Source organism: Nansenia antarctica (assembly GCF_963989245.1).
Source record: "Nansenia antarctica genome assembly, chromosome: 2".
Taxonomy (NCBI): Eukaryota; Metazoa; Chordata; class Actinopteri; order Argentiniformes; family Microstomatidae; genus Nansenia; species Nansenia antarctica.
Window position 1 is genome coordinate 47,194,624 of NC_137675.1, and position 72,089 is coordinate 47,266,712.

At 46.2% G+C, this 72,089-nt stretch overlaps 1 protein-coding gene and 3 pseudogenes across 4 annotated transcripts in view; 1 reads left to right on the forward strand and 3 right to left on the reverse strand.

Moving 5' to 3' along the window:
• Positions 1–14,895: 14,895 nt before the first annotated feature.
• On the reverse strand, positions 14,896–17,406 carry LOC308151732 (RNA-binding motif, single-stranded-interacting protein 1-like; annotated as a pseudogene). Its single transcript has 4 exons — positions 17,379–17,406; positions 16,730–16,946; positions 16,044–16,317; positions 14,896–15,713 (listed from the first exon to the last, which is right to left on the reverse strand). The product of its transcript is annotated as an RNA-binding motif, single-stranded-interacting protein 1-like (transcript).
• Positions 17,407–17,413: 7 nt separating this feature from the next.
• On the reverse strand, positions 17,414–18,454 carry LOC308151733 (RNA-binding motif, single-stranded-interacting protein 1-like; the record flags this gene model as incomplete). Its single annotated transcript, XM_080524644.1, has 1 exon — positions 17,414–18,454. A coding segment is annotated over one exon (1,041 nt), but the record flags the coding sequence as incomplete, so codon positions are not given.
• Positions 18,455–19,536: 1,082 nt separating this feature from the next.
• Positions 19,537–41,265, reverse strand: LOC308151734 (RNA-binding motif, single-stranded-interacting protein 1-like; annotated as a pseudogene). The gene is made up of 4 exons: positions 41,241–41,265; positions 38,088–38,573; positions 36,027–36,087; positions 19,537–20,610 (listed from the first exon to the last, which is right to left on the reverse strand). The product of its transcript is annotated as an RNA-binding motif, single-stranded-interacting protein 1-like (transcript).
• A 23,200-nt stretch (positions 41,266–64,465) lies between these two features.
• The window catches only part of LOC308151735 (thyroid peroxidase-like), an 18,056-nt pseudogene continuing 10,432 nt past the window's right edge, over positions 64,466–72,089 (forward strand). Inside the window, exons 1-2 of the transcript in view lie at positions 64,466–64,633; positions 66,383–67,039. The product of the transcript in view is annotated as a thyroid peroxidase-like (transcript). The remainder of the gene's footprint in view (positions 64,634–66,382; positions 67,040–72,089) is intronic.

Consider the following 72,089-nt stretch of genomic DNA (forward strand, 5'->3'; position numbering starts at 1 on the left):
TTGAGCAACGCACTTGAGCTCAGTACTTGACAAGCCGGTGATGCAACTGCATCACATTACCAACCAGGCGGTGACTCAGGAGAGGCCTCGGCCCTCAGCTCTGCAAACAGTTCTGCTGCTTCCTGGTGCCCAGGTTTCTAGGGAAACAGACATCTTGGTAGTCTACACTGTATTTCACCAAAAAAGAAAAAATATTTTATTGCACGGCAATAAGCAACTGAAGCCAAAGAATGTTAGTCTCTTACACTTATATAATGTGACGTAACAATAATACTTGAAACTTGTTTCTGGCAGCAGAGACGGAACAGACATAGCTGGCATTGATGGTCTCTGGCTGAGGGCTGAAGCGTGTTCTCCTGTGCTTCTTGTCTTGGTAACCCAGCTGTTCCCGTCTCCCGTTGTTCTAGACAGAAGGGAATACTGAGCAGTTCTGTGGGTGGACAGACCAACGGCAGGAGAAAGTACACATTTTATTGGCGGATTAGTGACATAAGGTACTATTGACATGAATCAGGTGACATCAGACTTCCATGTGTCCATTCATTTATAAGAGTAGAGTAAAGAGTATAAGAGTAAAGAGTCATTCATACAAACCAAGTGTCAGGTAGGACATGTGACACTCCATTTGAGAAAAGCCTTTGGCAGGACTAAAGGAGCAGGACTAAATGAAATGTTTCTTTGAAGGGGTCTCATTTCTTGATCGCTGATCGTTTTTGTTAAAGACTTTCATTCTATGATGGCTACATATTGCTTATGGATATTTACTAGTATTTCCTTGTACAATTGTTGCAAATTGTATTTCTAATCTTACTCCAGGACAGTGGCGGTTCTACACTGGGCCAGGGGGTGGCAGTTGACCACCCATGAACATTGTTTGTCCTGTTGTTTCCCCTACAGTGTGGGTGATGATAAAATTAATAAATAAATAAAATATATACAGTGGGGGAAATAAGTATTGAACACATCAACATTTTGTCCAGTAAATGTATTTCCAATGAGCCTATTCAAGTGAAATTTGCACCAGACTTTGGTATAAACTCAAACAATCCAGACAAAAAATCTAAACATTAAAGTCCAAACGTAAATAAAGTTATGTGGAATGAAACAGGAAAACAATATTGAACACACTAACTGAAATTAATTCAATACTTGGAGAAGCCTTTGTTTGTAATGACAGCTTCAAGGTGCTTTCTGTATGAAGTATCTAATCACCCGCAATATTCAGGTGTGATTCTGGCCCATTCCTCTTCACAGATTGTCTTTAAATCTTGAAGATTGCGGGGGGCCCTCTTGTGAATCTGGATCTTCAGATGCTTCCACACTTAATGTTCAATTGGGTTTAATCTGGTGATTGACTGGGCCATTCAGAAGTTGATTTTCTTTCTCTGAAACCAATTGCGAGTTTCCTTTGATTTGATTTGAGATTGTTTATTAAGGTAAGCCCCTTGAGAAGAATCTCCTCATTTTCGAGGGGGTCCTCACATATAACAATACAAACATAATAGTAACGCTTAACAAATAACAATACAAAGCATCTACACACACACTCACACACACAGCCCGTCATCACTCCACAACCCACCACTACAACCCAACCGCAATATATAGATGCAACAGTCAGAGACATACATAATATAATTATCAGAAGACATCAGAAAGTAGTCGAATTGAGCAACAACAGAGAGCACATTAAAGGAAAATACAAATACAAACAACCTGAAAACTAGCCGGTCCAAACCCCCCACATAATTAATAACATGAGCAGGGCTTTTTTAAATAGGAAAGTAAAGATGATTTAAAGGAGTGAAAGGATGTGATGGACCTTAAAGGGGAAGGGAGATTGTTCCAATCACTAGGGGCCTTGTAGGCTAATTTTTTTACGGTATCTGGGAACACAGAAAAAAAGGTTTTGATGTTGTCTGAGTGGATAGGGAGAACTACGGGGGACCAAGTAAACTTTTAAATACATGGGATACTTAAAGTAAATACATTTACAAATAAATTGTAACCAATGAGATTGCCTTCTGTCTTCAAGTGAAAACCAGTTGAGTAAATCATACATTAGACAGTGGTGTGTAAAATAATGACATCTGAGAACAAAACGACAGAGGGAGTTGAACAAGACATTTAGGGGACGAAGACAGGTTTCAGAGGTACCCTGGTACACAATATCAGCATAATCAATAATTGGTCAAATAAGCTGAGAAACTAATCTTTTCCTGATTTCAAAAGTAAAGCAATCAATAGAACGATATAAAGAACCAAGGCAACCATAGGCTTTTTAAACAAGATTATCAATATGTGGCTTGAAACAGAGTTCAGGGTCAACCCAGAGACCAAGATATTTAAATAATTTAGCATTTTCTAGGGGTGAACCATCATCATAAACAATATTTAAATCTAAGAGATGGGGACGCCGATAATGTGCACCAAACACCATACAACAGGATTTGTTCATATTCAGAACAAGGTTATTATTAAAGAACCAGTTCTGAACAGATGCAAAATCTGATTGCAAGGAGCTTTGAATTTGTGTTAGATCTCTGTGAGAGGTATAGATAACCGTATCGTCTGCATAAAGATGTCTGCTTTGGATCGTTGTCCTGCTGGAAGGTCCACCCACGTCTCATCCTCAGCATCCTGGTGGATGGCAGCAGGTTCATCTCAAGAATCTCTCTGTACATGGCTCTCCATTCATTGTTCCTTCAATGATATGAAGTCTGCCAGTACCACGAGAGGAGAAACAGCCCCACACCATGATACTTCCACCTCCAAACTTCACTGTTGGTATAGTGTTATTCGGATGATGTGCAGTGCCATTTCTCCTCCAAACAAGAGCAATTCACTATGAACTGGAGTAAATGGACCGAATGAATGAGTAGGAAGGAAGCCCCCCCTCCCACCCCCCTCCTTTTATCTCTTACTTTTCTATCTCTATCTCTATAATTTCTCTCTTCTTTTTCTGTATTTTCTCTCTATTCTCTATTTTTTATTTTTTGTTCTCTTTATAAAAAAATAAAAAACAAACAAAAATGATGCAGGATGAACTTAATCATAAAAATAAAATAAAAATAGTTCCGCAACTGAACTTCAAATGGACTGTTGCCTAGTAACCTGAAAACAAACAATGTAGTCTAATTAACGGTCATTTAGTAGAACACCTGTGCGGCGGAGTGATACATATAGTTAAAAGTCCCAGTGCTGTTATACTGTATCGTAACTCATGGAATGCCTCTCGTCCAATCAAATTACTTGGTCGGAACTAACTGTTGTATAATATGTAAATAACGGTAGTGAGCTTTTGTGGCTGCAACTGCTAGCGTTTATCTGTCAGTGATGGATCTGTGGCTAGACAATCAATGTATTGCTATTGGGTAGAGTTACTGCACACAAAAAAAAAGTTAATATAGATATTAGCTTCAGCCAGCTCTGTCTCAAAACGTATAAATGTCACAGCTTAGAAAGTCACACCGTAGTAATCCTGGGAACCAGATGTACATCTGTATGTTTTGTGTACCTTAAAAGTTGTCGAAAATGGGTTTGAAATGGAAATTCATAACTGCCAAGTGTGGAGTTTTGAACATTCCACCACTAGAACACACACCACTACATGAAATTCCCAACTGCCAAGTGTGGAGTTTTGAACATTCCACCACTAGAACACACACCACTACATGATTGAAAGCCTCATCGCGCAGAAACGGTCACTCTCTGCGTATGTGGCTGAACATGACCACTGCCCTCAGCTGCCGACTGTCTGCATGATCAGCCATTTCATACCTTCCTCCCAGGTCTCCTTCAACAGTACATCCTCTTGATAATAGCACTTTTGGATTTGGAAAAAAAACATTTTAGCCATCAGAGATAGATAGAATAAATACTGAGAGGACATGATGCTCAGGACATGTTACTTATTAAATTGGTCTTCATGTAAAACATCAGATTTGGGTTGTAGATTTATCATGCATCACACATTTTGTTTTTACAAAGTAGTTTTTTGCTTGTTTTTTTTGCAAGCTTTATAAATGAGGCCCCTGATGCCCATTAGAATACTCTGATACCCAATTCAGATTTGATCTGAGATTTATATTTACCTTTCTGACATTCAGCAGACGCTTTTTTATTTATTTATTATGATCTGTAAAGGCAAGGAAGAGCTGGAGGCCATGCTGGAGTCCAAAGGCGACCAGGTGGACCTGTTCTCCCTCGCCCAGGAGGACGAAAGGTGGCACAGCTCAACAAGGCCCTGCTGGACTTTGACTCCCGGGTGGGGCCTGGCAAGCTGCACCCCAAGCACCGGCTCATCCCCGACTGTGGCCGCAGCACCAAGATGCCCATGTATCAGCTGTCACTGACCATCAAGATGCCCATGTATCAGCTGTCACTGACCATCAAGATGCCCATGTATCAGCTGTCACTGACCATCAAGATGCCCATGTATCAGCTGTCACTGACCATCAAGACGCCCGTGGTGTTTGACAAGCTACACTCAGAGGCGTGGAGCATCAGTGCCAAGATGCACTGGTTCGTCTTTGGGCATGCGCCCCAGGACCCGCGGGAGAAGTTTGAGATCTACTACAAGCTCTTGCCATGCTGCAATCAATGTACACCTTCTCAGAGAGGACGTTTGAGAGCATTCAGTCAAGCCCTTTCTCCATCAACCTGGATAAGAGCACATTAAGCTCCAATAAGAAGGTGCTGTCAATCCTTGTTGGTTACTTTAATCAGGAGCTGAAGCATGTGGTCGTCGAGCACCTTGGCTCCATTGAAGTACTAAAGGGCACTGCTGAACATCTGGAAAAGGCCCTAGTGACCTTTTTCAAGGAACACACAATTCCATTTACTAACATGGTTAGCATGATGATGGACTCCTGCAACGTCATGCGAGGGAGTAAGTCCGGGCTGGAGACCAGGATAAGGTCCAAGTACTGTCAGAACCTCCTAGATGTTGATGGAGATTCCTGCCACCACATCCACAATGCCGGCAAAATTGGAGATATACAAGATCCACAGTGATATAGTGGAGATATACAAGGACCACAGTGTTGGTGAGCGGGCAAAGGCCAGGATACAATTTTTCCACCAGGACCCCCCGAAAAATTCTTTCAATTAATCTAATATTGTAAAGGGGAGCCTCAGCCGCCAACAATCTTATGTGATTAATCCTCTTGTATACTGTATGTAGCCCAAAATACATATTGTATTTAATCTCTCTCTTCCAGGAATGACGCAAGTTGGGAAGGACAGGAAAGAAAGGGTGTGGAAGAAGCTATGGTTTGAGAGTCGCAACACAGACCTCCAGCTGAGCATTTACCTCGGCGTCCTTCCCATCATGAAGGAGTATGTTACGGTGTTCCAGGTGTGTGTTTTCACACTAATGAATTAGTGAATTATCAATCTCTGATAGATAAACTAAATAGGCCTATCCTTGTATGCTCTCATCAGTTAGATTGTGATATAAACAGACCCTCAACTGCATGTCTGTGTATGGTAATAGAATTGTTGTAGCATTTTATAATAATGCCATTATTCACAGGGCAGCCAAACCCTTGTCCACAAGCTGCATGACAAGCAGCTTGAAGTTGTGAAAACCTTCATGGGGTGCTTTATCAAGGCTGAGAATCTGCATACCACCCCAAAGAATATCATGGAGTTGGATTTCAACGACAAAATGCTGCCTCTCTGTGAGCTGTATGTCGGACAGGTGGCGGACAAACTGAAGGCAGGAAATCCACGTAATCAGGTTAGTAAATGTATTAAAAACGGCAAATCAAACATTTATACATTTCTCCAGGTAAAATGATTTAATTGCAATCGTTTTAATGTTTTACAGAGTGTGCTGCAGTTTCTCGAAACAGCGAAGACTGCATACATGTCGACAGCAGCCTATATGCAGAAAAAGCTGCCACTGGACAGCAGGACCCTGCAGTCACTGTCTGCCTTGGACCCATTGGTGAGGGGACACTCAGAGACGGGCATCCTCCTGAAGTGGCTGGCAGGGATGATGAGCCACTTGGTGCCACACCCCAATTTGACGTGCCACTGGAAGTTGTCAAATTCAGCACAAATTCCACCCTTCCCCTGTACACTGATGGGGACAACATGGTTAACTGGTGGGCAAATGTCATTGACACTGGAAGGTACCCAGGCCTCAACCATGTGGTTCGAGCAGCGCTCTCCATTTTCCAAGGACCAATGGTGGAGTCATCGTTCAGTGCCATGGGAGATATTATTGACTGCAAAAGCACCAGAATGAGCATGGACACCTTTAGGGACAACCAATCCAGACAACCAAGTATGCCCTCAGGTCCAGGGGTCAGACAGCAATACAGATGTTCAGGAGAGAGGATGTCAAGTTCTCAAAGGTAGACAAGGTCCTATGCAGGAACATCCACACTGCAGGCTCAAAAGACAAGGCTCGCAGACAACAGGCCCTGTTGAAGACAAAAGGGAGGCAGGAAGAGTTTGGTTGCCAGCCAACAACCAGTGCTGCACAAAGCAGGAAGACTGCAGTGGAGGATGACAGGCAAGCCACAGTGAGGCACATGGCTGCTCAAAAAAGAAAAAAAAGCACTGGAAGTGCTGGTACAGGCAAAGAAGGCAAAAAAGCACAAGTGATGTGCTTGGTGGGATGGACTTCATCAGAATTGGTTTTATTTGTTCAAAAATAAATGTTCAAAATATATTTACAGAGCATCTTCTCCTCTTTCATTTGGGAGAGTAAGTCACCAAGGATTAGCCAACAAGTTTTACAACTTCCATATAATGATGGTGGCTTAAACCTACCGAACCTTAACATTTACTTTCTGGCTGCCCAACTTACCCAGATTAGGCAGTGGTTCTCTAGCTCATCTAGCGCATGGTCAAGACTGGAATCTTATGACATTCTTCCATATGAACTGAGATACCTGCCTTATATTGGTTTACAACAGGTTAAAAAAATCACAAATAATCCTATTATTATTAACAGTTTACTAATATGGAAGAACTCCCATAAACGTATGGGTCACAAGGAACACCTTTCGCCCTATACTCCTATCTGGAGAAACCCCAATTTTACATCTTGTTTTAATGATGACACCTTCAAGTCTTGGTACGACAAGGGGATAAGGGAAATAACACATCTTTACGACAGTGGTACATTTGTTTCTTTCCTTCAGTTAAAGTCAAAATATAATTTATCTTCCACACATTTATTTCGATTTTTTCAAATCTGCCATATGATACAGACAACTCAAGGCACTCTTGAAGAATCCAAGCCCTCCAAAATAGAAGGCCTTATCAATAAGGAGGTTCAAAGTTCTAAATGTATTTCTCAAGTTTATTTATCTCTGCTTGAATGCTTGTCTACAAGTACAGATGCTACGAGGTGTAAATGGGAAAATGATTTAGACATGGATATAAGTAAAGAGGACTGGTCTTTCTTTTGTCTTAAAGTTCATAAATGTTCTTCCAATATGAGGCACAAACTCCTTCTTTTTAAAATTTTGCATAGAACCTATTATACACCTGCAAAACTTTATAAAATGAATAATGAAATGTCCTTTTTGTGCTGGCGCTGCAAAAAACAGAAAGGGGACTTTTACCATATGTTTTGGTCATGTAATTTGTTGTTAACATTTTGGAACTTTGTAATTGACACGATAGCATTATGTTTAAATATTCACATTGCAAAATCATCTCGCTTTTAGGCACAATCAATATGGATCCTTGGAATGAATTTCAAAAAATATATATTGATCTTGCTTTGATTGCTGCAAAGAAGTGTATTGCAATCCATTGGAAATCCGATTACTCTCCTACAATATCACATTGGTTAAATGAAATCTCTAGCTACATTCCATTAGATAAAATATACTATAATATAAGACATAAGAGTCAGGACAGGCAACCACATATAGATTTTATGGCAAGAAGGGCAGCTTCAGGTACTATTGTTTGATGGACAGTGTTTCTTGTAGGGATGCACGGTGATGTGAATTGCTGTTAATATCATAGCGCATCCCTAATGAATGTATTATTGTGTGTGTGTGTGTGTGTGTGTATGTAGGCATGTGTGTTTTGTCTTATTATTATTATATTTTTGTTGTGTTGTTGTTGGGCGTTGCCGCACAATGGTGGGTGGGGGGGGGGGGGGGGGGGGGATACAAGGGGGCGGGGAAACAAGAAAAAAATGTGTTCAATTATATTGTATAAATGTTTGAATCTTTGAAAAAGAAAAAAAAAGGAGAAAAAAAAAGAAGAGGCGGCCCCAGGTCATCCAGGAGTTCCAGAGCCCCGCTCCTGACGGCCCCACGATCATGCTGCTGTCACTCAAAGCTGGCGGGGTGGGACTCAACCTGACAGCCGCCTCCCGTGTTTTCCTCATGGATCCAGCGTGGAACCCTGCAGCAGAGGACCAGTGTGTGGATCGCTGTCACCGCCTGGGCCAGAAGAGAGAAGTCTTCATTCACAAGTTCATCGTGAAGGACTCTGTGGAGGAGAACATGGTGAAGATTCAGAGGCAGAAGCAGGATCTGGTGGACAAGGCTTTCGGCTCCAAGAACCCCACCGACAAGAAGGCGTCACGCATTAATGAAATAAAAGCCCTCATGGAGCTGTAGACGTCCCTACGTATGGGAACCTTGTTAAGAAATTCCCATTTTGAAGTTTAGTTTTGATACTGTTTGTTTTGGAATGTTCTCTCAGCACATATGTCCATCGTTACATTCCCACTCACCACACTGCCCTTGGTTAACAAGTCTCATGATACATTTACATTTTTGGGCATTTAACAGATGCCTTTATCCAAAGCGACTTTTCTTTTTTGGGATTGATGTGTGGTTTCATGTATGTGGGAATAAATGTTTTAAGTGATATATATTTACAAAATAAATACATCTTTCTTCTAATTCTAATAGATGCGTTTTCATTATTGTTACCGCTGCTTCATAGGTCTGAATAACACTGACAGGCTTTATATGTGTCCCTTGAACAGAGCTTGTATAGAAAAATTATAGCATGCATCATAGGAAGGTGCCTGGGCGCCGCGCAATGATAATATCCGTAGTTTTCAGTGAAAATAATTGTGTCACCTTTTTGGGCCAGCACCCCTGCATTCCCAAAAAATGTGATAGAAATGAGCCATTGAATTGTTGCACTCTCTCCAGCAATTCCCAGTTCCCGGTGTACCATTCTGTAAGTATTTTCTTCGTGGGGTAATAAAAAACCTAATAATGTTCTTCCATGAAAATTCTCTCCATTGTCCAGAGCTAGAGGTGGTGGATTGTATTTTACATATGTTCAACCATTCTTCCTCAGTTAGGACTATGTTTGCTTCGTTCTCCCACTTATCCCTAACATATAAGGTGGAGTGATTCTTGGTGGACTGTATACTCTTCTGTATAATACTTGACACCAGTTTCTTGTGGGTGTTGCCCTTATACGCATCAATAAAAATGTTGACGAGACTCATTTCAGAAACCTCATTATTCTTTATATTCTTATAGAAGTAGTAATGCCTCAGTTGTAAATACCTGTAGAAATCTTGTTTCTCTAGGTTGTGATTATCAATAAGATATTGAAAGGCCTGTATTGGATGAAATTAGGTAGGGATGTCCCGATCCCATTTTTTCACTACCGATACCTGGGCTTCAGGTATCTGCGATACCGATATCAATCCGATATTTGTATTTATTGTTTTACTCCTGAATAATAACAAATACTTCCCCAGTATAGTCCACAACATTTGGCTATTAAAGACTGCCAGCCTTTATTCAAGCAACAAAAACAGTACTCACTGAGTCTGTTACTCACTACTCAGTGACCAACTGGTTTCAAGTTAAAACAATTTAAACAGCAGCATTCAGCATTGTAGAAAAAAATGAGTTACTGTCTGATTTCTAGTTGTAGTGCCTTCAGTTGTCTTTCATAGTATTTTTTTCGTATCTCACTATGGGGAACGCCCCCTGCGTGACCTCATCAGAAACTGAATTACACTGCGCCAGCCCATTGGCTGGCCCGACGCTTGTGTCACGAGGGACGGGACCCTCCGCCTATATAAGATGTACACACGCCATCCAAAAACCTTTGCTCCCTTCTCACTGGAGCTGTGTGGGTGGCTAGAGCTAAACAGTCCACAGATACGAGCGACCACAACACACACACACACACTGTATGGAAAGTTTGAGCGGCAGTGACGGCCGCGCGCTGCACTTAGTATTTATTCTTGATTATTTTGAACGTCTCGTTCAGCCCGTCAGTGACGGTGCAGTGTGTGTGTGTGTGTTAGCCCGTCAGTGACGGTGCAGTGTGTGTGTGTTAGCCCGTCAGTGACGGTGCAGTGTGTGTGTGTGTTAGCCCGTCAGTGACGGTGCTGAGCCGTGCTGTACATTAACAAACACGTTTGTACAGCTATTCCTTTGTGTCGACCTCCCTCTGTGCCTAGAGACTCTTACACTAATGTTACCACCAGGTGCTAGTTAGCTACGGTAGCTAACGTTACCACCAGGTGCTAGCTAACTAAGGTAGCTAATGTTACCACCATGTGCTAGCCAGCTACGGTAGCTAATGTTACCACCAAGTGCTAGCTAGCTACGGTAGCTAATGTTACCACCAGGTGCTGGCTAGCTACGGTAGCTAACGTTACCACCAGGTGCTAGCTAACTAAGGTAGCTAATGTTACCACCATGTGCTAGCTAGCTATGGTAGCTAATGTTACCACCAGGTGCTAGCTAGCTACGGTAGCTAACGTTACCACCAGGTGCTGGCCAGCTACGGTAGCTAATGTTCCCACCAGGTGCTAGCTAGCTACGGTAGCTAATGTTACCACCAGGTGCTAGCTAGCTACGGTAGCTAACGTTACCACCAGGTGCTAGCCAGCTACGGTAGCTACTTTACCACCAGGTGCTAGCTAGCTAAGGTAGCTAACGTTACCGATGCATCATCAGACAGAAATGAGCAACTGCGACTCCGCTGGCAGAAGGGTGAAAGAGGAGAAACGCTTTGAAATGGATACCATTTCCACCGACATAAGAAATATTGCCTCACGTAGGCTATTATGAAGGAGTGCACACAAAGGATACGTGCACACTGCACATATCGTATTCGTCCATGTGCTATACGCATCACACTATATACATATATATTTACTGTTCATATAATATTGATATTCATGCAAATATATTTACTCTTTACATTCATATTCATTGCATGTATAGCGCGAGGTTGACCACCGTCCGCATTGACTTCACAGTAATGTACGTCTTTGAATGAATGAATGAATGGTCTTTATTGTCATTGCTATAGTACAGGTACCAAACAACGAAATTTAGGAGGGGTGGCTCCCTTGGTGCTAGGAAAGAAAAACCCCCCCAAAAAAACACAAGGGAAGGAGCTGGTTTACATAAATAAAGGCTATGTACACTATCCACTATACTATACTGTACAGATAGACGACTAGGGTTGTCTTATTGCACATTTGAAGTGTCGCAGTTTGCAGGCTAGAAATGTACATATTTGTGCCTCTACTACTTTATAAGGGTAACATTCCCGATAAGTCCAATGATTGCAATATCCATACAGTGAAGAACATGAACAGGCCCACTGTAGACAATTGACTATCATCCAAGTAGGCCTGTATGCATGTTATTTAATTATCTTGTATCCACCTAAGGTAAGGTGACCAGATTTCTCAGATGCAATCTGGGGACATTTCCAACTTTTTAGGAAAAATGTATACATCTTATCATGATGAAATACAGAAACGGGGACAATTGCTGTTTCATTTATTTTGACCAATGTATACACATTCAAGCAAGAATACTCAAGTGTAACAACTGGAATGTGCCTCTCAACATTAGTGTCAGTGTACTGTAAGTGGTATTAAAAGTAATTCTTAGAACTGTTCAGGTTGACGAGCCAACCAAAGCTGTTCTGGTTGCATTATGGATGATGTGGGCAGGACAACCCAAGCCAATCACCTCCCGCTGCAGAGAATCTTTTACTTTGGTGTGGACATTGACCCTCCCTGCCCTATTCAGGCCCCCAAAGTTTGTGTTTGTATTATCTGCAGAGAATGCCACCACTTTGTTCTGAAGAGTGTATTTCTCTATGACAACAAGGATCTCAGCTGCCAGTTGCTCTGCTGTTTCCCCCTTAAGCTCAACAAAATCAAGTAGCTTTGTTTCTACTGACAGGCTCCCATCATATATTTTGCAGTACCTGACTAGTACTGGCATCAGCTTAACATGTCCATGATTTGAAGCATCAGTTGAAATGGACACAAATTCAACTCTATCTAGGTCCTGTGTTACCATAGTGGTTGCCCAAGGTGCAAAAACATTCTGAACAATAGCATCAACTTTTGTCCTGGCACAGGTAAACTTCGGCTCATAAAGCTTCCTTGTCAGTTGAGCAGTGCAGTCGAGGGAGCGGTAACTATGATTGTGTTTCAATGTATGATATGCCAAGATTCCCTCCTTTATGGCCAGATCATACTCATGTTGGGTAGGCTCTACCCTTTTAAAGAAGGTGGTGACACTGGGAACACCTGCACTGGCAGTTATAGCGCTTTTGTGTCTCTTGGTCTGTTGGTGCCAGGGCTGGACTGGGACAAAAATTAGGCCCTGGCATTTTTGGCCCAGACAGGCCCACCCCAATCGGTCGGACCACACCCACCAGCACAAAAATACTTGCCTTATATACTCGTCTTATATACTGTGCTGTACAGTCATATGACAAACTGTAGTATTCCCCCAAACCACTACAAAGACGACTACATACAGTAAGCAATGGTACCAGTGCAAGTAGACCAGTGTACTCAGTGATCAGATTCCAGAGCGAATTTACGAACGCAGCCTTGTTGTTCTAGATTTTTTTTCTCCATTATCAACCTATCATTGCGCTTTAGAGTAAAACAAAGCACGCAACTGTCGCGTCTATCTTTTCATGGCAACGCTATATTGTGATTTACAAGGGATATTAACTCATTATGTAATATTATTACTTGGTTACATTTTGCAATTGATCCGCGGTACACATGCGTGCCGAACCGTGGGGGGCGATCCGTTACACCCCTAACAGCTACCTATATTTTCCTTACCGGGTCAACGGTTACAGGCTGACTCGGCCCCGCTTCTTCTGTATCCTCTCTATCCTCTGTATCTGTACCCTGCTCCCGCTCCTCCCTGCCAGCCTCCTCTTCAACCTGTTGCTGTTGCTGCTGTGGTAAACTTGAGGGTGCAGCAAACATGTCCCTAATGTTTACACATTTGGCAGCATCTGCCTCAAGTTTCTTTTTGTTTTTCTCCCTAAGTTTTTCCCAGCCTCCCTTCCGTTTTAGTGTGCTTTTGCGCTCCATCTCTCTCAGTATCTATCTAGTAACTATCCAGGCTAACTAAATTTATTTTGCCGGCCGGCTCGGCCCAAAACTACCGCGAAACTGAGACGGAGGTCTGGTGCTGCGTGCGTGCGTGCGTGACCCCTGACCCCCCCCCCCCCTTCTCTCTGTTGATTGGGCCAGCCCAGTGTCTGTATAGAAAATTGACCAATGGGCCGCTGTCCCTGATTTGAATGAATGAATGAATGGTCTTTATTGTCATTGCTATAGTACAGGTACCAAACAACGAAATTTAGGAGGGGTGGCTCCCCTGGTGCTAGGAAAGAAAAAAAACACAAGAAGGGAAGGAGCTGGTTTACATAAATAAAGGCTATGTACACTATCCACTATACTATACTGTGCAGATAGACGACTAGGGTTGTCATATTGCACATAGTGTTATTGCACATTCATTTGAAGTGTCGCAGTTTGCAGGCTAGAAATGAACATATTTGTGCCTTAGCACTACACCTGATTTTTTCAGTCCAGCAGCTCCCATCAATCCGTCCAGACTGTCCAGGGCCCAGAACCTAGATCTTTGCTGTGTTCAGGGCCTGGATGGCCCTGGGGTAGAAGCTGTGCTTCAGTCTGTTTGTCCTTGCGGCCATGGTCCTGTACCGCCTTTTCGAGGGCAGCCGGGTAAAGTGTTCGTACCCAGGGTGGGTTGGGTCTCTGGAGATCTTGGAGGCCTTCCTGAGACAGCGTGTGTTGTACAGCTCTTCCAGAGAGGGGAGGGTTCTCTCCGCGGTTGTGCAGCTGGAGAACCAGTTGCAGATGCCGTAGGTGAGGATGCTCTCCACTGCGCCGCGGTAGTAGGCCACCATTATCTCCTTTTGGCGAGAGATATACCCAGGCTTTGAGGTAAATTAGGCTTAATCCCAAATAGATGCCCTATCAATATTGCATTATTATAAATGCATTGTAATGGCCAGTTTTTAGATCTCCATTAAGACAATTTAATAAACCCTCTGACAAATCTCATAATCTGTTTTTCGGTGCAGTACGCCCACTGGATTTTTTAATGTATTCTAAGTATGCATCATTAAACTGAGATTATCCAAAATATATACGTATGTATATACAATCTGTTGAGAGAATGATATACAATTTGAGAACAAACTTTAGAAGATAGAATTTTTATTCATAACTCAACAAAAAAAACATCACAGTGTAAATGTTAGAAAACCATGTCAGTAGTCCACTTAGCTTTCACAAATTCAAACAAAAACTCAATCTGACATTAAAATGGATAAGAATAGGAAGTGGAAACTAAAAGACATGCTGGGAGGTGTAAGTAAAAAATACAGCAGCCTACATCAGTTGGTTCTTCTATCATGCTAACATCTGTGATTTGTTATAATGACCTGTGGCAGGGTGGACTGCTCGATGCCTCCCTCTGGTGGCAAGAACCGTGGAGTGATCTTCAACAACCACTTATCCGGTTTTTTATGGGCCGTTCAATGGTAGCTTTCGATTTATGGGCCGTTCGATGGTAGCTATTTTTTTTTTATTTTGCCGGTCGGCTCGGCCCAAAACTGCTACTTGCTTTGTTGACTATATGGAGAGGAATTGTTGGACGAATCCACCTGCTGCTGCGTGCCGTTTTCAGCAGCAGCCTGCATGTGGGAATACTGGGGGGATGTAGGCTCCTTGCATTGCTGTGTTAGCAGGAATGTACGCGCCGCTGTTCCCCAGTGAGAGATGGCCCAGCTGCTGTGTCATCATGGCGGTAGGCTGCATTGACATGGTGTGGTCCACAGAGGGCGACATCACAGCTGCCGGGTGTTGCATAATGTAAGGCTGATGGGCCATCCAAGAATGATTCTGCACCTGGTAGGTGGAGACAGGAGACAGGAGACATATAAGGAGACATGGCCGTCTGAGCCATCATCCTGTTAGTCAGGGTGTACGGAGACGCGTAATACCCATTCTGCATAGCGGCTGAGGATGGATCATAGGCCAGAGTCATCCCACCCAGTCGCAGCTCCGCCTCCCTGGGCCATGTCCGTCCGTTGGGGACAAACGGACTGTGACTGTGCCTCTTCCTCTGACCATCAGCAAACTTACAGAGCAGGGGCTCAGGGGGCGCCAAAGTTCCTGGCACCATCTTGATAAACTTCCCATTGAAGTGGGAGATCACTGCGTTGCACTTCTCTGTGGACTCCATCCTGGCGAAGCCCACCCCTCTGCTGTTCCCACTGTAGTCCCTGAGGACGCGGGTGGAGATGACCTGGCCGAAGGGCCTCAGCAGGCTCTCCAGCTCCTGCTCGTCCACTGACAGGGGCAGGTTGGAGATGTAGAGGTTGGTAGGGTCCTGCTCCTGCTGCTTAGCCATCTGAGCTTGTATTCCACTCGTCTTCAGGGCATGGACTGCCTTCAGGGCTGCTGCTGGACTGCTGCTGGACTTACATTTATGTACTCACATTATGTTCCAGTGGTTGACTGCAGTCCTCCAACTTCACTGCCACCATCTCTGGACCCTGCTGTGAACCCAGGGACTCTGTGGACTTGGCTTCAGACATGGTAGTTGGGCTGTGAGATGGATATTTCTGCGTTTTCACCAATGTGGAGATACCGGCGCTGCTCAAAACGGCCCTGTCGGAAGTCTTCTGTCCTTATAATATAATATTATGGTCATAGAGACGTTACCTTGCTGTCTGTCCTTATATGGTCATAGAGACGTTACCTTACAAGCTGGCGACCTCGACGGACTCACTATTCCACTCGTCTTCAGGGCATGGACTGCCTTCAGGGCTGCTGCTGGACTGTCAAAGTCCACAAACCCATAGCCTTTACATTTATTTGTTGTCTTATCAAGGATGGCCTTAGCCGATACGATCTTGCCATACGGCTGGCAGAGTTTGACTAGATCCAGGTCGGTGGTTGCCGGGGGCAACCCGCGGATGTACAGGTTGGTTTTGCTGAGCTGGTCCCAGCCCGTGGTGCTGCTGTTGCTGCTGCTGCTCACCGTGCTATCTTTCAATCTTTCTCCTCCACTTCCTCTTCTATTTCTTCTTTCACCATCAAAGCTTTTTCCTCCTCTTCCTCTCTTCCAGCCACCATCATTTCTTCTTCTTCCTCTTTCACTAACACATTATGTTCCAGTGGTTGACTGCAGTCCTCCAACTTTACTGCCACCATCTCTGGACCCTGCTGTGAACCCAGGGACTCTGTGGACTTGGCTTCAGACATGGTAGTTGGGCTGTGAGATGGATATTTCTGCGTTTTCACCAATGTGGAGATACCGGCGCTGCTCAAAACGGCCCTGTCGGAAGTCTTCTGTCCTTATAATATAATATTATGGTCATAGAGATGTTACCTTGCTGTCTGTCCTTATATGGTCATAGAGACGTTACCTTACAAGCTGGCGACCTCGACGGACTCACTATTCCACTCGTCTTCAGGGCATGGACTGCCTTCAGGGCTGCTGCTGGACTGTCAAAGTCCACAAACCCATAGCCTTTACATTTATTTGTTGTCTTATCAAGGATGGCCTTAGCCGATACGATCTTGCCATACGGCTGGCAGAGTTTGACTAGATCCAGGTCGGTGGTTGCCGGGGGCAACCCGCGGATGTACAGGTTGGTTGCTTAAGACCAAAATAAAACCAGTTACATCTCACCAAATGAACACTCATTGCAAGCAACATATTTTTTTTCATATATCTGACTAATAAACTACCTGTAAAAATCATTGAAATCTTTTATAGAAAAAAACAAACTTTCAATCGCATGCATTTTCAATATCACATCACGCGGTAGGCCTACGTGTCCCATTGCATCAACTTGAGAATCCTTGGTAGAAAATACACGTCTTTCGTCTACCTATTTTTCTGTATCTTTCTTTTTTGGGAATAATTCGTTTAGTCCATTTACACCTTTTTCCATCCTCCGCCGTAGTAGTTTCTGTTGACTCCGTCTTCCACAGATGTTTGGTTGAAGCTGCAAAAGAGGGTCCCGGGTCTGGTCCATCAACAGCGGCTGAGACTGCCCTCAATGTGACATCATCTGTCATCGCCCACAGCATCCATTAGGGCTCACTGAGGTCATCTGCTCATTACTTGCTTTGTTGAATATATGGAGAGGAATTGTTGGACGAATCCACCTGCTGCTGCGTGCCGTTTTCAGCAGCAGCCTGCATGTGGGAATACTGGGGGATGTAGGCTCCTTGCATGGCTGTGTTAGCAGGAATGTACGCGCCGCTGTTCCCCAGTGAGAGATGGCCCATCTGCTGTGTCATCATGGCGGTAGGCTGCATTGACATGGTGTGGTCCACAGAGGGCGACATCACAGCTGCCGGGTGTTGCATAATGTAAGGCTGATGGGCCATCCAAGAATGATTCTGCACCTGGTAGGTGGAGACAGGAGACATATAAGGAGACATGGCCGTCTGAGCCATCATCCTGTTAGTCAGGGTGTACGGAGACGCGTAATACCCATTCTGCATAGCGGCTGAGGATGGATCATAGGCCAGAATCATCCCACCCAGTCGCAGCTCCGCCTCCCTGGGCCATGTCCGTCCGTTGGGGACAAACGGACTGTGACTGTGCCTCTTCCTCTGACCATAAGCAAACTTACAGAGCAGGGGCTCAGGGGGCGCCAAAGTTCCTGGCACCATCTTGATAAACTTCCCATTGAAGTGGGAGATCACTGCGTTGCACTTCTCTGTGGACTCCATCCTGGCGAAGCCCACCCCTCTGCTGTTCCCACTGTAGTCCCTGAGGACGCGGGTGGAGATGACCTGGCCGAAGGGCCTCAGCAGGCTCTCCAGCTCCTGCTCGTCCACTGACAGGGGCAGGTTGGAGATGTAGAGGTTGGTAGGGTCCTGCTCCTGCTGCTTAGCCATCTGAGCTTGTATTCCACTCGTCTTCAGGGCATGGACTGCCTTCAGGGCTGCTGCTGGACTGCTGCTGGACTTACATTTATTTGTTGTCTTATCAAGGATGGCCTTAGCCGATACGATCTTGCCATACGGCTGGCAGAGTTTGACGAGATCCAGGTCGGTGGTTGCCGGGGGCAACCCGCGGATGTACAGGTTGGTTTTGCTGAGCTGGTCCCAGCCCGTGGTGCTGCTGTTGCTGCTGCTGCTCACCGTGCTATCTTTCAATCTTTCTCCTCCACTTCCTCTTCTATTTCTTCTTTCACCATCAAAGCTTTTTCCTCCTCTTCCTCTCTTCCAGCCACCATCATTTCTTCTTCTTCCTCTTTCACTAACACATTATGTTCCAGTGGTTGACTGCAGTCCTCCAACTTCACTGCCACCATCTCTGGACCCTGCTGTGAACCCAGGGACTCTGTGGACTTGGCTTCAGACATGGTAGTTGGGCTGTGAGATGGATATTTCTGCGTTTTCACCAATGTGGAGATACCGGCGCTGCTCAAAACGGCCCTGTCGGAAGTCTTCTGTCCTTATAATATAATATTATGGTCATAGAGACGTTACCTTGCTGTCTGTCCTTATATGGTCATAGAGACGTTACCTTACAAGCTGGCGACCTCGACGGACTCACTATTCCACTCGTCTTCAGGGCATGGACTGCCTTCAGGGCTGCTGCTGGACTGTCAAAGTCCACAAACCCATAGCCTTTACATTTATTTGTTGTCTTATCAAGGATGGCCTTAGCCGATACGATCTTGCCATACGGCTGGCAGAGTTTGACTAGATCCAGGTCGGTGGTTGCCGGGGGCAACCCGCGGATGTACAGGTTGGTTGCTTAAGACCAAAATAAAACCAGTAACATCTCACCAAATGAACACTCATTGCAAGCAACATATTTTTTTTCATATATCTGACTAATAAACTACCTGTAAAAATCATTGAAATCTTTTATAGAAAAAAACAAACTTTCAATCGCATGCATTTTCAATATCACATCACGCGGTAGGCCTACGTGTCCCATTGCATCAACTTGAGAATCCTTGGTAGAAAATACACGTCTTTCGTCTACCTATTTTTCTGTATCTTTCTTTTTTGGGAATAATTCGTTTAGTCCATTTACACCTTTTTCCATCCTCCGCCGTAGTAGTTTCTGTTGACTCCGTCTTCCACAGATGTTTGGTTGAAGCTGCAAAAGAGGGTCCCGGGTCTGGTCCATCAACAGCGGCTGAGACTGCCCTCAATGTGACATCATCTGTCATCGCCCACAGCATCCATTAGGGCTCACTGAGGTCATCTGCTCATTACTTGCTTTGTTGAATATATGGAGAGGAATTGTTGGACGAATCCACCTGCTGCTGCGTGCCGTTTTCAGCAGCAGCCTGCATGTGGGAATACTGGGGGATGTAGGCTCCTTGCATGGCTGTGTTAGCAGGAATGTACGCGCCGCTGTTCCCCAGTGAGAGATGGCCCATCTGCTGTGTCATCATGGCGGTAGGCTGCATTGACATGGTGTGGTCCACAGAGGGCGACATCACAGCTGCCGGGTGTTGCATAATGTAAGGCTGATGGGCCATCCAAGAATGATTCTGCACCTGGTAGGTGGAGACAGGAGACATATAAGGAGACATGGCCGTCTGAGCCATCATCCTGTTAGTCAGGGTGTACGGAGACGCGTAATACCCATTCTGCATAGCGGCTGAGGATGGATCATAGGCCAGAGTCATCCCACCCAGTCGCAGCTCCGCCTCCCTGGGCCATGTCCGTCCGTTGGGGACAAACGGACTGTGACTGTGCCTCTTCCTCTGACCATCAGCAAACTTACAGAGCAGGGGCTCAGGGGGCGCCAAAGTTCCTGGCACCATCTTGATAAACTTCCCATTGAAGTGGGAGATCACTGCGTTGCACTTCTCTGTGGACTCCATCCTGGCGAAGCCCACCCCTCTGCTGTTCCCACTGTAGTCCCTGAGGACGCGGGTGGAGATGACCTGGCCGAAGGGCCTCAGCAGGCTCTCCAGCTCCTGCTCGTCCACTGACAGGGGCAGGTTGGAGATGTAGAGGTTGGTAGGGTCCTGCTCCTGCTGCTTAGCCATCTGAGCTTGTATTCCACTCGTCTTCAGGGCATGGACTGCCTTCAGGGCTGCTGCTGGACTGTCAAAGTCCACAAACCCATAGCCTTTACATTTATTTGTTGTCTTATCAAGGATGGCCTTAGCCGATACGGCTGGCAGAGTTTGACTAGATCCAGGTCGGTGGTTGCCGGGGGCAACCCGCGGATGTACAGGTTGGTTTTGCTGAGCTGGTCCCAGCCCGTGGTGCTGCTGTTGCTGCTGCTGCTCACCGTGCTATCTTTCAATCTTTCTCCTCCACTTCCTCTTCTATTTCTTCTTTCACCCTCAAAGCTTTTTCCTCCTCTTCCTCTCTTCCAGCCACCATCATTTCTTCTTCTTCCTCTTTCACTAACACATTATGTTCCAGTGGTGGACTGCAGTCCTCCAACTTCACTGCCACCATCTCTGGACCCTGCTGTGAACCCAGGGACTCTGTGGACTTGGCTTCAGACATGGTAGCTGGGCTGTGAGATGGATATTTCTGCGTTTTCACCAATGTGGAGATACCGGCGCTGCTCAAAACCTGGAGAATGTACTGTATCATGCAATGAGTTCACAAAACATGTCATAAACAACAACAACAACAACAACAAAAAGTCACAGAACAACGTTATATAATACCGGAAGAGAGGAACAACCAAATGCACTCAAACAGGGAGAATTCAATTACTCAATTACTCAACTTCTGTAGGGCAACCTGCCATGGTGATCACTTTAACATGTGTTAACATAACGTAACATGACTTTGTAGCAGTCACACAAGTCTCAGTCATCCCTAACCCAAAGGTTTTACTTACAATGACTGATATATAGTCCATTCACCTATTGTACTGTACTACTTTGGATAAAAGCTTTGGCTAAATGACATTTACTAAATGTAAATGTAGGTATTCGATATATAGACAAACTACAAGTCTACAAACTTTTTCAGTCAAAAGTGGACGATAGAAATGTCTTGTCTGTACATAGAAACATGTAATGCAGGCATGGGATAATAAGAAGCAGAGGAAGATGGAGAGCTGACTTACGTTTGGTGATTCTTGCCTTTTCACTAGAAGAACATGCTATGATCATGCAGGATACGATAGCATAGCTCAGGTTCAGTCCAACAGCCATGGCGTTGATGCTGCAACAGAAAGCAGGCAGCTCTCCCAGATCAAATCTCACCACAACTTATCTTTAACCATCTTACATTTCAGAAGTCAGACTGTCAAGTTCATTTAAAAACAACAGTCAATCCTTCAACTCAGTTGTCACATGGTTGCATGTGATGTTTGTTTTTTGTTTTGTTTTTTGGATCCATCATTAGATACAGCAAATATGCAGTAGCTATTCTTCCTGGGGTCCTCATACCATAAACAATTTTTAATCTTAAACACTTAAATACACTTCCATAACATTCATACATGCATACATAAGCTCTATTATTTACATTTTTAGTTGAAGACAACTTAATAACGAAATAAAGAAAAATAATACAGAAAGAAAAGTGAAGACAAAAACATAACTCTCCTTACCTTTGGGATCACAAGATAGCTCAATTCTCCAGTGAGAAACACCTAATTGTTTTCAGGATATCCTGTATGTAAACAGATACATCTTTAATTTTTTGTTAAAGCAAAAAGTGAGTTCACTGTGTAAACAAGAAAACACAAAAGTCAGGTGTCAGTCAGGTGTCAGTCAGGTGTCAGTCAGGTGTCAGCCAGGTGTCAGCCAGGTGTCAGCCAGGTGTCAGTCCGGTGTCAGCCAGGTGTCAGCCAGGTGTCAATCAGGTGTCAGCCAGGTGTCAGCCAGGTGTCAGCCAGGTGTCAGTCAGGTGTCAGTCAGGTGTCAGTCAGGTGTCAGTCAGGTGTCAGCCAGGTGTCAGTCAGAGTCCGCCAGGCCTCTTCACCAGAGGCAGGTGGACCAGCGCTCCAGCCTCGTCATACAGGAAGACAGACAGCTCTAGGACCGGTGAGGTCCTCTGGTGTGGCCCAGTCGGTAGAGCACAGCTCTAATAACCACGCTTAGGTTGTGTTTTCGATTCCCGCTGGGACCATATATACTGACAAACGTATGCACTCACTGCGATGAAAGTAAGTCGCTTTCGATAAAAGCGTCAGCTAAATGGCGTATACAGGCAAGGCAGGTTCATTTGTATAGCACATTTCATACAACAGGGGCAATTCAAAGTGCTTTACATACATTATTAAAAATACAGCAAGAGGAGCATAGTAAGAAAATAAAAATGACATGCTCATCATTTCAATGCATAACATTCATACATGCATACATAAGCTCTATTATTTACATTTTTAGTTGAAGACAACTTAATAAAGAAAAATAATACAGAAAAAAAAGTGGAGACAAAAACATAACTCTCCTTACCTTTGGGATCACAAGATAGCTACAACCCTCCAAAGTACTCTTGTAAACTATTTTCTGAAACAAAAATTGTATTTCAAAACCTTACAGTCTGAAAATGCATTTGCCCACCTTTTGCCGGTATGCTCAGAGCAGATGATCTGAAGCTGCCCAGAGACGGTCTTCAGTTTCTTGTGACTGCGTCTCTAAGAGGTCCTCTTATGTCTGGTTGACTAAGCTGGAGAAGCACTTCCATCTTCCATGTAGTTTTCCTGTCTGCCTCGTATACAGCTCTGCTCTGCTTACACCATGTAGACACAGTCTGCTGAAAAGGTCCGGATCTCAGCAATTCTCAATTCTCGTACATTTTTAAATGTGTTTTCAGTTTTTTTGCATATTACGAAAGTTGAAGTGTTGAAGAGCCCACTCGATATAACAAACAGTTTTACTGTTACTATTTCATTAAATACTTGAATTTGATTCACTCTATAGTCTGCTGTAGGCTACTGGGATAGGGATACATGGCTTGTAAAGTTACGTTTTAGGACGTGTTCAAAAGCAAGGACTGTGTGATCATCTAGTTGTGTGTTTTTAGCATGTTGATGTTCTCTCAGCAGGTTGTGATGTGCTAAACATCCAGCTAGATGTTCATAGCGATGTGATGTCTTAGCTCCTACTTAGTTACCAACGCGATGGTAGCAAATGCAATTCAGAGCGTTTTTCTCCTGTATTTGGTTTGAGGGGTTTGAGGGGAACCAGCATTCACATAAGAATATCTTCTTCTATTTTCAATGTGCACTTTCATAATCTGGAACTGAAAAATGACCTTGCCCTACTTTACCAGATCCTGTCACAACTTAGAGACGAAAAGAAGGGAATACATCCTGTACTGAGTTAGGTACATCCACACTTCACTATAATGAGCAAGAGAGAAGTGTGTTTACCTCTGGTTTGTCCTCATGTCTTTGAGCAGGAAACACCACTGCTATTATGCAAATAAGGAGGATACATACCGGCATGTATTTATAGAGGAATGAATTCTGTGTCAACCAATTTATCTTGTTTTCCATTAGCTCAGAATAGTGGAATCCTTTTCCAAGTGTGAACAAGTTGTATTCATAATGTTGACAAGAAGAAATTTGACTGGAACATTGTTGCAAAAGTGATTTGAATCCCTTTGTGATTGGCATAATAGATGGCATTGAGAGGAACACAAACTGCTTATGAGAAATGATGCTTCATTCGTTTTGCATTCCAATGCAATAGCTATGCTAGATCTTATGAAATAGGTTTAGGTTTCCAATGCTAACTGTGCTAGTAGGTAGCAAAATGGTAATCTGGTATAACAGGGGCTGTGGTATTTTTTACAGTAGGACATGACAGGTGCTTTTGACAATAGTTGATGCGGAAGCTGGACACTACTCAAACAGACAGCCAATATTCTAGCATTCACTGACAGTAAAATAATTTATTATATTTTTTTAAAATCATCTCCTGAGGGACAACTTTCAGACAGCTTTCTTCCAGAGTAGTTATAACCCTTAGAGAGGCCATACACGCACTGCTAATGTAGATTCAGGAGTCTGCTGTGAATGCAACTGTACTGTAATTCTCAAGTGAAATGGTGAGAAACCGGTGTTAAGGAGTATGGTGCCTTACAAAGAGAGTATGAATGATACAATGAACGTGTCATTTAATGGAAGTTCTATAAAAGAAACTAAAATGGTGTTACACGGTATTGCTTGTATCAAATTGAATTACAGCGTTTATTGCTCGTAGACATCCAGGGTTGATAGGGATTTATTTCCCTTGTTAATGGAACACTACTGTTCTTAATGGAACACTGCTGTTCTTAATGGAACACTACTCTACTGTGTTTCTGAGCTGTAAACAGAGGCTGTTTAAAAGTCTGCGCCCCGGTTCTTCCTGGGTCGCCCCAAGTCGCCCCTTCTCATCTCAAATGCTTCAGTTGCATTCAGAGGCGTGCCGCTGCCTGCGTTGTCAAGAGTGGGTGTTATGCCCATGGGTAGATTGAGCAACGCACTTGAGTTCAGTACTTGACAAGCCGGTGATGCAACTGCATCACATTACCAACCAGGCGGTGACTCAGGAGAGGCCTCGGCCCTCAGCTCTGCAAACAGTTATGCTGCTTCCTGGTGCCCAGGTTTCTAGGGAAACAGACATCTTGGTAGTATACACTGTATTTCACCCAAAAAATTCTACACTGTATTTCACCCCAAAAATATTTTATTGCACGGCAATAAGCAACTGAAGCCAAAGAATGTTAGTCTCTTACACTTATATAATGTGACGTAACAATAATTCTTGAAACTTGTTTCTGGCAGCAGAGACGGAACAGACATAGCTGGCATTGATGGTCTCTGGCTGAGGGCTGAAGCGTGTTCTCCTGTGCTTCTTGTCTTGGTAACCCAGCTGTTCCCGTCTCCCGTTGTTCTAGACAGAAGGGAATACTGAGCAGTTCTGTGCGTGGACAGACCAACGGCAGGAGAAAGTACACATTTTATTGGCGGATTAGTGACATAAGGTACTATTGACATGAATCAGGTGACATCAGACTTCCATGTGTCCATTCATTTATAAGAGTAGAGTAAAGAGTATAAGAGTAAAGAGTCATTCATACAAACCAAGTGTCAGGTAGGACATGTGACACTCCATTTGAGAAAAGCCTTTGGCAGGACTAAAGCAGCAGGACGAAAGCAGCATTCAGGACTAAAGCAGCATTCCTAAATGAAATGTTTCTTTGAAGGGGTCTCATTTCTTGATCGCTGATCGTTTTTGTTAAAGACTTTCATTCTGTGATGGCTACATATTGCTTATGGATATTTACTAGTATTTCCTTGTACAATTGTTGCAAATTGTATTTCTAATCTTACTCCAGGACAGTGGCGGTTCTACACTGGGCCAGGGGGTGGCAGTTGACCACCCATGAACATGGTTTGTCCTGTTGTTTCCCCTACAGTGTGGGTGATGATAAAATTAATAAATAAATAAAATATATACAGTGGGGGAAATAAGTATTGAACACATCAACATTTTGTCCAGTAAATGTATTTCCAATGAGCCTATTCAAGTGAAATTTGCACCAGACTTTGGTATTAACTCAAACAATCCAGACAAAAAATCTAAACATTAAAGTCCAAACGTAAATAAAGTTATGTGGAATGAAACAGGAAAACAATATTGAACACACTAACTGAAATTAATTCAATACTTAGTGGAGAAGCCTTTGTTTGTAATGACAGCTTCAAGGTGCTTTCTGTATGAAGTAACTAATCACCCGCAGTATTCAGGTGTGATTCTGGCCCATTCCTCTAAACAGATTGTCTTTAAATCTTGAAGATTGCGGGGGGCCCTCTTGTGAATCTGGATCTTCAGATGCTTCCACAAATGTTCAATTGGGTTTAATCTGTTGATTGACTGGGCCATTCAGAAGTTGATTTTCTTTCTCTGAAACCAATTGCGAGTTTCCTTTGCTGTCTGCTTTGGATCGTTGTCCTGCTGGAAGGTCCACCCACGTCTCATCCTCAGCATCCTGGTGGATGGCAGCAGGTTCATCTCAAGAATCTCTCTGTACATGGCTCTCCATTCATTGTTCCTTCAATGATATGAAGTCTGCCAGTACCACGAGAGGAGAAACAGCCCCACACCATGATACTTCCACCTCCAAACTTCACTGTTGGTATAGTGTTATTCGGATGATGTGCAGTGCCATTTCTCCTCCAAACATGGTGTGTTGTGTGACAGCCAAAAAACTAAATTCTGGTCTCATCTGACCAGAGTACTAGCTCCCATTAGTTGTCCAAATGTTGTTTGGCAAACCTTAAACAAGCTTCAACATGTCTTTTTTTCAGTAGTGCTTGGTGTCATTCTGCTTTGGTCGGCAGTCGTTCGGCAGTCAGTAGTACCAACGAAAAGGCGCGGTTCCTGGTCTATGTGCCAGGCACAATTCTTGGTCTATTTTACCGGGTTGCTCTATAATGGACTACATGTCTCTGACTTTCACTGAGAGCCTGTTTTTTAACACGTCACAATCATGAAAAAAAAGTGCAAATAGACAAATACAAAATATTGTGAACTGGTACCACAAACAGTGCATTAACAAGAGCAAATACAATACTGCAGCTGTTTTTAAAGTGATGTTCAGAGAAAGACAGAGGATTTGCTCTATAATGGACGATGCACGAGCGAGAGAGAGGGGGTACAGGCTCTATAATAGAGAATGAACTGAGCACCAAATGTCCAACAAGAGTGTAACAGGAATTGCTCTATAATGGACTACATGTATGGACTGTGTCTGATGTGCAGTCTCTGACTTTCACTGAGAGAGCCTGTTTTTTAACACGTCACAATCATGAAAAAAAAGTGAAAATAGACAAATACAGGGGGTACAGGCTCTATAATAGAGAATGAACTGAGAGCACCAAATGTCCAACAAGAGTGTAACAGGAATTGCTCTATAATGGACTACATGTAACAATCACGGCACTAAAACACATCACAATCATGTAAGAAAGTGCAAATAGCCAAATACAAAATATTGTGAACTGGTACCACAAACAGTGCATTAACAAGAGCAAATACAATACTGCATCTGTTTTTAAAGTCTCTCTGACTTTCACTGAAGGAGCCTGTTTTTTAGAGTGAGTGCTTTGTTTGAAAGTTGACGTCCTTCCAGTTCCATGAAGATCTTTTGGACTACCTCAAAGGTGTAGCGGAGGTCTGCAGGGTAGCTGAGGTTCAGGGCATACATCAGTCCGAACAGCATAGCAGCAGCTAATGCTACATTATCCAGATCTTGCAACACCTTGACGCCTTCAAGGACAATTCCAATGTCCTGTGGTTCATCACTTGAAGCATGTTCTTTAAGAACATAAATCCCCACAGTGGTGTCAAATCCCCACAGTGGTGTCTTCTAAGATGGCGTTTTCATCCATGCCCTGTACAAAACAGACAACGGTAAGTAAATAAAGGTAGGTAAATAAGACCTATTAACCAAACCCTATCAAGAAAATAATAAATAAATATTAAATTGGGCAGACAGTGACATTTTTGATGTAGATAAGGTAAGGTGAAAGTTAAAATCAATTAATCGTTTCAGCCCAAGTGACCCACGTGATCAAGTAGGAAAACAAGAGAAGAGTGGAAGATAAAGGGAAAAGATAAGCACTGATTCATGTACATACCACATATTCCTGCACAAGGGTTTCTGGATCTTCACCCATGTAGATAGAGACTCCCTTCAGGATGCACTCTCGTCCAGCATTTACATCATCACTCTGAAAGGACATTTTCTTGATTAGTGTCTTAATTCAGCCCCTGTGCTTTATTTTAAAGTCAACTACTGATGTAAACAGTCATATGGGTACATATTTCTCTGAGAATATAACACCAGTGATTCTTACGATGGTACAAGCCTTGCTGTGAGCTCCAAATCATGTAGGAAGGAGATTGACAGGAAAGAGAAAGAAAGAGGAGGTCGACAAATTATATAAAGATAAGAGGAAAAGTAAAACCTGAGACATAGATGCACAAATAGTGGAAGGGGAAAAAAAATGACTCATGGCCTCCCTGGCTTTCCATACAATGTGTATGCCTTTCTTGCCAATACATTTTGTAGCAAATAAAACATTCTACAATTAAGCAGTAACAGACTTGAGGTCATGCTTTACCGTGGTTATTGGCACGGCTGAGGTGCGTTTATAGGCACAATGCAAAGTGGAGTGCCGCACTGCACTGTCGTTAAATATATTTTTGAAAAAGATGGGTTTGTACTGTTAAATTTTGCTAAATCGCATTGCTTTCAGCCATCCACAATCTGAAATAGTTCTCTATTGTTTACCGTTGCTATAGCAACTTAACACAGCGTGTGCGGAATGATACCTTAACTGGTGATTTGCCCGTTGGTATACAGTGGTTATTGGCACGGCTTGGAATGTGTCTTGGCCAATCACAATGCGGGGTCGGAACTAGGTGTTGTATAATGTTCCATAACCTTTCCAGACATATAAAAAATCATAATATTTTCCAAAAACAATTGAAGATTTTTCATGACTGTGGGACCCCTGTATCACTTTCGTCAGCCATTGGTGCCATGTTTCTTTTTAGTTTTTCCCCAAGCTGTCCTCCCCTCTGGTGGAACAGCTTCACCAGGTTGTCAGAATGGAGGTCCAGCTGAGACAGGAACTTGGACTGTAGTGGGAAGGTGGTGATTCTCTTGAATTCAGCGTTGATCTGAAAACGGGTAGAACGCACAAAGGAAATTGGTTTGAACGGCAAACATCAGGGAGAAAGCCACCATCACCATACAGCAAACCAGGGCAGCCTAGGAGGAAGAGAAAGCACAGACTGGTAATATACAATTAGGTATATTAGCAATTTACCAGTGTCCTCTATACTTTTATTTTATCAACAGCAAATCCAAGACGAAAAACCCAGCATGATACGCCTTACCTCACTAACTTCAAACAGAGCAGGCCACCTTGCCATGAAAGGCCACCATTGGGGCATCACGCACAACTTCATGCCTTCTGTGTGCGAAGGTCTTTTCCATCTTTACTTTCACAACCTCCCTGTTGTTCCTCTTCTTTACATCTAGGAGTAGAGCTTTCTGCATTGCCTCCAGACTCTCCTCGGTTTCTGCTATTGGGTATGTCGGGCAAAAATTTACTTCTGCTCTCTTTGCCTTTTTTATTCCGAAGGCTGCACTGCGTTTTCCTGCAGGTTTGTTTTTTAGGGAGTTTACGGTCACCTCTGGGCAGCCCAGTTTTCTCAGTTCCGTGCGGTAGTTGGATAGTTTATACTTTGAACTTGACTTCCATCCGCCGTATCCAGTGCAGGACCCCTTCTCAGCTAAACATGGATGCGTCTTGATAAGACGCTGTGCTACCTGTTCCATCTCTTTATCACTGACATAGACTTTGTACTGCACTATTTCCCGCAATAAACCATCAAGGATGGCAGACTTCAACTTGGGATCTGGAATATGTACAGTGCCATTCTGAATATACAGTAAGCTAAACTTGCCTGCTGAAGTTTTAATTCGGCATCATAAGAGAACTTAGGCACATGAAAAAAAACAGGCCAAGAGGACCGTGAACTCGTTGAGTCACTCGATGACAGTATATCTGTATCCACAGATCCATCTGACAGGGACGAAGAGTCGTGTACAGAGGAAGTACTGAAAGCTTGAGGTTGAAGGACAGGATTCAGAACAGTAGACCACTCATCATGCTGCATAGTGGTGGGCCTTGATATATCAATGACTTTAAGAGTACCTTTGTCTTCTACTTCTGGAAGTGAAGTCAGGTTAAGGAACTAATTTCCAAACAAGGAATCCTTGAATTGGAGTCGAAAATTGCCCTGAAGTCCACACTGTTTCTTCACTTCAACCATAAGGTCTTCAACGGAGGCGGGGAGTCCATGGGAGAGAGTCAACCTTTGCGAGCTGCCATCAGTCAAGATTATCTTAAGGATTACAGGAGTCCCCATCTTCAAAGCAGTTTACTGTGCACAGACATACACACACAAAAAAAAGAAGATTAGATATCAGACATCCATACATTTTAGATTTCAAATTCAGTGGAAAAGCCTCCCCCCACACCTTTTATTTCAATATGCCTTTTCAAAGTCACCATGCGGGCTGATCCAATCTTGTAGTCAACCAATGGATAGGTATCAAGGAGTTCACTGAGTGCCACAAGAGTGAATGTTCTTGTGGGTGCTGGGCAGAGCTCGAAGGCTCTATAATGCTCTCTGTACCAACCACAGAGCTCTTTGACAATGTAGAATACACTCATGTAAAATGCAGATTTGGTCAATTTCACTAAATTCAGGCATTCCACATGCTGCTCTGTGGGCCAGTATCATTCCCTTCCTATAGGTTATGCCCTTGGTTGTCACACACTGTGCAAGGTGAACCTCAGGTGTGTCAGATAACTTTTGCCTGATGACTTGTGCTATCTCCTCTTTAAGTAAGTATACTGGTAGAGTGGATACAGCCGAGACCTCTAGGTCAGACTTGCTCTTGGATAGGGTCTGAGATATTATCCAATTTAGGCTCCCAGATAGAAGGTTCTGTAAAGGGAACATGAGGGAAATTTCTTTCATATTTAAAAAAAATCCAGTAGTTTCAGTCTCCGATGGTAGGCCTGAAGGTCTCGTTTTAGGCCCGTGCGGCAGTCCTGTTGAGGGGTGGGAATGAATGTTAGCCCCTTCTCTAGCACTTCCTTTTCGGCTTCTGACAGGGAGAAGATTCTCGAGAGATTTGTTATGTTGGAGAGGGGGGTTGTTAATGTACACTCTCTCCCCTTCTCAAGTTTAAATACTTGAGCCATCTGCACAAAACCTTCTCTGCTGACCAGTGGACTGGGTCTCTGGGTTCTACTCTAAACTCCAATTGATCTAGGGCAGGTAGGTAATTGTATTTCGCCTTAACCTGTTGATTAAGCTGGTTCAATAGGGCCTGTTGCTGTTTTTCTAATCTATCAGAGAAGTTAAGTTCCCACATGCTACATCCCCCTAATTAAGTTCACAACTCTTGACTACCTGTTGTAGCTGCTTCAGGATGGTAGGCCACTGTTGTTTTGCAAGGCAGTTGTTTAAGCCTCCAGCTATCACTACCATTGCTGCCATGTTATTGGGTTCCAGTTTCTCAAAAATATCCCTGAGGTGGTGGAATTTTGCCCCCGGGAAACTATCTATCTGTATTCTGTCATCCTGAAAGACGGGGATGCGTGCCAAATTGGAATCACCCACTATCAGGACTGCTTTGTGAACCTCAAGACTCCATTCCAGAGTCTTTCTGTTCGTATGTCTAAGAGGTTCCCAGCGACCAGGTATTCCCTCTCCACATGGCCGCCTGCTAAAAGTGTTAGTGGGGGACTCAGATTGTGCCTCACTTGTGATGGGAACATCTTTAGTGATTGTATGGTTTTTCATCACATTTGTCACCCCGGCATTAGCCACAACCATGTGGGGGTGTTCCCTAGTCGCCGGGGGTCTCGGGGGCTCCTCGTCTGGGGAAGCAGGAAGGATGGAATTACTACATGGGACCACCAGGTGTTTAATAAAGACAGGACATGTAGTAGTAGATGATGTAGCCCTAACCTCATTCCTCTCCTCATGCTCTGTCTCCACCACAACAACTATCTCCCTAGATGTTACCTCACTGGGACTACAGAGCTCCTCTAGTGGGATGGAGGTCTCGCTAATCTCTGCTTGAGATGGGGACATTACCAAGTTAAAAGAGACTTGAGGGAAGGTAGGCCATCCTATTGGCTCTGGCTCCCCGTAAGTGGTCTCTACTACTGGGCTAGCAGCAGTATGTGGGCTGGCTAGCTGTTCAAGGGCCTGTGGAGGTGGGAAGGAGTCCACTGGAGCCTGTCTGACAGTAACCTGTGGCCATAGAGAGGGCTCCAGGGGTGACCTCTGGGATGAAGGCCTAGCTGGTGTGGCCCTCTGGGGTTTACGGGCTGTAACCTGTCTGACAGTAACCTGGGCTGGTGTTCCACCAGGTCTGAGGGCCTCCTGATCTAATCCCCTCAACCCACCAGGATGTTCTGAGGTGTTTGAGGGTGAAACAGGGGTAGATGGCGATAGAAGGGGCTCCAGGGGTGCCCTCTGAGATGAAGGCCTAGCTGGTGTGGCCCTCTGGGGTTTAGGGGCTGTAACCTGCTGGATGTAAGGAGTTGGGCCCCCTCTGTTGTTAACCAAGGGCAGGTGAGGGAACTCCTCGTAGCACTCCACTCTAACAGAGTGAGGGGAGGGGGAAGGGAGCGAACCTCTAAAACTATTTAATCTTGACTTCAGTGTGTCAGCAGATGACTGGGTGTATTTACGTTTGTACCTCGTCTGTGCCCATGAGATAGCTTTAAGAAAAGCCTCCTCATTAAAGTCTGGAAGGACTCCTAGGCCTATCTCTAACACCTCTCTATAGTGTTCTGTGAGGATAGCCATGTTGGCCTCCATCCACCTATCTGTACTCTGTTTAACCTTTGCAGTGGTGGAAGCTGAGGGAGAGGAGGGCTTGATAAAAGCAGCTAATTTAGCTACCTGTTTCACCATGCCCGGAGGGCAGGAACAGCTCAAATTACAATTGGTAAGTATCTCCTCATGATGAATGGCCTGTAGCAATTTAAAGTATTGTTTTGTCAATGCAAAATCAACAGGTGAGGTAGGGGGAGCGTTCATGTTACTATTCTTAGTGGACTCACCCTGAGGGAGAGATCGTCTGTCATATCGGTGGGATGACCGTAGAGACATGATTTCTTAAACCAATACGGTACCCTGAGGAGGCATATAATTGCTGAAAAAAAAGGTTTGGTCTAACCTGGGAAGGGGGTAGGGAGGGAGGGGGGTTATCAAGGGAGGGGAAACACAATAGGTTATTTAAACACCATAAAAACACCATAAAAACATCATAAAACAAGAAACACACACTAAAATGAATAATACAACTCATCCAATGGGGAGAGTGGACTTTGGACTTATCTAGCCACTCACTTTCTAGGATCAGTCTCAACAATTCAAACTATCACACTTTGATGTCTCTTTATGTCTTCTGTGTGTGCACACATCAAAAAAACATTCTTCTTCTTAAGAGCTCTACCACCATACTCACCTTCCCACAAGCTGGGTGGCCAACCCAGCTGAAGAGGGGAAGAAAGAGCATTTATATTCCATTAAAATGGTGTCCAGTTCCAGGTTGGTTTTGTGTGATAAAAGTTGATTAAAGAGTCTATAAGCTCATTGAATTAGTGTACATAAGTAAAACAATAAAAGAACCTAACGTTTCGGCATACTGCCTTCATCAGAGGATTTTACACAAACCAGGAAGAGGGGGGCCTATATATGGTTTTTGGAGGGAAAGTGAGTCTGTCCACTGTGGCTCTCTGTGATTGGCCCATTGTGGTTGATCCAGAACCTTCTTCCATAGTAGCTGTAGATTTAAAGTGTCCCCTACGTTGGTTCCTCTTATGGTTGTGAAAAATAAAAAAATAAAAAATAATAAAAACAATGGCTCATACATACATACATACATGTTCAGTCTAACCAGTCTAGCTCATACATACATACACACATGTTCAGTCTAACCAGTCTAGCTCATACATACACACATGTTCAGTCTAACCAGTCTAGCTCATACATACATACGTACATGTTCAGTCTAACCAGTCTAGCTCATACATACATACATGTTCAGTCTAACCAGTCTAGCTCATACATACATACATGTTCAGTCTAACCAGTCTAGCTCATACATACATACATGTTCAGTCTAACCAGTCTAGCTCATACATACATACATGCTCAGTCCGTTTTTTTTCACTCACTCATTATTACAAGCTTAGGAGGGGGATGGAATGCATGCAAACTGTTACACACCATATACAGTACAAATGAATGTGTTGATTTTTTCCATGCCTTTCAGACAGCAACAAACGCAGGCAACGACTGCGACGCAAGATAGTTGCTGAAAAAAAGAAGTTGGCGGAGGAAATGCTGGAGTACAACAGCTATGTCCCTGACTCTGAAAAGATAGACATCAACTCTGTTGATGCTGGGGATGTCTTAGCCTGGCCGTGGGAGCATCAAGGTGTGATGTTTTACATTTACAACATTACACATTTAGAGATATAATTCACTGGTTCCATAGGGAGTATTAATTTATTTCCTGGTTTGGATTATCACTTATTTGTAGGCGAAGTCAGCTTGAATGCAAAGCGGAAGATGTTCATTCCGGTGATGCTCTCCCGGCGCCTGAAGGAGGAGATGATCTTGATCAAGGAAATGACACAGCATTGCGAATACCTCAAGAAGATGGCAACAACTCTGCGTGGCTCGATTGCAAGGATGGTGGAAAACTTGAAAAGCAACAGTAAGTGTTTTTAAATGAAATGCATTTTTTCACTTTCACTTTTTTCGTCGCCACTGATTGGGCAGTGTGACAAAGAATGACAAGGTTTATTGCCGAAACCTACATCCGTTGAGTCAGACTAGTTTTTAGCCAATCACATTTTTTACCAATCAAAACGCATTAAGTTTTTAGTCAAATCGATGAGGGTCTAATCATTGAGGTGAACAAAAATTAAACAGGGACTGAACTCTTATCAGACTGGAAGGTTTGTTAGTCTAGCCTATAGAGTTAGTTACTCTTTATCCACACACACACACACACTTCTTATCCACCACTGATGATGACTAACAAGCGCAAATTCGCAATGAATGTATGGTGGTGTAGCCTGATAAGCCAAACTGCCTCCTAGAGGTGAGACATGTAAAGTGATAGCCCTTGTTTTGGTTGAAAGTCCTTCTGAGTTGTCATTTCTAGTAGTCATGATGACAGTTTTTTCCTTTAAAAAAATTTTTTCGTGCAGATATTCCACCAGACCACACAGCTCCAGGGTATGGAGGACTGCTGTGCAGCTTGAGGAGGACACTGCACGCCACTTGTTACCAGCAGTCGGAGGTTTTTAAAACCTACAGTCACACTTACTGTTTCAACCCACTTGATTCCACCCTTCTTGAAGTAGAGGAGGAAGAGGAGGAGAATGACAGCTCCCCAGACATGAGTGATGATGAATGTGAGGTGTTGGATTAGCTCCATGAAATAAAGACAAAGTCAGCATCGGCAACCTGTTCATGTGTTTTTTTTCTCTGTGAGGTTCTTATGGGGGAAACCCTTGCGAACGCAGGGAGAACAGGCTAAAACTCCCCGTGCCTCGTGTCATGGCACCAGGTCTTCCCCTGTAGAATTCTCTGCCTAAACTTTTTAAATTAAGGCTCCAGGCCTGTATCACTAACTGGCTTCATTTGTCAATAATACTGCAATCTACCAACACCGGAAAGGACGAATGTACAGTACTATAGAGAAAAGAACAAAAGCAGATTGCAAACTATTATATGCAATTTATTTAATGTGCACTATGCAAAAATAATCAAATACACAAAATAACACATTTGTACTGCATACATAAAAACGGCATGTTTTTCCCCAAAACAGCATAAGATAGTGTAAAGATGAGACTGGGTCCAGAGCACTGGGAGATATGTATGTCATGCAATATCTCATTCTCAGCAGCAGCTACAGAAGTTTATATTGTATGAAAACTAGACTATTAAATAAAAAACAGGATTATTCCACAAAAAATAAAAAATGGTAGTAATTGAATAGCAAGGTGATTGACCAGGGATACAGAAGAGCACCGGACGACCCCTGATGGAGGTGAAACGTGAGCAAAAAAAACGGGGGCATATCCTACGACTAGTCAAGATGAGATAAAATAGCCTTAGTATTAGGGTAAATGGGGAATGCTCTGTACCTGTAGACAGGTGATGTCATCACCAGACATCTAGTGTAGAAGTTGGTGGAGGCACGGATACCTGGGAGCATGGGCAAGGAGGATACAGGTCATACAGAAAAACAACAGATGATAGCCTACTTCAAGATTGTATCCTAGCAATGTTTATGCCAGTGACGTTTGGAGCAAACCTGCCTGTCATAGAGCGCAACAGTGACCCCCCTTTTTTGAGGGGGCTTCGGATCCGGAAGTAAATTGTATTTTATTTTACGAAAGAAGGAACTACCCATCCCATAAAGCATTGCGAATGATACCTTTCCAAAGACTTCCAACCTAAAATAACGACATTTCGTGACCATTTTTGTTGTTGTTAGCCAGTTAGCTACCTTGTCACTGATAATAAACATATAATGTCAAATACTGGACGTTTCTCATTCATTTAATGAAAATAATCGCAAGGGGAAATCATGGTTGATCTGGAAAGGCTTTGGAAAGGTATCATTCGCAATGCTTTATGGGATGGGTAGTTCCTTCTTTCATAAAATAATTATGTACAGTCTTGTGTACCCTTGCCTTTTTTCCGTTTTTCCCAGTGTTTTTTGCTCAGAATCAAATGTATTAAGGTCATGATGGAAATTTCGGGTCTTTGCTACTTTAATCCGATAAAATAAGAAAACCGTAGTGCTTTTTAGATATTAGGAGCCCAAATCCGATGGCCAGTTAGGCAAACTGTTATATAGTGTCGTTGCCGATCAATGATCGACGTCGTTATATAGAGAAAATGAATGAAATAGGGGTTGATTCATCAGAGCAGTCATACGTCATCTCCCTGTCATCAGGCATTTGTAGTTCTTCATTTGATTTGCCGTGTAAATCCCCAGATGAGTGTTACATTAGTTTTCTTAAGATAGGATAATAAATAAATCTGTTCAATGGGCATTTGCCAAAGTAGCCTACTGTTAATCAGTATTTAGCCTGTATGGTGTATATATGAAGATGTTATGACGTTTTATCATGAAAATAATGAACAGCAAGCTAGATCCAAAACTAGGGCCGGAGGAGGAGGGCAAGTGTCACATTGGACAGACTACCAAAACAGAAAAAGAAAGTATCTTAACGACAGCAAAAGTGATGGATGTCAGAAATACATTACCTGGAGATTCAATAAGGTACTTTTATATGACAGGATATGGGTTAGGGTTATATGTAGCGAGATAGATAGATAGAGCCAAAAGTAAAAAGTCGCTGAGAGACGCAAGCAGAAAAGTACGTTTTAGAGCATTTATTGAATAGAACAATCAAACTCGGCGACGTACAAAAATAATCCATAAGCGATCAAAACCAGAAAAATAACGAACTATGCGTATAGAATATGCGTATAATGCGGTCAACAAAAATACATCGCTCCCCTCTCTCTCCACTACCGCCATGCAAGGTGCGCAGGTGCTTAAATTACCTTGCAATATCACCCCCCATAACCATATGACTTCTCAATACGGTGATCAAGGCAATAAACAAACAATCAAAGTAAACTCACAATAAACCCATTAGCCTGTTATACTAAATACCCCCTAAATCATATTCATGCCTCCTACAACACCTCAGGCCTTTGGGTCGGGTGGTTCATCCACATGGATGGAGGCAGACTGAAAGGACACACATTCATTAGCTATTTCATAAATGTTCTCCATATAACGATGTCGATCATTGATCGGCAACGACACTAACGTCGGGTTGTAAAATAGCCTAGTTGATAGGCCTATTGACAGCGATTATAACAGCGATTATAACAGTGAAGATGACAATTGTTTCTGCTGTGGTTATTAAAATCTGTTCTCCGTTGGTTGTATCTCAAAATGTGGCCTAACTAATTAATGCAAGTACAATTGGAATAACTAATTAATGCAAGTGCAATTCAAAATGGAATAATCCCGAGAGAAGCCCCGACAGGCGCACATAACAGGCGCACCCCTGCGCTTTCAGAACGAGCTACCCCAATCTCACGTCGTCTGCCGACGTTTATAACTGTATATGCCGTCAGAATTCGACGTTTGGATGCGATGGACAAAGTCGAATTCTGACGTCTGCCGTGTGAGACCAGGTTGTCCAGCCACACGACATGCAGGTCACCTCTCTCTCTTTTCGCCATTTGGATCTGCTCCCATATTACTGCAGAGTGTTCCACACACCCTGGGAAGCCTGGCACACCCGCCTTCTGGCAGCTGGTGTCGATGTTACTTGTGAGGTAGCTGGTCAACCTCTTAGCCAAGATGGAAAAGAAGATCTTCCCTTCAACATTGAGGAGAGCTATACTCCTAAACTGGCTGATGGTAGTGGAGTTCTGCTCCTTCGGGATGAAAACTGTGACAGCTCTTTGCCACTCTGAAGGGATGACTTGGTTCTTCCAAGCCACTCTCAACAGGTTCCACAGGTGTCTCAGGACTCCTGGGCAGTACTTGTACAGCTTGTATGGTATCCCGTTGGGGCCTGGGGCTGAGGCTGCTCTTGCCTTCCGGACCACGTCTGCTACTTCACTGAGTTTGGGGAGAGCAGCATTAAACAGGAAAGCTGGGGGAGCTGGGCGGGGAACATATCCAGGGGATCCCAGTGGAGTTGACTTTGCTGGGTCACTGTATTGCTCCCTGAAGTGATTCTCTAGCTCCGGTCTAGAAATCTCCAGCTTCCCGCTTCTCTTGTCCTCTAGCAGCTGTCTCGCATGCTTGAAGTGTCACGCCCTCTACCTCTAGGTAGTGGGCAGTGCCTCTCTCTCTCTTTCCCTCTCTCCCTCTCTCTCCCTTTAATTGGCAGGAGTGGTTTCAGGTGTGCGTTTGTCCGGCTGTTCACAATGACCACTTCGTTAGCCCTGCATAAAGACCCGTTCCAGCCTTCACTTCACTGCCAGATCGTAGCTTCAGTTCCACTGTTAGTCACGCTTCCAGCCTTACTAGAATTCTGTTCAGTCAGTCTACTACTCCCCTTGCCTAGACCCCTGCCGGTCTGCCGACTACTCCCCCTGCCTAGACCCCTGCCTGCCTTCCGACTACTCCCCCTGCCTGCCTTCCGACTACTTCTCCTGCCTAGACCCCTGCCTGCCTTCCGACTACTCCCCCTGCCTAGACCCCTGCCTGCCTGCCGACGCCTGACCCCCCCCCGCTTGCCTTACGGCCATTCTCTGCCTCAGTCCGTAAATAAATTATACTTTATTCTCCCACATCTGTCTCTGGTCTGTGTCTGCGCTTGGGTTCCTTATCTGACCGTAACATGAAGGGATTTTTGAAGAAGTTACTCCTCTCTTTCTCCTTCCGCGTTTGCGAATGCGCTCCGCCCTTCGCAGGCTGGCAAGGTTTACCTTCACCTCCTCCCACAGTGGCTTCAGGCCCTCTTTCTCCTCTCTACTTGCCTTCCTCCACTGCTTTCGGAGTTGACGCCACCTCTTCACCAACTGCTCAATCTCTCTCCCTTCTCCCCTTCTGCATTGGGCCTGATCTCCGCTTTTCAGCCATCACTCCAAATCTGCCTCTGCATTCATCATACATGATGTCTCCAATGCAGTTCAGCTTGGTTTCCACCTGGCCACGCAGTGAATGATCCAGGATGAGACTGAGGTCCTTGTCCAGCTTCTGCCAGACTGCAACCTTGTTTGCCTTTGGCCATTTGACCAGCTGCCTCCTTCCAGGTTCTCTCCTCTCTGTTCTCCGGCTTTGCCCCTGGTTGTCGGGGTTGCTTTGTGTTCTGTGTGTGTCTTCAGCGGTGCCCCCCTCAGAGGCATTGGTGTCCACCGAAGGCCCTCCTGTGTCCTCCACCTGCCTTTCCTCAGCAGCGTTGGATCCCTCAGCACTGTGGTTTGCGACCTGGCTTTGGGAAAATATACTATAGCCTCACACACCACCAACCTATCCACCCACACACACACACACACCCCCACCCACGGTTTGGAATAGTTTGGAATGATAATACACAATCATTACACATGTAATATCCTACACCCCTTAGCCAAATCCACCCACACAAACAATAAACTTGCTTGCTACGGCCAACTCCTCCCCATCCTCTACGTCAGTTCATATAATCCTCCCTTCTGCTCTCTTTGATGTTACCTTTTTGATGCTTGTTATTTATATACAGTGCCTTGCAAAAGTATTCACCCCCCTTGGCTTTTTACCTATTTTGTTACATTATAACCTGTAATTTAAATGTTTTTTTAATCAGAATTTTATTTGATGAATCTGCACAAAATAGTCTTAGTTTAGAAATTAAATGAAAAAAAAATATATAAAAAAATATTTTAAAAAAATAAAGAACTGAAAATTGGCATGTGCATATGTATTCACCCCCTTTGTTATGAAGCCCCTAAAAAGTACTGGTGCAAACAATTACCTTCAGAAATCACATACGTAGTGAAATGAAGTCTACCTGTGTGCAATCTAAGTGTCACATGATCTGTCAGTATATACACACCTTTTCTGAAAGGCCCCAGAGGCTGCAATACCAAAGCAAGAGGCACCACCCAAACACTGCCATGAAGACCAAGGAACTCTCCAAACAAGTCCGGGACAAAGTTGTTGAGAAGTACATGTCAGGGTTGGGTTATAAAAAAATATCCAAATCTTTGATGATCCCCAGGAGCACCATCAAATCCATCATAATCAAATGGAAAGAACATGGCACCACAACAAACCTGCCAAGAGAGGGCCGTCCACCAAAACTCACGGACGGGGCAAGGGGGGCATTAATCAGAGAGGCAGCACAGAGACCAAGGGTAACCCTGGAGGAGCTGCAGAGTTCCACAGCAGAGACTGGAGTATCTGACATAGGACCACAATTAGCCGTACACTCCATAGAGCTGGGCTTTATGGAAGAGTGGCCAGAAGAAAGCCATTACTTTCCGCTAAAAAATAAGAAGGCATGTTTTGAGTTTGCAAAAAGGCATGTCAGAGACTCCCAAAATGTATGGAGGAAAGTGCTCTGGTCAGATGAGACAAAAATTGAACTTTTTGGCCATCAAGGAAAACGCTATGTCTGGCGCACACCCAACACATCCCATCACCCCAAGAACACCATCTCCACAGTGAGACATGGTGGTGGCAGCATCATGCTGTGGGGCTGTTTTTCAGCAACAGGGACTGGGAAACTGGTCCGAGTCGAGGGAAAGATGGATGGTGCGAAATACAGGGATATTCTTGAGCAAAACCTGTACCAGTCTGTAAGTGATTTGAGACTAGGACAGAGGTTCACCTTGATCCAAGATGGCGCGGTCCATGGCTGCTATGGCGTTACAGTTTGTTGTGTTCTGTCTGTTCTGTGTCTGTGTCCTGCCTAACGTCGTACACAAAGGACGTACTACTGCACATCGGGGGTTTAACCCCACCGGACATCTTCCCCAAACTACTCACCCGTTCCACGGACATTCTGGATATGCTTGTGAGGGGGACCGCGTTTTTCGCCAGAGCTGTGAGGTGGATCAGGAGGCAGCGAGGTCGGAGAGCCGGCTGCTTGGTTCGCCTACGGCGGAGAGGGACGCGACCACCACTACCGGGCATATTCCTGAGCAACGTGAACTCCCTTTGCAATAAAATGGATGAACTCCGGTGTCTCGTTGCGAGGAACAGCGACTTCCACTCCTCGGCTGTCTTCGCGTTCACAGAGACCCATCTGTCTTCATCTGTCCCTGACGAGGCGGTGGAGCTAGAGGGATTCTCAGCGTTCCGGGCTGACAGAGACTTCGAGGCGGTGAGCAAGTCTAGGGGTGGGGGGTTACTGTTCTTTGTAAACGAGCGCTGGAGTTCCGCGGTGACAGTGCTCCACAAACACTGCTCCACGGCTATAGAATACCTATTCATCCTCTGTCGTCCATTCTATTCCCCCCGCGAGTTCAGCTCATTCATTCTCGCGTGTGTCTACATTCCACCTGATGCTGACGTCACCGCAGCAGTAGACACACTGGCAGAGCAATTGATGAGTGTGGAACGTAGTTACCCGGACAGTTTTGTTGTTGTTATGGGGGATTTTAACCAGGCTAATCTTAGCCGGGCGCTCCCCAAATACAGGCAGCAAGTCACGTGTCCCACCAGGGGGGTGAACACTCTGGACCATTGCTACTGTACAGCTCGTCAAGCCTACCATTCTGTCCCCCGTGCCACACTGGGCTACAGTGACCACATCCTCATACACCTGATCCCTCGCTACAGGCAGAGGTTAAAACTCTCTAAGCCTGTTGTACGGCGCTTCAGGGTGTGGTCCAGTGAGGCATGTGAGCGACTCTGCGCCTGGTTGGAGAGTGCAGGCTGTGACCAGGACTTGGTGGAGTGGGCGGGGCCAGAGGCTGGTAACAATCTGGATGTATACACAGACACTGTTACATCATTTATCAGCTTTGGCGAGGAGGTGTGTGTCCCCCTCCGCTCCAGGAAGTCTTTCAACAACGACAAGCCCTGGTTTTCATCCCAACTCAGGCGTCTGAGATCAGAGAAGGAGGTGGCTAGGCGCAGTGGGGACGTGGACCGGGTCAAGCAGGCCAAGTACAGGTTCGCCAAAGCGGTGAAGGAGGCGAAGCATCGCTTTTCGGAGAAGCTGCAGCAACAGCTCTCTGAGGGGGATTCCGCCTCCGTCTGGAAAGGCCTAAAGACCATCACCAACTACAAACCCAAGTCCCCGCTGATGTCCGACAACCTCCCTCTCGCTAACGAGCTGAACGAGTTCTACTGTAGGTTTGAGAAAGAGAGGTTCCCGCCCACCCCCGCCCTCTCCCTCCACCCCCCCCCCCCCGGCTACAACCACCACCCCCGTCCCCCAGGGGGGCCAATGTCCCTCCTGCTACCCCCACCCTCCCCCTCCCCTCCCTCCCCCCTCCTCACCCGCCCTGCCCCCCCCCACTCCCCTCTCTCTGTCACAGTGCGAGAGGTAAACAGACTGTTTAAGAGGCAGAATCCCCGGAAGGCAGCTGGTCCGGATTCCGTCTCTCCCTCTGTCCTGAAGCACTGCGCCGACCAGCTGGCCCCGGTGTTTACCCACATCTTCAACGCCTCGCTGGAGCTGTGTCACGTCCCAGCGTGCTTCAAGGCATCAACCATCATCCCCGTCCCCAAGAAGGCCAAGGTCACAGGCCTCAACGACTACAGACCCGTCGCTCTGACCTCTGTCGTCATGAAGGTCCTGGAGCGCCTTGTCCTGGCCTACCTGAAGCTCATCACGGATCCTGTGCTGGACCCCCTGCAGTTCGCGTACAGAGCCAATAGATCCACGGAGGACGCCGTGAACATGGCTCTGCACTACGCACTAGAACACCTAGACACTGCAGGCAACTACGCCAGGATCCTGTTCGTGGACTTCAGCTCGGCCTTCAACACGATCCTCCCACACATCCTGGAGCACCAGCTATCCCTGCTGCAGGTGCCGGACTCCACCTGCAGGTGGATCACGGACTTCCTGACTGACAGGTCTCAGCGGGTGAAGCTGGGGAAGAGCATTTCCAGCTCCAGGTCCACCAGCACGGGCTCCCCGCAGGGCTGCGTCCTGTCTCCAGCACTATTCTCCCTATACACCAACAGCTGTGTCTCCCGCCACCCCTCGGTCAAGCTCCTGAAGTTTGCAGACGACACCACCCTGGTGGGCCTCATCTCCAGGGGGGACGAATCTGCCTACAGGGGTGAGATCGAGGGGCTGCAGAGCTGGTGCAGTTTTAACAATCTGGAGCTCAATGCTCTAAAAACAGTGGAGATGGTGGTGGACTTCCGTAGGAAAGCAGCCCTGCCCCCTCCCATCACGCTGGGAGGTACCCCGGTGGCCTCCGTGGAGTCATGCCGCTTTCTAGGCATGACCATATCCCGGGACCTCAAGTGGGAGCGGAACACAGAGGCCCTCACGAAGAAGGCCCAGAAGAGGATGTTCTTCCTCCGGCAACTGAGGAAATTCAGGCTGCCGAGGTCCATGATGGTCCAGTTTTACACGGCCATCATAGAGTCCATCCTCACCCACTCCATCATCACCTGGTTCCCTGCTGCAACGACCAAGGACAAGGACAAGTTGCAGCGGGTAATACGCTCAGCAGAGAGGGTGATCGGCTGTCCCTTGCCCTCCCTCAACTCCCTGCATGACACCAGGGCTCTGAGGAGGGCAAGGAAGATCATGGCAGACCCCTTCCACCCCGGCCACGGCCTCCTCACCCTGCTTCCCTCTGGAAGAAGGTTGCGGCTGCCTAAGGCACTGAAGGCCCGCCACAGGCTCAGCTTCTTCCCCTCAGCCGCCAGGCTGCTAAATGACTCTGGCTTCCCCCTCCCCCCCGCCTCCAAGTCTGCCCAGGACTGAACATGCACTGGACCTTGAATAACTCTGCACTGCACTTTATATACAGCACTATTCATGCACTGTCTGACCTGTGTTGTCCTGTTTTTGCCTGTTTTTGCATTTGTATTTGTACTTGTTTTGTTCATGTACAGTATATGTGAAAAAAGCATAAATGCACCTTCTGTAAATGCCAAAGCAAATTCCTACATGTGTCAAGCATAATGGCAATAAACGTTATCTGAATCTGAATCCAGCAGGACAACGACCCCAAGCATACTGCTAAAGCAACACTTGAGTGGTTCAAGGGGAAACATATACATGTGTTGGAATGGCCTAGTCAAAGCCCAGACCTCAATCCAATTGAGAATCTGTGGTCAGACTTGAAGATTGCTGTTCACAAGCGCAAACCATCAAACTTGAAGGAGCTGGAGCAGTTTTTCCTTGAGGAATGGGCAAAAAATCCCAGTGGAAAGATGTGGCAAGCTCATAGAGACTTATCAAAAGTGACTTGCAGCTGTGATTGCCGCAAAAGGTGGCTCTACAAAGTACTGACTTTAAGGGGGTGAATAGTTATGCACATTGAAGTTTTCTGTTATTTTGTCCTATTTGTTGTTGTTTGCTTCACAATTAAAAAAATCACATCTTCAAAGTTGTAGGCATATTCTGTAAATTAAATGATGCAAACTTTCAAACAATCCATTTTAATTCCAGGTTGTGAGGCAACAAAACATGAAAAATGCCAAGGGGGGTGAATACTTTTGCAAGGCACTGTATGTAGTAGTAGCTCCCTTTGTGGAATGAAGAAATGTACATTGACTTGCAAATAATTAAAGGTGTTGTGCAGTCATGTAGCTAGCCTGTTTACTTGAGATGACATCCTAGCTAGCTTGCTAATGTAATTTGAATTCTATTTATCCACCAAATCACAATCTGTCATACGGCAAGTGGAGTGGTGGGTGCTGTTTTTGGACCTTGTGTGTTGAACTCTGGCCTGGCGCATAGATCAGGAATTGTGGTTTTATTGTCGTTACCGACGTTGCCATCCAGCACTCTGGTGGTGGCTCACAACACAACCTCAGCCGACCAGGAGCCTAATGTGGGATGACCCACGACCACGACCCCCCCTGTGACAGGTGGGCTCTCTCTCTTAAACGACCACGACCCCCCCTGTGACAGGTGGGCTCTCTCTCTTAACCCACGACCACGACCCCCCCTGTGACAGGTGGGCTCTCTCTCTTAACCCACGACCACGACCCCCCCTGTGACAGGTGGGCTCTCTCTCTTAAACGACCACGACCCCCCCTGTGACAGGTGGGCTCTCTCTCTTAAACACCACGACCACGACCCCCCCTGTGACAGGAGGGCTCTCTCTCTTAAACGACCACGACCCCCCCTGTGACAGGTGGGCTCTCTCTCTTAAACACGACCACGACCCCCCCTGTGACAGGTGGGCTCTCTCTCTTAAACACGACCACGACCCCCCCTGTGACAGGAGGGCTCTCTCTCTTAAACCCACGACCCCCCCTGTGACAGGTGGGCTCTCTCTCTTAAACCCACGACCACGACCCCCCCTGTGACAGGTGGGCTCTCTCTCTTAAACCCACGACCACGACCCCCCCTGTGACAGGTGGGCTCTCTCTCTTAAACCCACGACCACGACCCCCCCTGTGACAGGTGGGCTCTCTCTCTTAAACCCACGACCACGACCCCCCCTGTGACAGGTGGGCTCTCTCTCTTAAACCCACGACCACGACCCCCCCTGTGACAGGTGGGCTCTCTCTCTTAAACCCACGACCACGACCCCCCCTGTGACAGGTGGGCTCTCTCTCTTAAACCCACGACCCCCCCCTGTGACAGGTGGGCTCTCTCTCTTAAACTGAGAATATCCGCAGTCTCACTACTCAGATTTGACTGAACAAAAAAACATAGCATTATACAGAATATACAGTGCAGTCCTCCAACAGAACTACAGCAACAAACTTCGTTCACTGAAAAGCCGCTTGGTCGTCCAGCTGTTGGAGAGCAAACCAGCCAGGAGATAGAGCCTTTTAGTTTGGCAGTCGCAAATGTAGGCCATTTTAGATTATTTTGAAGTGTAAATACCAACAATTGTATTATTATTATTTTTTATTTTTTTATTTTTTTTTAGTGTTAGCAAAAGGTCTGAATACTTGTACTGAGAGTGACGAGACGGATACTTAATAATTTTCACCCTATAATAATAGGCACACATGATTTCACCCTCTCACTAGGCACGCATGATTTCACCCTCTCACTAGGCACACATGATTTCACCCTCTCACTAGGCACACATGATTGTGGTACTTCTGGTGCTCTGACTGGTATTGTTACGTTGGGTTATGAATGAGTTAAGAGGAGGAGGAGCAGTGTTATGTAAGACTTTGTAGACCAGGCAGGTGTTTTTGTATTTGATCACATCTTCCCAGCTCAGAAGTTTACGGTTATTTAGGATAGTACAATGATGAGAGCTGTTAGGCTTCTGATCCAGGACTTTAAGGGTTTGCTTGTAGAGAATGGCTAGTGGCTTTAGTGACGAGCTGCTAGTTTGGCCCCAACTTGTCAAACAGTATGTCAGATGTGACATAATCATGGCGTTCATGTATAATTTGGCAGCATTAAAAGTCATTACATTTCTGATATATTTAAAATTGGTTAGGCTAAACTTGACTCTGGCATACTTTCTTAATGTGTGTTTTGAATGACCGATTGGAGTCAATAATGATACCCAGATATTTAAATTGTGGCACAATGCTAATATTTTTACCTGAGATTAATATATTGGACACAATGTTACATTGTCTTTTAGAAAAAAACCATTCCTACAGTTTTATTTACGTTAAGTTGAAGGCATGAACGGTTTAGCCAATTTGTGATCTGATCCATAGCTGTGATGAGTTTGGCAGCAGCCAGATGTTTGGTCTTGGCATGCACATATATTACGGTGTCATCAGCATATAATTGTATTTCGAAATCAGGGCAGACAGATGGCAGATCATTAATGTATAGGCTAAACAGCAGCGGGCCGAGCATTGATCCTTGAGGTACACCGGTGCACAGGTTAAGAGCTGATGAACGGTGGTTGTTCACAGAAACATGTTGACTTCTACCAGTTAGGTATGACTCAATCCATTTGAGTGCTAATAAGGAGAAGTTAAAAGCAGACAGTTTGGCAATAAGGACCTTATGGTTGACTGTGTCGAAAGCTTTGCGAAGGTCTAAAAACACAGCACCAACAACACCTCCTTTGTCAACCATTGCTCGGACCTTCTCTAAGAAGAGACAGTTAGCTGTTTCAGTGGAGTGATGGGCCCTAAAGCCAAACTGCATGGGATGGAGATTAAATGGACCATTATTTAAGAAAAAAACAAGCTGCTCTGATACCCACTTCTCGGCAACCTTGGAAATCACAGGTAAAATGCTGATTGGGCGATAGTTGCATATGTTCTGGGGGTCATCTGACTTAAATATGGGAGATACAATTGCGGTCTTCCAGGTACTTGGGAATGTCCCCTGTAATACTGACAGGTTGATAGTTTGTGTAATAAGGGGGACTAGGTATTCTTTCAGAGATTTAAGCATTATAGAATCTATACCATATACGTATATCCTTCGCCGTTGAGGCTCTAAGAGAATTAATGATTGCTTGAGTCTTAAGTTCAGTGATAGGTTGAATGCTGAAGGAGGGCTTGCTTTCGTCAGCCTTAATAATGTTTTCTGTTGTTAAGGGAAAATTCTGTGTGAATTCGGCTACAGAATTGATAAAATATTAATTAAAGGCTACAGCTATTTGTGCTGGGTCCTGCATTAGCTTACCATTCAGTTTCAGCTCTAACTGGTTCCTAGGCCTGTGGTTGATCCCCATTACATTCTTAATCTGTTCCCAGATCAGCTTTGTGTTACCCTTTGCCTCATTAATAATTGTTATAAAAAAGTTGGCTTTGGCCTTTCTGATTGCTTTGGTTACTTTGTTACGTAATGAGGTGAACCTCTGCCTATCACTACTTAATTTGGTCTTCAGAGCTCTTTTCAATGCAGAGTCTCTTTCCTTCATCAGGTTAAATAGTTCAGTAGATTATCTGGATCGATTCTGGCTTTGGGCTTGGGGCGAGGTCATTTCTTGTGAAATGTTTCGCCTCTTGGCCAGTCAAGACTTCACTGCGAAAAAAACTCTAGTATGGCGTCCACCTTATACACTGGGAACGTGTTGCATTCTGACATTGTTGCTCAGAGCCCTGCCACAGCTCAAAACAGGAGAAAGAGAGGGGGAACCAGCATTCACATAAGAATATCTTCTTCTATTTTCAATGTGCACTTTTCATAATCTGGAACTGAAAAATGACCTTGCCCTACTTTACCAGATCCTGTCACAACTTAGAGACGAAAAGAAGGGAATACATCCTGTACTGAGTTAGGTACATCCACACTTCACTATAATGAGCAAGAGAGAAGTGTGTTTACCTCTGGTTTGTCCTCATGTCTTTGAGCAGGAAACACCACTGCTATTATGCAAATAAGGAGGATGCATACCGGCATGTATTTATAGAGGAATGAATTCTGTGTCAACCAATTTATCTTGTTTTCCATTAGCTCAGAATAGTGGAATCATTTTCCAAGTGTGAACAAGTTGTATTCATAATGTTGACAAGAAGAAATTTGACTGGAACATTGTTGCAAAAGTGATTTGAATCCCTTTGTGATTGGCATAATAGATGGCATTGAGAGGAACACAAACTGCTTATGAGAAATGATGCTTCATTCGTTTTGCATTCCAATGCAATAGCTATGCTTGATGTTATGAAATAGGTTTAGGTTTCCAATGCTAACTGTGCTAGTAGGTAGCAAAATGGTAATCTGGTATAACAGGGGCTGTGGTATTTTTACAGTAGGACATGACAGGTGCTTTTGACAATAGTTGATGCGGAAGCTGGACACTACTCAAACAGACAGCCAATATTCTAGCATTCACTGACAGTAAAATAATGTATTATATTTTTTAAAAATCATCTCCTGAGGGACAACTTTCAGACAGCTTTCCTCCGGAGTAGTTATAACCCTTAGAGGCCATACACGCACCGCTAATGTAGATTCAGGAGTCTGCTGTGAATGCAACTGTACTGTAATTCTCAAGTGAAATGGTGAGAAACCGGTGTTATGGAGTATGGTGCCTTACAAAGAGAGTATGAATGATACAATGAACGTGTCATTTAATGGAAGTTCTATAAAAGAAACTAAAATGGTGTTACACGGTATTGCTTGTATCAAATTGAATTACAGCGTTTATTGCTCGTAGACATCCAGGGTTGATAGGGATTTATTCCCCTTGTTAATGGAACACTGCTGTTCTTAATGGAACACACATTAAATTAAAATATTTTTATTAAAAGATTATATATATTAAAATATTTTTTACAGAATAAATACAGAATTAAATACAGAAATACCACTCCCAGCCCTCACCCAACCAGCCCTCACCCCAACCAGCCCTCACCCCAACCAGCCCTCACCCCAGCCAGCCCTCACCCCAACCAGCCCTCACCCAACAAGCTCTCACCCTAAGAGCTGTACCTTTTTACAGAATTAAATACAGAAATACCACTCCCAGCCCTCACCCAACCAGCCCTCACCCAACAAGCTCTCACCCTAAGAGCTGTACCTTTTTACAGAATAAATACAGAATTAAATACAGAAATACCACTCCCAGCCCTCACCCAACAAGCTCTCACCCAACAAGCTCTCACCCAACCAGCCCTCACCCCAACCAGCCCTCACCCCAGCCAGCCCTCACCCCAACCAGCCCTCACCCCAGCCAGCCCTCACCCAACAAGCTCTCACCCTAAGAGCTGTACCTTTTTACAGAATAAATACAGAATTAAATACAGAAATACCACTCCCAGCCCTCACCCAACCAGCCCTCACCCAACAAGCTCTCACCCTAAGAGCTGTACCTTTTTACAGAATAAATACAGAATTAAATACAGAAATACCACTCCCAGCCCTCACCCAACCAGCCCTCACCCAACAAGCTCTCACCCAACAAGCTCTCACCCAACCAGCCCTCACCCAGCCAGCCCTCACCCAACCAGCCCTCACCCAGCCAGCCCTCACCCCAACCAGCTCTCACCCCAACCAGCCCTCACCCAGCCAGCCCTCACCCCAACCAGCCCTCACCCCAACCAGCCCTCACCCCAACCAGCCCTCACCCCAACAAGCCTTCACCCCAACCAGCCTTCACCCCAACCAGCCCTCACCCAGCCAGCCCTCACCCAGCCAGCCCTCACCCCAGCCAGCCCTCACCCCAGCCAGCCCTCACCCCAACCAGCCCTCACCCAACCAGCCCTCACCCAGCCAGCCCTCACCCCAACCAGCCCTCACCCAGCCAGCCCTCACCCCAACCAGCCCTCACCCAGCCAGCCCTCACCCCAACCAGCCCTCACCCAACCAGCCCTCACCCAGCCAGCCCTCACCCAGCCAGCCCTCACCCAGCCAGCCCTCACCCAGCCAGCCCTCACCCAGCCAGCCCTCACCCCAACCAGCCCTCACCCCAGCCAGCCCTCACCCCAACCAGCCCTCACCCAACCAGCCCTCACCCAGCCAGCCCTCACCCCAACCAGCCCTCACCCAGCCAGCCCTCACCCCAACCAGCCCTCACCCAGCCAGCCCTCACCCCAACCAGCCCTCACCCAGCCAGCCCTCACTCCAACCAGCCTTCACCCAACCAGCCCTCACCCAGCCAGCCCTCACCCCAACCAGCCTTCACCCAGCCTTCACCCAGCCAGCCCTCACCCCAACCAGCCTTCACCCCAACCAGCCTTCACCCACCCAGCCAGCCCTCACCCAGCCAGCCCTCACCCAACAAGCTCTCACCCTAAGAGCTGTACCTTTTTACAGAATAAATACAGAATTAAATACAGAAATACCACTCCCAGCCCTCACCCAACAAGCTCTCACCCAACAAGCTCTCACCCAACCAGCCCTCACCCCAACCAGCCCTCACCCCAGCCAGCCCTCACCCCAGCCAGCCCTCACCCAACAAGCTCTCACCCTAAGAGCTGTACCTTTTTACAGAATAAATACAGAATTAAATACAGAAATACCACTCCCAGCCCTCACCCAACCAGCCCTCACCCAACAAGCTCTCACCCTAAGAGCTGTACCTTTTTACAAAATAAATACAGAATTAAATACAGAAATACCACTCCCAGCCCTCACCCAACCAGCCCTCACCCAACAAGCTCTCACCCAACAAGCTCTCACCCAACCAGCCCTCACCCAGCCAGCCCTCACCCAACCAGCCCTCACCCAGCCAGCCCTCACCCCAACCAGCTCTCACCCCAACCAGCCCTCACCCAGCCAGCCCTCACCCCAACCAGCCCTCACCCCAACCAGCCCTCACCCCAACAAGCCTTCACCCCAACCAGCCTTCACCCCAACCAGCCCTCACCCAGCCAGCCCTCACCCAGCCAGCCCTCACCCAGCCAGCCCTCACCCCAGCCAGCCCTCACCCCAGCCAGCCCTCACCCCAACCAGCCCTCACCCAACCAGCCCTCACCCAGCCAGCCCTCACCCCAACCAGCCCTCACCCAGCCAGCCCTCACCCCAACCAGCCCTCACCCAGCCAGCCCTCACCCCAACCAGCCCTCACCCAGCCAGCCCTCACCCCAACCAGCCTTCACCCAGCCAGCCCTCACTCCAACCAGCCCTCACCCAGCCAGCCCTCACCCCAACCAGCCCTCACCCAACCAGCCCTCACCCAGCCAGCCCTCACCCAACCAGCCCTCACCCAGCCAGCCCTCACCCCAACCAGCCTTCACCCAGCCACCCAGCCTTCACCCAGCCAGCCCTCACCCCAACCAGCCTTCACCCCAACCAGCCTTCACCCACCCAGCCAGCCCTCACCCAGCCAGCCCTCACCCAGCCAGCCCTCACCCAGCCAGCCCTCACCCCAACCAGCCCTCACCCAGCCAGCCCTCACCCTAAGAGCTGTACCTCTCACAAGCAGGTGAAGAAAATTATTCTGTATGATAGCTGGTTAATCCAGGGGTGTGAACTGCACGTAGTGCCTTATGCGCTGGTTAACTGGGATAGACTGCTTGAGGGGGGTATAGGTCTTGGCAGGGCCGGTCAGCCCACTAATAACCTGCTGTAAGGCTTATGAATTGTTGATAAATAAAGTATTTATAGCCTATTGGTTTTGGTAACTCTGTGTCGTGTGGTGGTGTGCTCCGACCTCCGTCCCCGGACCTTACCGGTACAAAAAAGGTGGACCCAGTGATCGGTACCCCTTTGTCAAGGGAGGTTCTTCAGTACTATCTCCAATGGGGTCATTGTTTACTCTCTCTCTAGCTATTATACTGCAATTTTTCTGTCAGGCATTTCACACCCCGAACTGCCTCTCGGGCTGGCATCGCCCAATGCAAATTGCGCCTAGAGGGACTTATTTTCACCGGTACCGGCGATATTGAAATATGTCGGACTTCAACATATTTTTCGGGACAAAAAGCGGTAATTAGCCTACCGGTAATAACTGAAACGCTGTGACCTCAGAATAGATGCGTTAATGCTGCATGAATACAATAGCATATCGGGTTATCAAAATACGTATATAATAATAATATTGTCCCCCCATCCAGTTCATATGTCCCCGTTAATACTGAGCCCTGGCGACGGGTAACTGTAGCCTACTAGGGCAAGAGTAGCGCTAAGCACGGCACTGCAATCCAGCTGCTCTTTCAGTCGGGAGCGCTCCTTTACAGAGTCCTGTCCTTACCTCGCGTAGTCTTAGCAATTTTATTTCATCCTGAATACAATAAAGTTTATTGCTATTGTCTAACACTGTAATGTGTTGTGTCTAGTGACCTCTGTACTCTGTTGCAGAGATCAGGATACAGGATCATACACCTGAAGAATGACAGCCGCATGACTCCTCTCGATCTGTGCAAGCAAGGACAAACATTCAGGTGTGTGTTAGACCTGCAAACACCAAGTCACCCTCCTCACCTGTTATATTCAAACACCAAGTCACCCTCCTCACCTGTTCTATTCAAACACCAAGTCACCCTGTTATATTCAAACACCAACTCACCCTCCTCACCTGTTATATTCAAACACCAACTCACCCTCCTCACCTGTTATATTCAAACACCAACTCACCCTCCTCACCTGTTATATTCAAACACCAACTCACCCTCCTCACCTGTTATATTCAAACACCAACTCACCCTCCTCACCTGTTATATTCAAACACCAACTCACCCTCCTCACCTGTTATATTCAAACACCAACTCACCCTCCTCAGCTGTTATATTCAAACACCAACTCACCCACTTCACCTGTTATATTCTTCCAACACATGAAAGCCACAGAGTAGAAATCTTGTGCAATGTTAAGATACTGCTCAGTGTTAAGATAGTGTTCAGAGATATGATAGTGCTCAGTGTTAAGATAGTGTTCAGTGATATGATATTGCTGCAGATGTCCTCATGTTGAACAATATATGTGTGACCCGTGCGCTCCTAGTCAGGGGATTACGGTTAACAGGGGGGCGGGGGTTAAAAGGAGGAAGTGGAGCGCCAGTTTGGGAAGTCTGACGTTCGGTGTGCACGCCGAGTAGCAGTCACAACACGGCGCATTATTTCAGTAGCCACTGTCACTGTTTCCTTTGAGTAAGAACCTAGCACGTAGCACACAGCATCTGCTGACTGAGAACAACCTTTTACTACAACTGTGAAATAAACGTGAACTTTTTATAAGACGCTCTCAGTGCCTCTTTATTGAGGGGAACCTGGATTACTGGAGGTTACAGTTTGGCGTCACGAACATGATTTCACAGCAGATTAGGTTTAGGGTTCTGTAAAGGAAACAGTGACAGTGGAGGGGCAGGCGAAGTGCTGTTTCAGGAAGTGGGACCTCGGGAGGTGCAGGTTTCCGTATGCTCAGCTGAGGCAGAAGTAGGGGGTCAGGGAACAGAAAATGCTCATCTACTACAGTTTAGTTGTCCTAGCCTAACTGAACAGCAGCTGGGCCAGGCAAGGGCATTGTTGGCTGAATTTGCCGGGGTGTTTGCATTTAGTGATGAGGAGTTGGGGGGTACTGATGTCATACAGCATGAGATTCCACTGACAGATGAGACACCAGTTCGTCAGAGATATCGAAGGTTACCCCCTAGTCAGTATGAGGAAGTAAAGGCCCATATTAGACAACTGTTGGAGCAGGGAGTGATTAGTGAAAGCAGTAGCCCCTATTCCTCACCCTTGGTCATTGTGAAGAAAAAGGACGGCAAGATAAGGATGTGTGTTGACTACCGCCCATTAAATTGGAAGACCAGGAAAGATGCATACCCTTTACCCAGGATAGAGGAGTCCCTTGATGCGTTGCATGGAGCAAAATGGTTTTCAACATTGGATCTGGCCAGCGGATACAATCAAGTTGCAGTAGTGGAGAAGGACAGGCACAAGACAGCTTTTTGTACTCCATTTGGGCTGTATGAATTTAATCGTATGCCATTTGGTTTATGTAACGCTCCAGGGACATTTCAACGGCTCATGGAAAGGATTCTGGGTGACCAGCATTTTGTCTCTTTTGCTTTATTTAGATGATGTTGTTGTTTTTTCGCCTTCCTTCGAGCAGCACCTGGCCCGGCTGAGATTGGTGTTGTCCCGGTTCAGGCAGCATGGGTTGAAGGTGAAGTGGAGTAAGTGCTCATTATTCCAGCATAAGGTGAACTACCTGGGGCATGTTATTTCCGAGGAGGGGGTGTCCACCAACCCAGAGAAGATTCAGGCGGTAGCAGAGTGGCCACATCCACAGAACTATACTGAACTTAAGTCGTTTCTTGGATTTGCTGGCTACTACAGACGCTTTGTGAAGGGCTTCTCCCAGCTGGCTGTGCCGTTGCATGTTTTGTCCTCTCTTGCCTCTCCGAAGGGACAGGGCTCGAGATGGAGTCCCCAGTGCGAGTCTGCATTTCAGAGTTTGAAGCAGAAGTTAATTTCAGCCCCGGTGCTGGCGTATGCAGATTTTTCAAAGATGTTTTATTTGGAGGTCGATGCGAGCCATCAGGGGCTTGGAGCTGTTCTGTCGCAAGATAGGGCTGAGGGGAGAAGGCCGGTTGCCTATGCGAGTCGAGGCCTGCGGCCAGCGGAGAGAAATATGGAGAATTACAGCGCAATGAAGTTGGAGCTCCTGGGACTGAAGTGGGCTGTGACGGATAAGTTCCGGGAGTACCTATTGGGGCGGAAGTTTACCATCTTTACCGATAACAACCCCCTTAGCCATTTGCAGACTGCTAGGCTTGGAGCTATTGAACAGAGGTGGGTGTCGGACCTAGCTAGGTTTGATTTTGACATCCGCTATCGGCCGGGCAGGCTGAATGGGAATGCAGACGCTCTCTCTAGGCAGTGCACCCGTCCTGGAGTCTCTGAGAGTGTAGCCACCTTTTTACCTGGGCAGGCTGCAGTAGAGGGCTCGGGGGGGCCGGAGGGGTTGGGCGGGGTCGTCTCTGTGAATGAGGTGAGCTGCTCATCCAGTTTCCCAGTGTATTCAGCGGAGGTTCTGTCATCGCAACAGCAGGTAGACCCGGTCATTAAGGCCTTCGCGAAGTACTGGGCTCAGGGCTGCAAACCAGGGCCTGTGGAGAGGGCCAAGGAGGAGAGTCAGACACTCGAGTTGCTGCGGCAGTGGGAGCGGATGGTGCAGGAAGGTTTTTTTTTTTTATCGGCTGTTCCAGGACACCCAGGGGTCAGGTGAAGCAAGTGCTGTTGCCATGCAGTCTGCAAGGGGAGGTATTGCAACGGATGCATGGGGGGCATGGACACCATGGGGTGGAGAGGACCTTCGGACTGATAAGAGCCCGATGCTACTGGCCGGGTATGTACCAAGACATTGAGGCCTACTGTAAGCAGTGTAAGAGGTGCATAGTCTCAAAAGCCCCAGTGCCGAAGGTAGTGACTGAGTTGGGAAGTCTCATGGCATCCAGGCCGTTGGAGGTGGTGGCCATGGACTTTACGGTCTTAGAGCCCTCCAGTGATGGTCGCGAGAATGTTTTAATTTTGACAGATGTGTTTTCCAAATTTACAGTGGCGGTTCCAACAAGGGATCAGAAGGCTGTGACGGTGGCGAAATCACTAGTACGGGAGTGGATTCAGAAGTACGGTGTCCCTCAACGGATCCATTCAGACCAAGGGAAGTGTTTTGAAGCGGATGTAGTTTATCAGCTATGCAAAATGTATAATATCAAACAGAGCCGTACCACCCCCAGGGTAACGGGCAATGTGAGCGGTTTAATCGCACCCTGCATGACCTGCTGAGGACTCAGGAAGTGGACACCGGAGGCCTGTGAGACCCTCAGGGCCTGTTATGAATGCACAGACTGGGTGGAACTACAGAACACAGAAGGTAATAGGGTGATCGAGGGTGAAATTAAAGTCATCTTGTGTCGCAGGAACGCCTCGCAGCTTTGGGCCCTCCTAGGGAAAACCCCTGTGTGAAAAAGCATTGCGCACAACATGATATAAAGAATATTTACGTTAACATTTGACAAAGAACCTTCATACGTAGACATATGGCCAAAAATGTGCAAATGCCTTCGCACATACCCTTAGCAAGGCGCTCCAATCGTTTCCCATGTTCTGGGGGAACAACATACCTGGAAAGGATGACATAACAACCCTCTGGTTAGAAGCACCTAACAAGCTAAGGACACTAATCCCATTAGTAAGTTAAGCATTCTGTAGTCTGTGAATATGGGTGTGACTTTACCAGGACTTGGGCTCTCCAAAGTGAAGGTAGTTGATACTATAGAGATCCATGTCCCCAGTGTGCCAGGCAAAGGTGCTTTTCCACATGCCAAAATACAGGTACGGTGTGTTCACCCCATTAATCTTGATCCCACTATCCCGCTCCACTGTGTCTAGGATGGTGTTCAGATGTCCGATGTTCCACTCGATCACATCCTATGAGAGATAGATGAGAAGCAATGTTGTCAATGCCAAGGTCATTCATATGTAAAGCAGTATGGTATAGAGACAAATGAGGAGAGAATAAAAGGAAAAGGTGATAACAATAAATGAATAGTGATTAACCCTAGTTAGATAAATCCAGCTGTGGACAGGATGGTTGACTGCTGCACTGACTATTTGACATGGTGCAGGGACAAGATTGTTCCGACGAGGACGGTGCGTTGCTTTCCCAACAATAAACCATGGATTACCTGTAACATCAAGCTACTACTGAACCAAAAAAAGGCTGCCTATAAAGAGGGGGACAGAGAGAAGCGCAGGCTGATACAACAAGAGCTGAAGAGGAGTATGAAACAGGCCACGGTGGACTACAAGAACAAGGTGGAGAGGAAGCTGCAACACAGCAACACCAGAGAGGTGTGGAAGGGGATGAAGACCATCACCGGCTACAAACGGAAGAACAGTCAGGCAGCGGTCCCAGACTTGGCTAAGGCCTGGAGCGGCTGTTTCTGAGACATCTGAGACCACAGACTGAACATGCACGTGATCCCCTGCAGTTCGGGTACCAGGAAAAAGTTGGTGTGGATGACGCTGTCCTCTACCTCCTCCATCGTGCTTACTCCTACCTGGATGAGCCGGGAAGTCAGGTGAGGATAATGTTCTTTGACTTCTCAAGTGCCTTTAACACCATTCAGCCTCTTCTACTCCGAGAGAAGCTTTCAGATATGGGGGTTGATCCCTCCACTACATCCTGGATCATGGACTACCTCACTGGACGGCCACAGTCAGGCTGGGGAACTGTGTCTCGGACACAGTAGTGAGCAACACCGGGGCTCCGCAGGGAACTGTGCTGGCTCCCTTCCTGTTCACCCTGTACACATCAGACTTCAAATACAACTCTGAGTCCTGCCACGTACAGAAGTACTCTGACGATACAGCCATAGTGGCGTGCGTGAGGGATGGACGGGAGGGGGAGTACAGGGATCTGATAGGAGCCTTCAGCGTCTGGAGCGAGAGGAATGGTCTGCTCCTCAATCAAACCAAGACCAAGGAGCTAGTTATAGACTTCCGTAGGTCTAAGCCACCTCGGTTGCCCATTAACATCCGGGGCGAGGATATCGAAGTGGTGAAGACCTACAAGTACCTGGGGGTGCATCTGGACGACAAACTGGACTGGTCCACCAACACAGAGGCACTTTATAAGAAGGGCCAGAGCAGGCTGTACTTCCTAAGAAGACTTAGGTCTTTTGAAGTGTGTGGAGAGATGCTGGCCATGTTTTACCAGTCTGTCATGGCCAGCATTCTCTTCTACGCTGCAGTCTGCTGGGGGGGAAACATCACCAAGAGGGATACCGGACGGCTGGACAAGCTCGTAAAAAAGGCGGGTTCAGTGGTGGGAAGGAGCCTGGACTCTCTGGGGACGGTGGTGGAAAGAAGGACTAGGAGTAAGCTGCTGTCCATCAGGGACAACCCCAACCACCCCCTCCATCATGTCCTCGCTGGGCAAACCAGCAGCCGCCGCAGAGGGCGGTTCATTACGATCCGCTCCCGGACGGAGCGATATAAAAAATCATTTATCCCGGCTGCACTAAGACTGTTCAATGGCAACTAAAGTAGCAGTCGGGGTCAAGGCTCCTGAATTTGTATTTATTATTTATTTTAATCATCATCACTTTTTTAGTATTTTAATATAATAACTATAGCCATCTTTTTAACCCACTTTTATATCATGATCTCACTGTTTTTATATACTGTACATGGCTGGCCCAGTGTTGTTGTCTGTCCTTTATGTTGTGTTGTGTTGTTGTGTGGTTTTTAGTGGAGTGGCGCGGCAAAATGAATTTCCCCACGGGGATAAATAAAGTATCCTATCTATCTATCTATCTAGGACTCTCCCTCCAAACAAGAAGAGGAGATGGGAGAGGCCAGAGGTCGTGTTTGCGTATAACACCACCGAGCATGCCAGTACAGGTTATACGCCATATTATTTGATGTTTGGTCAGTCTCCTAACCTGCCTATTGACATTCTGTTCGGGGTGGAGGGTGACTTTTCAGGGACGGTGGATGACTGGGTCCAGGAGCATCAGAGGCGCCTGCAGGCAGCTCATCAGACGGCACGGCAGCAGATGGAGCAGGCTGCGGAGGCTCGCAAGAGACGGCATGGCCCTGCAACTCGCAATTCGGGGCTGGAGGTTGGTCAGTTGGTTTACAGGCGCAACCATAATTTCAAGGGGAGGCACAAGATTCAGGATCTGTGGATGCCGGGGCCTTTCCGGGTGTTGCCAAGAAACCAGTTTATACCGGGGTCCCGCTGGACGGGTCCCAGGACCCAAAGACTATCCACCGGATGGAGCTTCGACCATGTGGTCCAGAGGAACCGGGTCCCGAGTGCCCGGGTCTCGAGAGCCCAGGTCCCAAGGAGGCTCAGGAGGCCGTGGACTCAGAGAGTGAAGCTTGGTTCAGGGTGAGGCGCCCTGGAACGGCGTCTCCAGCTGTGAGCCAGCTGCTGCATGAAGGCGGGGATGCGGCGGATGGTGTAGTGTCCGAAGTGGAACAGCAGGAAACAGAATCAGACTCTGAACAGCTGGAGAGGGGGTCGGAGTCCGAGCCACCGGGGGAGGAATGGCCGGCACCGCTGCCTTCACCACGGCGGTCTCGGAGGCAGAATGCAGGGAGGCAAATCCCTTCAATCTCCCGAGGTCTGCAGTGCGAGGGGTAGAGGAGGGTGCAGTATCTAGTGTTGTCGCACACACTAACCGTCTCTGCCTAATGGCATTAAAAGACATAGTGTCAAGTTTGATTGCAGAGGTAGGAGTTGCAGGGTAGACCCTAGTGGGAGGGGGGGGACATCAGTGGGTTGATCATCGGGACGATGATCAGTAATGGGGGGGGTGAATGTGACCCGTGCGCTCCTAGTCAGGGGATTACGGTTAACAGGGGGGCGGGGGTTAAAAGGAGGAAGTGGAGCGCCAGTTTGGGAAGTCTGACTTTCGGTGTGCACGCCGAGTAGCAGTCACAACACGGCGCATTATTTCAGTAGCCACTGTCACTGTTTCCTTTGAGTAAGAACCTAGCACGTAGCACACAGCATCTGCTGACTGAGAACAACCTTTTACTACAACTGTGAAATAAACGTGAACTTTTTATAAGACGCTCTCACTGCCTCTTTATTGAGGTGAACCTGGATTACTGGAGGTTACATATGGTCAATGGAATTTCATAATTTTGGGTCATAATTGGGTGTTTCTCAACTGGTGTGGAGTGTGTGGTAAAAAAACTAAAAAACATCTATTTTAAGACTAGAAAAAACTAAAAATTGTGTTAAGTGTCAGACTTTTATTTTGACAGACGTGCATGAAAGTGGCTTTCTAGTCCCATTTAGGAAAAGTACATTTGGTCAATTATCATTCTCTGTTATAGCAATACAAACCTGGAACTCACTACCTACCTACATAAAAAATATACATACATACTCCACCTTCACAACACACCTTAAGGCATGGCTTTGCAATAACTATAACTGCATACATTAATTTCTGTCAGATGTGACGTGTGTGTTGTATGTACACCTCTATCTTTGCTACCCGCCTGCATATGTCTGTGTGTGCTTCAATGTCTGGATGCTGCTGTGCCTGTATGTTGCTGTGTCTGTATGCTGCTATGTCTGTATATTGCTATGACTATTTGCTCTTCCTTTGTCCCCTTTGTACTGTTCTTATCTCATGTTATCTTATCTCACCCACTCCATCATCACCTGGTTCCCTGCTGCAACGACCAAGGACAAGGCCAAGTTGCAGCGGGTGCTACGTTCAGCAGAGAGGGTGATCGGCTGTCCCTTGCCCTCCCTCAACTCCCTGCATGACACCAGGGCTCTGAGGAGGGCAAGGAAGATCATGGCAGACCCCTTCCACCCCGGCCACGGCCTCCTCACCCTGCTTCCCTCTGGAAGAAGGTTGCGGCTGCCTAAGGCACTGAAGGCCCGCCACAGGCTCAGCTTCTACCCCTCAGCCGCCAGGCTGTTAAATGACTCTGGCTCCCCCCCCCCCCCCCCGCCCCCAAGTCTGCCCAGGACTGAACTGGACTCACTGTAAAAAACTCTGCACTGCACTTTACTTTATACCGCACTATCCAATGCACTGTTGTCTGCCCTGTGTTGTTGTTGTGTTGTCCTGGTTTTTGATATGTGAAAAAAAGTATAAACGCACTTGCTGTGGTGACGAAGCAAATTCCTATATGTGTAATGCATAGTGGCAATAAACGTTATCTCAATCTCAATCTCAATGTACTGTATTGATGTTGCTGCCATTTGTGCTTGAATGTCTTGTCTCCCCGGCATGTTTGTGCTTGCTCCAATTGTATGTCCTGCTCCATTTGTTTGTGTTTGCTGCAATTGTAATTTTTTAAACTAATGAATTTTATTTTAGGGAGCCTATTGTCAACTGGCCCGGGGACTACGGCTGGAAATTAGCCATGTAGGCTAAAGCTGCTCCATTTACTGTTGTTACAGTTAATTAATGGGGACTGTCCACGACATCATAAACTAATAAACTAAACTAAACATGAGAACATTGGAGCTGCTGTTTCGGAATGTACCAGAATGCCATTCTATGGTCCCTCTCTCTGAGAACATCCAGTATCCTGCCTTTCATGAGTGGACCACCGCCAAGCTGAGCGTTTTCGTTAGAATAATCCAACATCCCAATGAAGCAGAGGGTAACTTCAACGCGGCAAGATCTCTCTACAAGGATTTCGCTTTTGTCCACATTGCACATGCTCAGATGGAAAAAGATGGCGGCGCGATCACACGCGAGGCTGGAGGGGCTACCGACGTCGGTGCTTTTTAGCGTTTTTAAACACATTTGTATGTACATTTTTATGTCAGTACTTACGGGGAACTGTTGTGTAAATAGTACCTACAGCAGACTAGACTTACTAGAAGTTGGTGCGCAAAACGAGAAGACAGTAACAGCGGATTTCCTGAAGCAACAGCAGATCCCACACGATATCGCTCGGACACCGGGAGAACAATGGTACGCGATCCCGCCTCTCAGACGCAAACGTCGGCGTCGAGACCGTAAACAACGCCGAGGCCGCAGGGGAGGCCTGCTAGCTAGGCTGAGAACAAGCCCGGACAAGCCAGCTTTGCCGAGTATATTCCTCTCCAACGTGAGATCACTCGCTAACAAGATGGACGAACTGAGACTGCAGGTTGCTTCCAACAACACCGTGGGAGATAGCTGTGTGATTATTCTCACAGAGACCTGGCTCAACGCTACCATCATCGACTCTGCGGTCGGCTTAGAGGGCCGCTCGCTTCACCGAGCTGACCGGACATTGCTTAGTGAGAAGACGCGCGGAGGCGGCCTCATTATATCTACGAAGGACAGCTGGTGCTTAAACACGAAAACTAAGTAGCCACTGCTCCCCAGACCTGGAATACTTGACTGTTAAATGCCGACCCACATACCTCCCGAGGGAATTCAACGCGGTGTACATAACAGCTGTTTACATCGCACCAAGCGCAGATGCTAGCTTAGCATTGGCGCGGCTACATGACGTCATCAGTAGTGGACAGAGCGACTCCAGGCGGGTGTGGCAGGGGGTTCAGCACATGACAAACTTCAGAGCCAACAGGCTCACAGCCGCGGAGGACGACCCCCTGCTGGCGGAAAAGCTGAACTCCTTCTACGCCCGGTTCGACCAGGGGCGAACGGAGGTAACCACAACACAAACACCACTCTCTCCAGCTCTCAGCAGCCTCACCCTCACAGAGCATGAAGTGAGACGCGTGCTGAAGGCGGTGGACCCCAGAAAAGCCTCAGGGCCGGATGGCGTCCTGGGACGGGTGCTGAGGGACGGCCGGGGTTTTCACCAACATCTTCAACCAGTCCCTGTCCCAGGCCACCATCCCACCCTGCCTGAAAACCTCAACTATCATCCCAGTCCCGAAGAAAAGCACGGTGAGCTGCCTAAACGACTACCGCCCGGTGGCACTCACACCAATCATCATGAAGTGCTTCGAGAAACTGGTCCGGGCCCACATAGTCACATGCCTATGTGCATAAGCACCACCCCTCGCCCCTCGGACATGGCTGGGAGCCGGTGGGTGGTCACTGTCGTGCTGTCCGCCACACACAACCTGCTCTCCCAATGAATCTATCTGCACCAGGGCCAGCTGAAGACAAGGAGGAAGATGAGAGTGAGGAGGGAGATGAGGAGGAGGGAGAGGAGGATTCAGAATCTAGTGAGGCAGAATGTTCTGATTCAGAGTGATCACATATGTTTAAAGTGGTTCAATTGTTCTGTTACAGCTATTAAAGAGCTTATTTTGAAGTATAATTACGTCTCTTGTTATACATTCATAATAGTTGATACCCTGGTGGCCTATGTTGTTTTACTCACACCATGAACTGGAACTTTGCCAAAAAGTAAAGTCGGTAGTATTTATTGTCACTCACCTAATACTTCGGAATTGTGAAAAGCTGACCAAAGATATTACATAGGGCTGAATGTAAATAGTGTTGTAATTTCTGAATGGTGAAACCAATATATACACAAATACCATCAAACAAAACCTGAGAATCTCTAAAGAAGAACAAATGTTTCACTGTCCAATTACTTGGACAGGGCACTATAAATCTTTCTGCAGATCTCAAGTTAGGATTTGACCCGTAAGAAGAAAAAGAAAGGAACTGATGCCTGACCTGAGAGCTGCGAGAGAGAGGGGGGACATTGCCTACCTGCGACATGACAGGCTAATTGTTCACCCCCGCGCCAGCACACCAAGGCAACCAAAGCCATTTTAGACTAGAGTAAAAGCTGAATCAGGTAAACATATGTCTGTTCACACACTCTACCTCATACAGATTGACACACCCCATGTTAAACACTAGCACTTCACTACACAGTTTACCAAAAAAGGGGCTAAAAATTGCTCACCTAAATATTAATAGCATCAGGAACAAACTAGCTGAGATATCAGAGATTTTACTCTCAGACAATTGGTGCATTTTCAGACTAAGGTTTTGAAATACAATTTTTGTTTCAGAAAATAGTTTACAAGAGTACTTTGGAGGGTTGTTTTGTGTTTTCTTTTTTTTACACAGTGAACTCACTTTTTGCTTTAACAAAAAATTAAAGATGTATCTGTTTACATACAGGATATCCTGAAAACAATTAGGTGTTGACAATGACAATGACATGTTCATAAGGAACTTTCGGGTGTCCCGGGAGTCCTTCACCTACATCTGTCGTCGCCTAGGCCGTGTCCTGCAAAGGAAGACCACCAACTACCGGTTATCTGTACCTGTGTCTAAAGGGGTTGCCGTCGCCCTGTGGAGACTGGCCACCGACAATGATTACAGGAGTGTCAGTCACCTTTTTGGCATTGGCATTTCTACTGTTTGTCTTTGTGTGCAGGATTTCTGCAATGCAGTTAATAAGGTGCTGCTTCCTGACCACATTAAGACCCCTGATTCCCGTAAATTGATGGAGATGGCTCCCCATCAAACACCGCATCGATTACAAAATCCTTCTCCATACTTTCAAGGCCATCCATAACCTCTTCCCTCCATACCTGTCCGACCTCCTCCACATCAAAATTCCCACCCGGTCCCTCAGGTCTGCCTCCTCCATCAACCTGACCGTCCCCCCAGCCCGTCTGTCCACCATGGGGTTTAGAGCCTTCAGCCGCTCCGCCCCTCGCCTCTGGAACTCCCTACCCTCCGACATCAGGAACTTTGTTTCAATTTCCTCATTCAAAACCCACCTGTTTACGCAGGCGTATCCCTATTGTGCTGCTAGCTATGTTTTATACTGTATATTTCTATGTATTTTGTATTTAGAATTTTGTAACTGTTTTTTTAAATTTGTTGTTGTACGGCGACCTTGAGTGCCATGAAAGGCGCCTTATAAAATAAATGTATTATTATTATTACATTTTTCGGCAACAGGTGGAGGGCACCTCGATGCGTTGGAGCGATAGATGGCAGCCACATCCCCATAATAGCACCTGAAGCGTTCCCACGTGACTATTATAACAGAAAGGGATGGCATTCAATCATACTTCAGGGTGTTGTTGATGGCAAGGGTCTGTTCTGGGATGTTTGTGTTGGTTTTCCTGGGAGTGTCCATGATTCACGGGTTCTGAGGCAGTCTCATTTGTGGGAAATTGTGACTGATGGACAATTTTTTAATCAGCACACCGCAAACATCTCAGGACGTGACATAGGACACTACCTAATTAGAGACCCTGCGTACCCTCTGCAACCATGGCTGATGAAGCCTTTTTCTGATACAGGCCGACTGACCCAGGAGCAACACATTTATAATGGCAGGCTAAACAGTGCTAGGGCAGTTGTGGAGACATCCTTTGGAAGGCTGAAAGGTAGATGGAGGTGTCTCCTAAAGAGGAATGACTGTCAATTGGACCTCACCAAAAAAATTGTGATGGCCTGTTGTGTACTGCACAACATTTGTGAGGAGCATGGGGACCGCTACATGCCAGACCCTCCAGTGATGGAGAATGTGCAGCCACCTGTTCGTATGTTCCAGGAACGTCAACAGGAAGGAGCTGGTGTGAGAGCTGCACTGCTTGAATATTTCAACTCAGACTGACGGACAGATGCAGTATTTTATTTGTGATATGATTTGTTAAAGAACGTGCAGCCACCTGTTCGTGTGTTCAGCCACCTGTTCGTGTGTTCCAGGAACATCAACAGGATGGAGCTGCACTGCTTGAATATTTAAACTCTGACTGATGGACAGATTACAGTTTCAAGTTTATTTGTGACATTATTTGTTAAGACATGTAAAGCATTTTTTTGAATTGCCCCTGTTGTATGAAATGTGCTATACAAATAATATCCTTTTTCAGTATTTCTTGCAATATGCAAAGCACTTTGAATTGCCCCTGTTGTATGAAATGTACTATACAAATAAACTTTCCTTGCCATTAATGCAGGTAAGACAAGGCAGCGGTGCCGTTAGTGAGTCAACTGTCTACAGTGGGCTTGTTCCAAGAGTCTGATCATCTGGGGGAAGAAGCTGTTTGTTAGTCTTGTTCTGTACATTTGTTCTTTTCTATATTCCCCCCCCCCCCCCCCCCAACAAAATCAGACAGCAAATGCCATCGCATCCCAGCTCCTGAAGAACGGCCGCTTCCCGGATGCTGACAAAGACTTTGCCCGACTGACATCGCGTGAGGTGTCCTGCATCTCGGGAGCGGCCAGTGTCGATTCCAACCTCTCGGGAGAATTCACAGCAGAGGAACTCAGTGAGGCCATGAGCAAGCTCAAGCCAGGCAAATCCCCTGGCCGTGACAACATCCACCCGGAGTTCGTCATCCACCAGAGCACAACAACATCTGGCTGGCTCTGTGCTTTCTATACATCATGCTACCGGAGATTAAAGCTCCCAAAGACTTGGCGCCGTGCCTCTGTCATAGCTCTGCCAAAGCCAAATAAACCTGCAGAAGACCCCAAGTCGTACAGACCAATCTCGTTGCTCTGTGTCCCATTTAAGATCTTGGAGAGGATGATCCATAGCCGCATCGAGCCAGTGGTGGACTCACAGCTCCCACGGGAACAAGCTGGTTTCCGTCGTGGAAGATCAACAGCAGACCAGGTAACACTACTCTGTCAGGACATCGAGGACAGCTTCCAGGACAATGAGAAAGCTGGGGTAGTGTACCTGGATCTGACTGCTGCATACGACACCGTGTGGCACCGGGGACTTCACCTGAAGCTGCTGAGGACAATACCGGACCGCCACATGGTGAAGTTCATCATGGAGACACTTTCCAACCGCAGCTTCATCTTACAGACCAGCAGTGGCCAGTGCAGTAGGCTCAGAAGACTGAGGAACGGGGTACCGCAGGGGTCTGTTCTCTCGCCGATGCTGTTCAACGTTTACATCCACGACCTACCTGATACAGCATCTAGAAAGTATGGCTACGCAGACGATCTTGCCATCATGCTGAGCCGACCAACGTGGAAGGCGAAGGAAGAGGGTCTTAACGTAGACATAGGCACACTGATAGCATACCTTCGAAGGTGGCGTCTACAACTCAGTGTCGGAAAGACAGTCGCAGCGGCATACCACCTTAGCACCAGAGAAGCCAGGAGGGAACTTGAGGTGTGCGTTGACAACAAATGTCTGGAGGTCCAGCAAGCCCCGAAGTACCTTGGAGTGCGCCTGGATCGGACATTATCCTTCAAACAACACCTGGAAGAAGTCAAGGCCAAAGTGACATCCAGGGCCGCGCTGATCCGCCGCCTTGCTGGTACAACCTGGGGAGCCTCCGCTAAGATGCTAAGAATATCCACCCAAGCCCTGGTCTTCTCTGCAGCGGAATACTGCGCCCCAGTCTGGAGCAGAAGCCCTCATGCGAGAAAGGTCGACGTGGCTATCAATACCTCCCTCAGAATAATTACTGGATGCTTGAAGCCTACCCTGTGTCCCTCTTGCCAGTCCTCGCGGGAATAGCACCGGCCGGCCTCCGACGGGAGGCTGCCACCCTCGCCCTGGCCAGGAAGGCACAAAAGCATGACTGGCACATCCTGCACAACACCACCATAACACCAGCACCTCCAAGCCGACTCAAGACCCGCCACCCTTACAACAAGGCAGCACAAGCCATGCTCAACTCCACCTCTGAGGACATCTCCAGAGATGCATGGTTGGCAGCAGCTTGGAAGCAGGAGCGGGAGTCAGCCGGGCCCTCCCGAATCCACCGCTACATCTGGGACCCAGGAGATGGCGCCATTGGAGGAGACAACCTACCACGCCGGCAATGGACCACACTGAACCGTCTACGAACTGGTGTCGGTCGCTTTAAAACATCAATGAAGGCGTGGGGCCTGGCGGACAGTGCGGCATGCGAGTGCGGTGACCCAGAGCAGACCGCCGACCACATAATCACCATCTGCCCCTTATATAGACCACCCTCAGAAGCCAGCCTCTTCGACCTAGAACCAGAGATGCGGGCATGGCTACGCGACACCGAGTTGGACCTCTGACGTTACACGAAAGAAGCAATGGTTTTCAACCCCAAAAATAAAGAAACACAAATATAACAGAAAGTGTACGTGTCTATAAAGTACTTCCCATATTTAAACATGTATCAAATATAAAGTAATATGTACAAGAAATGAATTAATGGTCTTTATTGTCATTAATACAGTACAGGTACCATACGACATTTAGGAGGGGGGGCTCCAAGAAGGCACAACAGCGGCTCTACTTCGAGAGTCCTCAGGAACTACCACCTCAGACAGGAGCTGCTTGTGACCTTCTACCGCTGCACAGTGGAGAGCATCCTCACCTACTGCATTTGCGTGTGGTTCTTCAGCTGCACAGCCGCAGAGGGGAAAGCGCTACAGAGAGTCGTGAGATCGGCCCAGAAGATCATCGGCGCCCCCCTCCCCTCTCTGGAAGAGCTGTACAACACACGCTGCCTCAGGAAGGCCTCCAAGATCTCCAGGGACCCATCCCACCCTGGGAACGAACACTTTGTTCGGCTGCGCTCAGGCAGGCGGTTCAGGACCATGTTTGCACGGACAAACAAACTGAAGCTCAGCTTCTACCCTAGGGCCATTCAGGCCCTGAACACAGCAAAGACCTAGGTTCTAGGCTCTGGACAATCTAGACAATTTGATGGCAGCTACTAGATTGTAAACATAAGTGCAATATTGTATTACAACTGTGAACATTCTAAACCTGCTAACTGCCACACTTTAATGAATGTGCAACAAATATTATGTGCAATATGAAAACCCATGTGTACATAAGGTTCAGATATAGGAAAAAGTTAGGATATTTATATCATAGCATAGTGTACAGCACAGTGTTTTATTGTATAGTATAGTAGTATAGTAGATAGTGTACATAGCCTTATTTATGTCAATCAGCTCTTTTCTCTTGTTTTACCCTTGGCTCGCTTGTTTTTAGTCTTTTTTCCAAGCACCAGGGGAGCCCCCCCTCCTAAATTTCGTTGTATGGTACCTGTACTGTATTAATGACAATAAAGACCATTCATTCATTCATTCAAAACAAGCTGTGTTGGTTATCTAGCGAGTGTGTCATTGATTCTCAACAACGCTGGAATGTATTTACACTTTCCAGAATATAAGTCTGAACATTTGATCGGCTGATGACTTGTTCCCGGTTCCACCAGCTGCTGTCACATGGAGTCGGCAAAGCTGAATGATATATATATATATATACTATGCTATATGTCACTATATGGACAACAGTATGTGGACACAATCCCCTGGAGGCATGGGTCTCTGGCACACCACTACAATGTTAACTTTCACCCAATCAGCAGGGTTACTTTAAAGCACCATAACTGGATCAAGCTTGCAAAAAAACTGTGTTGGTTGGCAAACCAATTAGAGATTAAAGATGGCATACAGTACACACCGGTGTTGTGTTATTGATTGATTTAACTTTATTGTCCCCGAGGGGAGATTTGTCTTGGGCATGGTACTTTCATGCTTCAAGTGCAACAGTGACGATACATACAGTAGACAAAGTAAACAACAGGACAGCAACAAACATTGAGTGACATTGGCAGCAGTTTCCACCTGGACATGGCATCATTTGGTATAAATATATATTGCACATAACCCTTCAAGTGGTGTTTTCGAATATTGCACATGGCCCTTCAAGTGGTGTCTAAGATAAAGTGCAGGTGCTGGTGATCATGTCCTAATCATCGTTTCTGCTTGAGAGAATTGATTAGTTTAATGGAGAATGGGACAAATGATAGTTTTAAGAGCTTATAGTTACATCTTGGCATGCGAAGCCTTCTACCTAGGGGGAGAACTTCGTATTCTGTGGAGAGCGGATGTTGGGGGTCTGCGATTATCTTGTTAGCCTTGTCCAGGACAGCTTTTTCATATAGTTTATTTAGGATCACATAGTCTCTTTCACCTACAATTTTCATAGTGGTTTTGTGAATGCTGACTAGTCTGTTTTTTTGTTGTACAGTTAAGTTGCCAAACCACACAATTATTCCATATCTGATTACACTTTCAACAATGGACTGATAGAAAATTCTCATGATCTGCTTTCTCACCCAATATATCCCAGTTATGGGATATCTTGTAAATACTAAGACATGTTTTTCAGACAGAACCCTCTCTGGGGAGCAGCCAACAGCGCCTTGGCCAGATGGCTTCCAGCAGAGTATGAGGATGGAGAAAGGCAGCCCAGGGGCTGGAACCGCGGGCAGCTCTATAACGGGTTCCAACTTCCTCTGGTAATCTCTAAAGTTCACTTTTCAAAAAATGCCGGTCGAGAGAGCACGCTGGCGTTGCTTGTTCGCCGCTTCTCCGCCCGAAATCTAGATACACTTGCAATATACAGAGTAGATTGTCCTACAAAGAAACTTAGATTTCTTAGTCATCTAAAAATTAATTAGACCCCTAATTTCGCTGTACAGCTCAGCACGTCACTGACGTGTAACAAACAAATACTAATACGCCCTTTCGGGACTCGCTCACTGACACAGTGTCTCTCTCCATCTGGCAGCTTGTCTCTGCCTCGTTCACTGCCAGGGGGAACAAACACACCAAGGTTAAATAGACCAGTTGGATAACGAGGCTGATTACTGACACCTGTCCGCAATCAGCCCTGTCATCCACCCTCCACCACAGTCTGGCTCCACCTGCAGGCCAGAACGTGCCATGCTCCCCACATGTGCATCAACTGATTTTGTTAAGACGAGACCATTCATTAATTATACAATGGGTCATGATTATGAAGACACATTCACAGCTTAGTCAACAAGACCATTTTTCAAAAAGGCTGGTGATCTAGAGATCCATCATAAGAGTACTTGTCTGGTCCTATGATTTCCCTGGAAATGACAGCAAATGAAACTACAGTTTATGACATTTTACTTCAGTGTTATGTCCTCTGTGAAAATGGGGAGAGCAACATATCTCCAATTCTGAGTCGATGCTCCTTGTTCTCACTGTATTAATAGGTACTGATTTAATGTATTAACTGTATTAAGGTACGGGAAGTCAGCAAGAACATGATGCAGAGCACCAGGAAAGGAACTGTGGAAGACTGTGCCTATTAGTCATCTAAAAATTAATTAGACCCCTAATTTCTCTGTACAGCTCAGCACGTCACTGACGTGTAACAAACAAATACTAATACGCCCTTTCGGGACTCGCTCACTGACACACAGTGTCTCTCTCCATCTGGCAGCTTGTCTCTGCCTCGTTCACTGCCAGGGGGAACAAACACACCAAGGTTAAATAGACCAGTTGGATAACGAGGCTGATTACTGACACCTGTCCGCAATCAGCCCTGTCATCCAAATAATAATATATCCAATAATAGGTACTGTATTAATAGGTACTGATTTAATGTATTAACTGTATTAATAGGTACTGATTTAATGTATTAACTGTATTAAGGTACGGGAAGTCAGCAAGAACATGATGCAGAGCACCAGGAAAGGAACTGTGGAAGACTGTGCCTATTCTCAGATGCTGGTGGACTGGGGCCAGTACATAGACCATGACATATCCTTCACTCCTCAGAGCACAAGCAAAGCTGCTTTCTTGGGAGGACTGGACTGTTTGAGCATATGTGAAAACATAAACCCCTGCTTCCCTATTGAGGTAACTCCTCACCCCTCATCATATGATCCCCCTAACCAATCACAGTTGTCTTATGATCCCCCTAACCAATCACAGTTGTCTTATGATCCCCCTAACCAATCACAGTTGTCTTTCTCTTCCTGTTTTGGGGATTTCTTTCTTTAACATTCCATATTCTACCATATGTAACACGTTCATTTCAA